This window comes from Macaca mulatta, chromosome X, assembly GCF_049350105.2.
Source record: "Macaca mulatta isolate MMU2019108-1 chromosome X, T2T-MMU8v2.0, whole genome shotgun sequence".
Taxonomy (NCBI): domain Eukaryota; kingdom Metazoa; phylum Chordata; class Mammalia; order Primates; family Cercopithecidae; genus Macaca; species Macaca mulatta.
In genome coordinates, this window is record NC_133426.1 from 39,716,835 (window position 1) to 39,788,495 (window position 71,661).

Here is a 71,661-nt window from a genome sequence, read left to right on the forward strand (position 1 = left end):
TGCCTTGGAACCACTCACAGTGGGCAGTAGGGGAGTTAGCTTGCTTCCCAGCAGTGTTCTTTCTGCTCCACAGCTTGTTGGAAGGAAGAGGCCTCAGCATGGCCATCCCACGGGGAAAAGGAAAACACAGACATGGAGACAGAGTTTACATCACGAATGAGAATGACAGGAAAAAATGTATTCTATGGGAGACCCTCAAACCCTTCCCACACACACAGACATGCAAGCATATGCACACACAGACACACACAAACACACACACTCCCCTCCACGAGAGACATGGGACAGCAATTCTTTTGTGAAAGGTGGGGTGATGATGAAGAAGGAGAGAGGGATAAGAAGGGTTACTCAGCTGCCACATGGGGAGTTCAAAATGGTTTGGCTAAGGACTTACCAAGTTTTGGAGGGCATGCCCTGCACATGTTGTAAATTAGACACTAGAAGATGGGAAATCTGTCAAGGAAATAAATCCCAACCCCTACCTCGGTGAAGCTTCTGGTCTAATTTTCGATGGAAAATAAATAGTGCAACTCCGAAGTTGGAGATAATATAATGCCACCAGGACCTGGACACAGAGAGCTGCCTGTGTCAGAACTGACAGAGTGTGACAGGTTAATCCAGAGGGGCTTACCAGAGGAAGTCGGGAATCTGAAGGAGAGAAGCGCCCGGAATTAACCACGAGACAGAGGAAGCGCCCCACCATCCTAATAAGAATAGTGTCTTAACGTGTTCTCCTGTTTGGTGCTGTTTCAGAGGGCCTTGTTAGCTGCAGTGTTCCCCTAAATCTTGGGGAAATGTTATTTCCTCCTCCAAAACACTAACTTATTTTTAAAATAATAAAGAAACTCCCGGTGCTAAAGTAATCTATCTCTGTTACTAAAGTAAGTGTAGGAAGGTCTCTGCCAACGTTATCCTGTAGAGGTCAGGGTTAGTGGTAATGGACAGGGTGTCCTCTGAGGATGACGTCACCTGTTCCATCAATCACTTGGGAAGAAAACGTCTGGAAGTGGAAAGTGGCCCTACTGGTGTTCAGAAAGTGGACCTTAGCCAACCAAGAGAGAACATGGATCTAGATCTTTTGGGCCAGGACGTCTTGGGGCTGGAACGTTTCTTTTTTTTTTTTTTTCAGATGGAGTCTCGCTCTGTCTCCCAGGCTGGAGTGCAGTGGTGTGATCTTGGCTCACTGCAACTTCCTCCTCCCAGGTTCAAATGATTCTCCTACCTCAGTCTCCCCAGTAGCTGGGATTACAGGCGTGAGCCACTACGCCCAGCTAATTTATTTATTTATTTATTTATTTATTTATTTATTTATTTTACTAGAGATAGGGTTTTACCATGTTGGCCAGGCTGGTCTCGAACTCCTGACCTCAAATAATCTGCCCACCTCGGCCTCCCAAAGTGCTGGGATCACAGGTGTGAGCCTTTAGGGGCACTCACCAGTGGTAGGGCTCAAAGTTAGCATCTGCTTGAGGAAAAGAGATGTCAGCCAGCCAGGAACTCGTAGCAGGAGGGACGTCAAACTGAAGATGAGTCAACTCTAAATTGTGAGCCAAAGGCTCCAGGTTCGTGTTTCTCTGTTTATTTTCTCTTTGTCCGCCTCCAAACTATTTATTAAAATGTGAGCTCCGCGAAGGGCAAGGGCTTCATCTGTCTTGTTCACAGCTGTATCAGCAGCTAGAAATGTGCCTGGCACATGGCTCACTAAATATTTGGTGAACGGATGAATAACAAGACCTAATTGAATGCTCAGGCCTTGGTTCAGCTGAGCTGCTCAATAAATCCGGGAAGGCGACTACTACAAAACACAGAAGGCCTGATCGGAGGCAGCAGAGAAACTCAAAGCACCTGTGAGGCCGCTGTGACAGTCTCAGGGAGACCAGAGCGAAGAGACCAGAGCGAGGAGCCCAAGGAAAAGGTGACTTCTCTAAAGTTTCAAGTGCCAGCTGTGTTTTCAGCCTGTTATGGTTTGGATGTTTGTCTTCTCCAAATCTCATGTTGAAATGTGATCCCCAGTGTTGGAGGTGGGGCCTTGTGGGAGGTGATTGGATCATGGGAATAGCCCCTTGTGAATGGTTTAGCGCCATCCTTTCGGTGATAAGTGAGTTCTCGCTCAGTTAGTTCATGCACGATCTGGTTGTTTAGGCCAGGTCGGGTGGCTCACGCCTGTAATCCCAGCACTTTAGGAGGCCAAGGCGGGTGGATCACAATGTCAGGAGTTCGAGACTAGCCTGACCAACATGGTGAAACCCCGTCTCTACCAAAAATGCAAAAATTATCCGGGCGTCGTGGCATGCGCCTGTAATCACAGCTACTCAGGAGGCTGAGGCAGGAGAATCGCTTGAACCCGGGAGATGGAGGTTGCAGTGAGCCGAGATCGTGCCATTGCACTCCAGCCTGGGCAACAGAGCAAGACTCCATCTCAAAAAAAAAAAAAAAAATCTGGTTGTCCAAAAGTGTGTAGTTGCCTCCCCTCCCTCTTTCTTGCTCTCACTCTCACCATGTGACACACTGGCTCCCCTTTGTCTTCCACCATGATTGTAAGCTCCCTGAGGCCCTCATCAGAAGCAGATGCCAGCACCATGCTTCCTGTACAACCTGCAGAATCATGAGCCAATTAAACCTCTTTTCTTTATAAATTCCCCAGTCTCAGGTATTTCTTTTTTTTTTTTTTTTTGAGACGGAGTCTTGCTCTGTCCCCCAGGCTGGAGTGCAGTGGCGCGATCTCAGCTCACAGCAAGCTCCACCTCCCGGGTTCATGCCATTCTCCTGCCTCAGCCTCCCGAGTAGCTGGGATTACAGGCGCCCGCCACCTCGCTCAGCTAATCAGGTATTTCTTTATAGTGACGCAAAAACAGCCCAATACACAGGCTCTCTGCATTGACTCCACTTCCATCGCCAGCCTCTGGGAGAGGTGGGTCCTGTTTTTATTGAACGGTGTCCCTAACATGGCCTCCCTTCCTTGGACAGGGCCCGGAATCTTCCAGGGTTAAACAAAAGCAGATTTCTAGGATGGAAAAGTTCTGGGCAGACATGAGACGCTAAACTCCCAAATTTTCCTTCTGGAATTCCCCTTCCTCTTGCAGTTTGTACCTTGATACCAAAGGCCACCCCTAGGAGAAAACACCCTTCATGACTAGTCAGTCCTTCAAAGGACAGAGTCCTTTTCTTTGTTTCACCTTAGCAGAGTCGAGACAGGCAGATAAAAATGTCTTAGCTTTGTTAAAGAATGAAGGAGGAGCAGAAACATAAGGGGTATAAAATCATGTTCATTTCCCAAGTCTTGACTCCAGGAGTGAGGCACGTCTGTACACACAGGGGCACCTTTGATTCCAGACCTGCCTCCCGGAGTCAGATAAGGGAGCTGAAGTGCCAGCCAGTGGCCTCAGCTTTGCTTAAGTCCCCCTACTCCAGCTTTGGAAAAGCCAATGCCATCTTCCTCCAAGAGGCAGACACCAACTCTTTTCCAGGGCCTGCGGGGAGCAGTTCCCCTCTCCTTCTGCCTCAAGGATAGCACCTCCCAGCTTCCCTAATCTCTCCCCCTTAGTGTGGGGGTGCAGCTAGTCTGTAGATGATTTGCAGGACAGTAGTGGTTGACAGCCAGCAAATAATAGAGCTCCCTAGGTCTGTGTTATCTAATCCACCTACCTCTGGAGCTTCCCTTAGCAACTCACTCCGGAAGCACCCCTCCCCCCACACCATCTGGAAGTGGTTTCAGAAAAACCTACTCATTATTGTTAAAAAGCAACATGTAGGCTTTTGCAAGGTACAGTTACCACAGCAGCCCCTAGATTGTAAGCTCCCGGAAGGTAGGGATCTTTCCCTTGTTTGCTACCGTGTAACCATCACCTGGCACATAGTAGGAACTTGATAAATGACTTTCAAATAAATGCAGAATTAATAAACTCACAATCAAGGTGTTCCAATTATTTCTGCATAACAAATTACTCCAAAATTCAGCAGCTTAACAACCATTTTATTATGCTCGAAGTTTCCATAAGTCAGGAATTTGGACTGGCCAAAGCATTGTGGATCTCTCTCTCTGCTCCACAATGTCTGGGGTCTCAGTTGAAAAGACTTGAAAAGAGCTGGGGGCAGGAATCATCCAGAAGCTTCTTCATTCACACATCTGGTACTTAGGCTGAAATGACTTGGAGACTGGGCTCAGTTGGGACTATGAATCTCTGCACCTATGTGTTGTCCCTTTGTATTAATTGGGCTTCCTCTCAGCATTGCCGGCTGAGGGTAGTCAGAGTTCTTACATGACAGCCACTCAGGGCTCCAGGGCAGAAGCTGTGTGGCCTTTTATTACCTAGTCCTTTCATTCTCTTAGTTGAAGCTGTCACCAGCGTATCCAGATTCAAGGAGAGAATGACCCCACTTCTTACTGGAAGGAGTGTCAGGGAACTTTGGGGGCATGTTTTCAAACCACCCCAAAGGGTGAAAGATTAGAAAGATCTAATGATGTTGCATTCATTCCTTCAACAGAATTTACATTGAGCATCTACCATGTGTTAAGCTCTGGGTTGAGTGATGTGCAGGGATTTAGCGGTGAACAAAACAGACATTGTCACTGCCCTCATTAAACAAATAGATACACAAACAAATGCATAATTACATATCATGATGAGTGCTATTAAGCTGGGGGTGGGAAGTGCCCTGAGAAAGAACAGGGAGACTTAATTTAGATTGGAAGTGTCTTGCTCCCTTCGAAGCAAAACTTGATGCAAGGTTTTGTGTGCAAGCAGTTTCTTTGGGAGGTGATTCCAGGAAGCATCAGTAGGACAATGAGGACACGGAGAGAGAGCCGGGGGGCAGTCAGAGGCTGTATTGATAAGTAGGCTCCCTCCCATTTGTCCGCATTTGTTGGGGCAAATGGGGCTGGGTCCTGTAGGATACCCCTGGTTGACAGTGTGGACACAGCTTAGATCATCCCACCTGAAGGATGAGGAGGTTGGAGCATTTACCTACTGAATCCTAACAGTCAGAGTTGAGGGCGTTAGGGAGGGCTGCCCACTCACGCAGCCAAAGAGAGCCTCAGGCAAAGGATACCAAGTGCTGGCAGAAACAGCCAAGGGAATGGAGAAGGAGCCTGCCCAGGGGTCAGGGAAGCCCTCCATGAGCAAGTGATCTTCTCAAAGAAGGAGTTCAAAGGTTAAGAACTTAGGATTTCTAGATGGTTCGTAGATTTTTCTGTGTTAAGTGTGGATTTTCACCAAATGCAACCCTGATGCCAGCACTTAGCACAGTGCCTTAGATAGTAATATGGTTTGGTTTTCTTCCTTAGTAATGATTGTCCCCACTGACCACCCTGCCCCCACCTGCCCCTCTCCTTTGTAACTAATGGAAAACATTGGCAAAATTGCCCACAGGCAGGGAGGCAGGTAGGCAAGGTGGGGAGAGGGTTTTCGCTTTGTGTGAGGTTAATTGCCCGGAGTTGTGGGCATCACACCCCACAACTCTGACCTCAGTTGAGCTTAGTGAGGCAGAGAGGCTAGCCTAGCTTAAGCTGTCACTAAACAACTCTTGGGGGAGATCTTCCATGCCTAGTCAGTTCCCCAGAAGGGGAAATCTGTGTAGAGAAACCCGGTGAGCAGCACCCTTGTTGAGGGATGGTCACATTAGCCAGACACATGACTCTCTGGTCCCAGCAACTTGAGAGAGATTCCCAGAGACCCTTCGCAGTTCCTCAGCAAAAGCTTTGCAACAAGCTTTGCAACGCTAGACTCCACGGAACGGCAGATCTGTGGTGAACTGGGAGAGACACTACAAAAACACTAATCAGCCACCACAACTGAGGGAAAAAAAAAAATCAGTGAGCAACTGGAAGAAAAAGCATTTTTACGAAGACAATATAATACTCTTTCATTTTCAAATAGCTACTAAATAGAATTTCTGTATAATTTTCAAACACTGTTTGTCTTAATGACTCTTTGAAAGCCTCCTTTTCCAATTTGACTGTTACTGAATAACAAGTAGATGCCATGCCCTGGGTGAAGCATTTTTTGTAAGGTAAAATCATAATAATGACTGCCTGTGTAGTGACTTCTAGCACATGGCACGGTGTGTAGCTAAAGCAGGAACATGGTCCCTAGCCACTTGTCAACACATCTCTTTTTTGTGCACTCTCCTGCCTTCAGATTCTCAGCTGCTCTCCCACCTATCCCCAGGGTTGGCCTGAATCACTGTCACCCTGAGGACAGCAAAACAGTATGTGGGGGAGGGGCGGGAGAGGGCGAGGAGGGGAAAGAGAGAAAAAGGGAAGGGGAGAAAGGAGAGGAGACAGAAAAGAGCAGGAGAGAGGGGGGAAGAGAAGAGGGGGAGAATACAGAAGGGGAACAAAATGGAAAGGGGGGAAGAGGAGGGTGGGGAAGGAGAGGAGAAGGGGAGAGGGATGGAAAAGCAGGCAGAGGGGAAGGGAAAAGAGGCAAGGAGAGAAGGGGGAAAGGGAGAAGAGGAAGGGAGGGGAGGGGAGAGAATTCTTCTGGGATGGAAAAGGCAGGAAGTGAAATTCCTAACCCAGTGATAAATAGAATCCCAGCTGCACCAAGAACAGAGCAGTGGTAAAATCATTCAGACTCTGAATTCCTGACAGTGGAAAATAAACTCATCTTTGCTGGTGAATGGAAATTTAGGGAAGGCGACTGGGTGTGCTCTGGATTCCACAGCCCCTGTCCCTGGTAGAGGGCACAGAAGCATTGGAGGGTTGAGACAGGGTGACTGGCAGCCTTTGGGCCAGGTTGCTTTAAGTCCAGAGAGGCTGAGAAAAGCAGCCCAATGCTGCAGAAGAGAAGGTGGAAGTTGGAAGTAAGAAAATGAAAGAGCCAGGTGGCCCATGGCAGGAAGGTGCCCTGAGCGGGAGACAGAACCCAAGGAACCCTGGTTCGTGGGATGACCTTGAGAAAACACCCGGCCAGTCTTAGACAAGGTGATGGAAGGAAGGAAGAAGGCTGCTGAGCTGAAGAGAACAAAATATTCCCCCACCCCCACCCCGCTGGACAATGAAGCATCTTCAGGGTGCCTTGCCTGGATGCGGGACAAAAGACTTGGACGTACTGGAATACTGGGTCTGTGCCCCAGCTCTATCCATGCCCAGTATTGGGCACCCCCAGAGGCTAAGCTTGGCCAAAAGCTCCTCAGGCTTCCTCATCCCACTTTTTAATGGGATGGTTCCACCCATATGAAGAGAAAGGCCTGGGCGGTGCCTCTCCTCCTGCTCCAGCCTACTTCCCAGGCCCCAGTCCCATCCATACAGGGGTGCTGGCCTGGGCCTCACTGGTGGGAGGACAGATAAGCAAAGGGGCGGTGGGGGCACTCTAGATGCTCCACCCACATCCCCTCGGGCCCCTTCCCCCACCCCATACAGCTTTCCCTCTCCTAATTCCTACAGCCTGTGCCTGGGACTCTTTGGAGGCCTGCCCAGGGCACCTCCCCCTCAGAGCCAGAGGTACCCAGGAGTTTCAGTCCCCACACTCACAGTAGCCCCTAGCTGGTGCAAGGGAGCATGCAGGTACAGCGCTCTTGCCTGGAGTCGAGACAGGCTCTGAGGCGACACTTGCCTGCCCTCCAGAGCTCCTCCTTTGGGAGGTCATGAGGTTATGAGGGTGGAGTCCTCATGAAGGGAGAAGGGGGTCAGTGCTCTTATAAAAGTGACCCCAGAGAGCCCTCTCTCCCTGTCTCTGCCATGTGAAGGCACAAGGAAAAGTTGGCAATCTACAGCCCAGAAGAGAGCCCTCCCCCAAACCCAACCATGCTGGTACCCTGATCTCAGCCTCTCAGCCTCTAGAACTGTGAGAAGTACGTGTCTGTGGTTTATCCTAACGTATGGTACTGTGTTATAGCAGTCTGGATGGACTAAGACCCTCCTGCAGAGGGATTTTGTCTGAAACTGGCTTCCTCCCCTTCTTGGTCCTGCCCCTCCATACCCTTCCGTGTTTCTTGGGAGCACTTCCTTAATAAATTGCTTCCACACGAATCCGCGTCTCAGAGGCTGCTTCTGAGAAAACCGAAGTGATGGGGCCCCTGGGCTGCACAGTAATAACAGTTGTTACAGACGGCACCTCCTCCAACCCTCAGAACCAGATGGCCACAATGGTATGAGTGTGATGCACAGAGGAGGAAACGGAAGCCCAGAGAGCAGAAGGGACTTGCCCAGGATGGTGGAGCTGGTGAGCAGAGCAGACTACATTAAACCCTGCTCCAAAGCCAGCCCTGGTTGCTTGATGCCCCACAGAAAAGACGTGGGAGGAGCCCTGCAGCTCCTGAAAGGAGCTAACATCTCCCGAGCCCCACTTCCAGGGGCAATCTGGGGCCAGCCAGGTACTTAGATGGACAGATGACCAAGGAGAGACCACTCAAGCCCTCAGTTTGCGAATGCATTCCTCTGCATTCACAGGCTTACCTGGAGCCAGTTCCCCAAAGCCTCGCTGGATTTGTTAAGCCCCCAGAGGCCTTCAGCCAGGAACCCATTGAGTCTTCAAACCCCCAATCTCCATGGGTTTTTTAAGACAACCCCCAACAGGCAGGACTTACTAGGAGTCGTTCAAAAACTGGCAAAAGCTCCCTCTGAATAAATGTTCAGGGTTCCATCCGGAGACACCCACGGTGACTGATGAGTCATCAGATAGCCAGCTGTCGCCACAGAGTGCTATATATAGAAGCTGGAGGGGTGCCTGGTACCTAAAGCAAAGGGAGGAGCACACACCTAGTAGGTGGGGTCTCAGCCGGGAGGCAGGCCTAGAGCACCTGGAAACTGCACCCTCAGCTCCCCCTGCCCCTCCAACAAAACGGAATCTGGGTCAGCAATTCCCCGGCACAGAATGCCGCGTGAACTGGAAGCAGGCAGCAACAGGGCCGGACGTGGGCCATGCCAGTGCATTAATGATGATTACTGCTAATGATGGTAATGGGAGAATAATGGCTCAGTGAACTTCCCGCACATCACCTCATCGTCTTCCCATCAGACATACACATGGAGGACGCCCTCGTGTTGCTGCCATTTAGACAGCCGAAACAGACCTTCCAGACCTCAGGCTTGGTTAGGCTGGGCCTGTGCTGTCCAGGACAGGGGCCACTAGCCACGTGTTTCTACTGAACACTTGAAATGTGGCCCAGCCAAATTGAGATCCTCTGTCAGCATAGAATGCACACCGAACTTTGAAGATTTAATTCCAAGAAAAGAATGTCAAATACCTTGTTAATAATTTTTTCCTGGTTTCATGCTGAAATGATAATATTTTAGATACATCGGGTTGAACAAAATATGTTATTAAGTCAATTTCACCTGTTCCTTGTTACCTTTTTAATGTGGCTTCTCGAGCATTTAAAATTATTAATACATATGTGGCTCTCATTTGTGGCTTGCAATGTATTTCTATTGGATAGTGCCGGGTTGCAGGCTGGAGGCCAGAACCTTCAGGAAATCCTGGCTATGCCCTCTCCTGACAAATAAAGCCTGCTTCCTGGTTCAAGGCTGAGAGAGGCCAGGGCTGCTCTCCAGATAACGCTAGTGGCCAGCTGCAGCTCCATGTACCCATCACAGAAGGTCCAGGTGATGCACAAAAGCCTCTGAGTGTCTGTGAACCCCAAACTTGTCCCTTGTATCTTCTGAAAATGCACAGATTTCCGGGGAAAAGATGATTAATTCTCCCTGGCCCTGTCTTCTGCCTTCCCCACTTAACCCCCAAGAGAGCTCCAATCTGTGCAACTGCATAATGAGACCATGGAATAAGGCCACTTCACAAATGAAGCAGCTCTTTCCCTCACATATGCAAACAGCAGAGAGAGGCAAAGGAAAGAAGGGAGATGAGAAACACAATGAGACATGCAGATGAGACAGGTGATTCACACCAAGAGGGAGAAACTGTATCCCAGAGGCAGGCACACAGTGTCACACACACTCTACTCACTGACACCTGGGGGGAGGGGGAGAAGGGTGTGTGTGTGCACGTGTGTGGCGTGTTCATGTGCATGCATGCATGTGTGTGGAGCAAGAGAGCACTAGAGGCCGGGCACGGTGGCTCACGCCTGTAATCCCAGCACTTTGGGAGGCCGAGGTGGGCAGATCACTTGAAGTCAGGAGTTTGAGACCAGCCTGGCCAACATGGTGAAACCCTGTCTCTACTAAAAATATGAAAATTAGCCAGGTGTGATGGAGCATGCCTGTAATCCCAGCTACTCGGGAGACTGAGGTAGGAGAATCGCTTGAACCCGGGAGGCAGAGGTTGCGGTGAGCTGAGGTCACGCCACTGCACTCCAGACTGGGCGACAGAGTGAGACTCTTTCTCAAAACAAAAAAAGCACTAGAGAAAGGTTCTAGAATGAGGCAAATTGAACAGAACAGGAAACAGGGAAGAGATGAGCACAGGAGGCAAATACAAATGGAGGTTCGGGGAGTTGACAGCCTCCCTTTTGTAGCAAGCCCTGCCCTTTCTTTCTATGACAGTTTAAATTATTCACATCAGGACAATGGAAAGAATATAGATAGCAAAATAAAAAATGCGTCAGGGCCAGGCGGGCCCAGGATTCATGTGCGGTGGAAACAGAGCCCAGGTAGGAGGAAGGGCTGCCCGCCCTGCACCCAGGAGTGGTCTGGGCTTTGGGTGGCTGCAGTCAGGGCTGATTTTCCAGTCACTCAGTATCTACATCACCTCCAGAGTGTTGACAGAGCTGGAGCCAAACTGCATGCCCCCAGGGGCAGACCTGGGACATTTAGGGAGCTGTGTGAGTCAGACAAGGCCTGGGGACACCCACAGACCACAACCTCTCTGGGGCCAGGCTGAGGGCTGCCTGGTGTTCGCCTGCTCCCAGAGTGGCTGACACTTTGTGCCAGCCTCCTGCCTATCCTGAGCTGACCTTTCACTGGCAAGTCCCGGGTCCCCTGGGTAACCATCAGTTAATCAAATATAAGCAGGCTTATGTGCTGCCAGGACGGGGTGGGGAGAGGCTCTCCCTCCCCTTCCTAGGTAATTAGGAAGTGGCTCCTAGAGGCCTGGGCCCAACTTGGTCACCTCACCTGAAGAAAGATTCTCTCATGGGGATGCAGGACGAATGTATCAATCTCCTCAGGCTGCCGCAACAAAAGACCACAGGCTGAGTGGCTTAAACAATAGATATTTATGTTCTCATAGTTCCGATTGCTGAAAGTCCAAGACCAAGGTTTGGTTTCCCCTGAGGCCTCTCTCCTTGGCTTGCACACGGCCACCTTCTTGCTGTATCTTCACACAGTCTTTCCTCTATGCGTGTACCCTGCCAGTGTCTCTCGTGTGTCCAAATGTTCTTCTAGGGACACCAGTTGTATTGGATTAAGCCCACCCTAATGGCCTCATTTTAACTTAATCACCTCTTTAAAGGCCCTATCTCTAAATATAGCCACATTCTGAGGTCCCGGGAGTTAGGGCTTCAATAGATGAATGGGGTGTGGGGCACAGTTCAACCCATAGCAATGAAATACTGAGAAAGACAAGGCCAGGTTCACACCAGGATGGGGAGAACAGTTCAGGGCCATGACGCTCTCAACGTCTGATAATCCCACTGTCTCCCTGCCTGTGCTTAGGGCCTCCTCCAGGTAAAGCTTATAGAAACCAGAGGCAATATTTCTGCAGGATGGAGGTTTGGGAGAATGTTGTTCCCATAGCTGGTAGTTGCTGTCTTGCCCAGGAGCAGGAGTTGTGTATCCCCAAGTCCCAGTCCAATGCCTGGCCCAGCAGGGAAACTCTGATTGGGGCAGAACAGAGGCCATTAGTCAAGACTCTGTGTCCTTACTCATTTAGAGTCTTATTGCCAATGGAAGTGACTCCAGAATAAATTTGGGCTTCATTCACAGAGAATTGAGGCCCTTGCAGGTTTAAAAATAATAATAAAAGAAAGAGGCCGGGCACAGTGGGAGGCAGAGGTGGGCGGATCACTTGAGGTCAGGAGTTTGAGACCACCAGCCTGGCCAACATGGCGAAACCCCATCTCTACTAAAAACACAAAAATTAGCTGGGCACGGTGGCAGGTAGCTGTAATCCCAGCTACTTGAGAGGCTGAGGCAGGAGAATCGCTTGAACCCAGGAGGTGGGGGCTGCAATGAGTCAAGATCACGCCACTGCACTCCAGCCTGGGCGACAGGGAGGCTCCGTCTCAAAAAAAAAAAAGAGAGAGAGAGAGAAAGAAAGAAAGAAAGAAGGAAAGAAAGAAAGAGAGAGAAAGAGAAAGAAAGAAAGAAAGAAAGAAAGAAAGAAAGAAAGAAAGAAAGAAAGAAAGAAAGAAAGAAAGAAAGAGAAAGAAAGAAAGAGAACGAAAGAGAAAGAAAGAGAAAGAAAGAAGCCAGTTGCAGTTGCTTAAATCTGTAATCCCAGCACTTTGGGAGGCCGAGGCAGGCGGATCACTTGAGGTCAGGAGTTCGAGACCAGGCTGGCCAACATGGCGAAACCCTGTCTCTACTAAAAATACAAAAATTGGCTGGGCGTGGTGGTGGGTGTCTGTAATCCCAGCTACTCAGGAGGCTGAGGTAGGTGAATCGCTTGAACCCAGGAGATGGAGATTGCAGTGAGCCGGGATCACGCCATTGCACTCCAACCTGGGTGACAGAGCGAGACTCTTTCTCAAAAAAAATTAAAAGTAAAAATAAAAGTTTAAAAAATATATGACTTCAGCCCCAGACATAGTCTGGAGGCAACTGCGTGAGACAGAGAAAGAGAGACAGAGAGAGAGAGAGAGAGAGAGAGAGAGAGAGAGAGAGAGAGACAAAGATATAGACAGACAAAAACAGAGACAGAAAGAAAAAAAACTAGCTAAGAGCAGTCAACCCCCAGAAGAGTGAGAGATAATAATAACATGGTAGTTGTGTTTTTTGTCACTACGTTTTGGAGTGATTCATTATGCAGCAATAGATAACTGGAACACAGGCCAAAACACAATTGCGTGGGCAGACGCACACACACAAGTACACAAAAATCCCCCTTCACAGGACCTGCTTCGAGGCTCCTGGCAGCCAGCCTGGGTGCTGGTGCTCACACCACAGACTCTGGTGCCAGCCTGCCAGGATTCACATCCCTTTCCCACCACTTCTTAGCTGTCCAGCCTTGGGTGGGGAAACTAACACCTCTGCCTCAATTTCCTCATCTCTGAACTGGAAACCATACTGGAGCCCTCCATCTGGGATGGCTGGGAGGACTGAATGTGCTAACCCACATCAAATGCACGGGGCCATGCCAGGCATGCATGCAGTCGGCGCTTGATAACTGTTTGCTGGAATGATATGACTCAACATCTGCCTTTCTGCTTCCTAACAGGTGGGCTGAGAAACATGCCATTTCCGGCAGACACGCCGCTGACCATCTTTTTCCATCACACTGAGGTCACCAGCACGGCCTCACACTTATTTGTTTTGTAAAAATGTCAGCAGCTGGGCCAGGTACCCTCCCCCAGCCCCTGTGGAAAGTCAGCTCCCTCTCCCTTTGCAGGCGCTTGAGATCTGTCCCTGCCACTGTCATCTCTCGCCTTTGCCTTGCAAACCACAGATTAGTAGAAGACAAAACGCTGGCTAAGGGCTGACCTCAATACTTGCTTTCAGAGTCCCTTGGCCTGGCCCAGCCACAGAGCTGTGGGACACAGGATGAGCAGGAAGCAGACAATGACAGTTGGCTGGGCTTGCAACACCCTCTTGCCTCTCCTTTTGTGGGGTGGCTAAATGGTGCAGCTTTCGGGATGCCCTGGTGCCTCCTACACACTGAGGACCCACTTCCCAGAGGCAACTCCCACAGCCAGGAGGGGACAGGATCATGGCAAGGTGCTTGTGGCTTTGCCAAGTCCTCCTCACTGCCCTGGGCCCCCCGCCAGGGTACCAGCGGAGCCAGAGGCCAGGTTCTTCCCATGAGGAAGCAGGGGGTGGAACAGAATAAAGTCAGCAGTAGGCCCCTTTTCTGTCTAGTCAAGGCCCGCCTGGCCTCCAGAAAGGTTCCTCTGCCTTTTCCTCTGGGGCAACCCCTTGATTGTGCCCCATACTAAATCCCCTGTCATGGGCATTCACGCTCCTCTGACTTTCCAGCTGTCTCACTTTGGGAGGACCTTTGCCACCCGTGGGCCCTGTTTCTCACTCTCCATTTGTGGTAACTGGCTGCTCTGCCCAGCAACACAACCCTGCCCTCCCATTTGACCCCGACACCTCCCTCCAGGTGGCCTCTGCCAGACCTAAAGCAGGTGCCCGGGTATCGCCTCTCCAGCCTTGTTGGGCTGCAGAATGCACAGAATTTCGATAAGTACACCAGCTCTCTTACGCGAAGTAATCCCTGCCCCAATCCCTTGGGTCACCTTGAAAAACCATTCTTAGTCTCTAATGAACCAATTGGTTCTTTAGAAAAGACACCTGGAACTTTCTTTGCAGCGATGAGCCATGTTTGTCAATGGGAGCACTATTCATATTTGGGCCTGGACAAATCCCCATTGTGTGGGACAGTCCCCCCGCATTGTTGGATGTTAAGTGTCCTTGGCCCCCTGCCTGCTACATTCCAGTCGCACCCCCTAGTCATTGTGACAACCAAAACTGCACCCCTATTTCCAAATGCTCCCACCCCCAGGTGGAACAGTCCCTGAATAGGGAAGCACCATTCATCTCAGGATAAAATTCTTTCTCTGCCACAACAATCACCAAGCAGCATTTCCCTGCAGGATCAGTTATGCGTGCTTGATCAGCCCAATCGCCCTCATCTTATTCAACCCAGAGTCAACGCCGCTGCATAAGTCTGTTCTGTTTCTGCACTCACAGACTCATACTGTGAGCAGGGACTCCAAAGTATGCCAAGGAACTCGGTCCCTAAATCTATCCTCTTTATTATAGATTGTGTGGGTTGCCCCTGATAGATAATTCTCAGCAAAGCATTTACTGAGAAATCATTTGTTTAATTTCACACGCCCCCTTCCATCACTGGCATTACTTTAAAAAATAAAAATAAAAAGTAAAAGAGCAGCCATTGTTGGAAGAGTTCCATTGGAGCTGTTTGTCAAGGTCCATTGAGTCAAAATTCCCAGTTTAACTCTGAATGCTCAACGCTCCTTCCTCTAATGTGAGGTTGGCATTTGTACCTTAAAAAGGGAGGGGAAATCGAGTCTTGAGAAAGAGAAAAGGGAATAAAATAATCCTCCCTCTATAGTGTCTATACTTTTCAACATAACATGGGAGTGCAACTACCTTTTTACCAAAACATGTCGCCAGCCTGGTGTGAAGTCCCCACACCTGGATCCACCAGGAGGGAGGAACATCCATTCCAACAGGGACATAGCTTTGCGCACACCTGCTGACACTTCTGCATGGCTGTGGGTCTAGCTGTAGTAGCTACATTGGGTCGTTTTCCTTTTTGGAACAATAGTTCTCAACACCAAGAGCTTCTTGCTGGTGTCATAAAATCCCAGTCTCACATTGAAGACCTAATCCTGAAGGTTTTTAGTCTCCCAGAGTCCACTTGTGATGATCTGATGGACCCTAAGGCCTCTCTTCACAGAACAAGACAGACACAAGTGTGGACACACATAGGGTATGTCCACATGCGTGCACCCACTTCCACAGAACTTTGCACATAATCACAAAGCCTCCTGAAGCCTGCCCTTGGGCAGTCAATTAAGAACCCACCGCTGGTTCCACACATGAGGAAATTGAATGTAAAAGCGGCTTTGGTGGTACAAACAAATATGATTCAGTTTCAGCCGGGAAGGCGACCAACTCTCAAACTGTTTCTTCCTGAAACAAGCCACGAGCCTCGTGTAAAGACAATAACCCCTGTAAATGGAGATAGTGAGAGAAAGCTTCCAGAGACCACTGTCGTTCCTGAATACTCTGAATTTATGTGAAGTGCTAAGAAGAGAGGCCAGAAAGCAAAACAACCTGGAAAAACTCAAAACCCATTGCCCCAAAGTAAAACAATTCATGTCGATGGCAGTTCCTGTAGATAACAGCACTGCATTGCCTTCCACTTGCACAGTGCTTTACCCGGCTCAAACAGCTTTCCCCAGCATTATTCAGCAGTCTCACAACTGCTCTGTGAAGTCAGGACCACTATAATTGCCCCCATGTATGGGTTGCAACAAAGAAGAGGGCTCAAAGAGTGGAAGTGATGCCTGAAAGGACATGTTGGTTGGTAGCAGTAGTACTGTCTTAGTCTGTTCTGGTTTCTATAACAAAATCCCTTAGACTGGGTAATTTACAAACAGAAATTTAGCGGTCACAGTTCTAGAGGCTGGGAAGTCCAAGATCAAGGCATCGGCAAATTCCATGTCTGGTGAGGGCTCTCTGCTTCATAGATAGTGCCTTTACCTTGAGTCCTCACGTGGCAGAAGGGACAATCAGGCTCCCTCAAGCCTCTTTTATAAGAGCATCCATCCCATTTATGGGAGTGGAACCTTTGTGACCTAATCACCTCCCAAATACCCCACCTTTTAATACCATCACATTGGGGATTCGGTTTCAACATATGAATTTTGGAGGGGCACCAACATTCAGACTATAGCAGTAGGCAAGCCTCAACACTCAAGTGCTTGTCAAATCATGCTTGCATCATGCTTTTGCTGATGTTCTTCTTTTACATGCCATTGCTGATGTTCCATTGGCCAAAGCAAGTCATGAGGCTAAACTCAACATGAGAGGGGACTACCCATGGATGTGGATATCAGGAGGCATAACTCATTGGTGGCCATATTTGTAACCACCTACCACACACACGAGTAAAAAGCATCTCCCCTCCCACATAATGACTGAAATATCATCATTTATCTTTCAGACCATTGCCCTCTTTTTACTTGCTCTTTGAGAAATCAGGCATGGCCTTATTGAGTATCCTATGACCCAGTAATTGTATTTCAAGATATATAGCCAAGAGAAAAAAGTGCTTGTGTGCACCAAAAGCCCTGCATGCAAATGCACGTAGCAGCTTTATTCACAACAGCCTGAAACTGGAAACAACCTAAATGCCTGTCAGTCAATGGGAGAGCAAATAAACTAATCATGATATACTCATACAATAACACACTATACAGCACTGAAAAAGAACAAATTACTGCTACATATAACAACATGGATGAATATCCCAGACAATATTGAGCAAAAGAAACCAAATGCACAAGAATATGTGTTGTATGATTCTATTTATTTGAGGTTCAAAAGCAGAAAGATCAGCTGGGCGCAATGGCTCATGCCTATAATCCCAGCACTTTGGGAGGCCACGATGGAAGGATTACTTGAGCCCAGGAGTTTGAGATCAGCTTGGGCAACATAGTGAGACCGTGTCTCTATAAAAAACAAAAAATTAGCCAGGCATGGTGGCACGAGCCTGTAATCCTAGCTACTCACAAGAGTGAGGCAGAAGGTTGGCTTAAGCCCAGAAAGCTGAGGCTGCAGTGAGTTGTGATTGCACCACCACACCACCGCACTCCAGCCCAGGTGACCCTGTCTCCAAAAAAACCAAACAAATCAAGTCTATATTGTTACAAGTCAAAATAATGGTTACCTTTGGGGGGATAGAAAGTGGGAGGGGACAGAAGGGAGCTTCTGGAGCAGGTGCTAGAAACAGTCTCTATGTCTCTATGTCAACCTGGGTGACCATGGGTCTACACATATGTAAAGAGTCATAGACTTGTACACTTAAGATTGGTGGACTTTACTGTGCTTATAGCTTAACTGTTTTTCAAGTACAACATTAAAAGTAAGAATGGGATTCAGGTGCAGGCTCGGGGCTGGAGCCCAGGCTGCGGGGTCTGCCCCGGGCTTCAGGGGCATGTCTGGGAGGGCAGGGCCCAGGGCCCAAGTTCGGGGGTTAATTCTGGGCGTCAGTGATTTCCTAGGGATTAACTGGGGCGGAGGGTGCATGCTTTTGTGTGTATCTAGATGAGTGCTTCCTAAATCCTGGGGGCTCCGCACTTTAGTGGAGGCTCCAGCATTTTAAGAGTTACCTTTTTAAAATCCATGTTTAAGAAGCTGTTTTTGGAGTTCTCTGGTCTTAAGGGTTAATCCTGTGGAAACTGACTCCTAAGGGCAAATCCAAGGAGCCTGAGGTTTTGGTATTTAATTCTGAATCCTTATGCATTACATAAGGAGTGAATCCTGGGTGGGTGACCTTGGGTCTTGGAGAATGATCCTCACTGAAAGGTGTCCGGGGTGTGAGATGGGTGATTCTGGTTTAGAGGATGAATTCTGCAGGCCCTGGGAGGTCTTCTACAGCATATAAACTGAAATAACCCCAGGCTTAGAACTGAGTATGAATTATAGACGAGTGAGCCTACCAAAAGCAGCGACCATCTTTCAAAACAAGAAGGTCCTGCTGGGAGAAACTGGCACGGAGAAGCTCCTGCAGTACTACAGAACATCAGTCTGAGCTTCAAGACACCCTAAGAGGCGACTGAGGGCAACTACATTGACAAGAAATGCCCCTTCACTGGTAACACCTCCATTCGAGGGTGGATCCTCTCTGGCATGGTGACCAAGATGACGATGCAGAGGACCACTGTCATCTACTGAGACTATCTCCACTACATCTGCAAGTACAACCACTTCGAGAAGCGCCACAAGAACATGTCCGTACACCTGTCCCCCTGCTTCAGGGACATCCAGATCAGCGACATCATCACAGTGGGCGAGTGCTGGCCCCTGAGCAAGACAGTGCGCTTCAACGGGCTCAAGGTCACTAAGACCTCCGGGCACCAAGAAGCAGTTCCAGAAGTTCTGAGGCTGGATGTGTGCCCACTCCCCACAATGAAATAAAGTTATTTTCTCATTCCGCCCTCCACCCAAAAAAAAAAAAAAAAAAAAAAAAACAATAAGAATGGGTTTCCTAGTGTGGCTTCTCTAGACAGGGTGGCAGCCATGGGAGGGTGCACTGAGGTGGAAGGTGGGAGGCCCCCAGCCTGGCCTCATCTGGCCTGCCCCGTGCCTTCTCCCAAGCCAGCAAGGAAAAGACCTTGCTCCTTGCTTGGGCCCTAAAGAGCTCCACATGGCGGGGTGGTCGGTGCGGGTTACTTTAGACTGGAGCACAGTGGTGGTGGCCACACAGGCACCCCGGTGGGAAATGCTTTGAAGAGCCTTTGTTCCCAAGAGTTGATCAAGGAAACAAGCCGGTAATGAACAGCAGAAATAACAATACTTAATAATGGGCAGAATCAAAATGGATTTCAATCCCTGCAGCTAATTTACCAGGAAACTTATTCCTGAGACAGGCAGCTCTCTCCCCTCATCAGACTGTAGGGTAAACAAGGAAGTGGCAGGACCAGGAGAGGGGGGAGGTGGAAGGAAAGGAGGTGGAGGGAGAGGGGAAGGGGGAAAGGAGAAGGGAGGGAGGAGCAGCGGGGTCTGAATGAGCTCTTTGAAAATGTGCAGAGACGCTGGGGAGTGGGAGTGGGCAGGGCCTAGGAAGGGTAGGAGCCCCCAAATCTCAAAGATGCCTCTCAGAGGCCCTGCAGCCTCCCCTGCCCCCATGATGGCTGTGAAGCCCAGGGCTCCTCCTCCAGATCTCCAGCTCAGCCCCTCCAATTCTTCAACCCTTGGTACATATCCTCCACTGTTACTGCCTGCCCCGAGAGCTAAGGAAGGGGGCCTCAAGACCACACAACAATGGAAGGAAACCCCTTGTCAGGGAAGGAAGATTCTAACTGGAGCCCTCAATGCTCCAGAAAGATTATCTTTCCGGTTCCCATCGTAAAGAGACCAACTCACAATCACCCCACTACCCATAAGCTCTCACTGCCCTTTTCCTCCTCCACCCCACCCCCCAAATAGGCTGATTTGTTTACCTTTTATCACTCTGTTAAAAAATTAGTTCTTAGAGATCCTTCTCCCAAGATGAAGGCAAAAGGCAGCCTGGGCCTCCTCTGTTATTTTAAGGCAAGAGATGTCAGCTTGAAGCCTGCTCTGAGATCTTGTGAGGAGGGCGGCAGGGTTTGTTATATGAGGGTCAAGTCTATTAAGACCTGCTCGCTGGGCGCGGTGGCTCTGGCCTGTAATCCCAGCACTTTGGGAGACCAAGGCAGGGGAATCACCTGAGGTCAGGAGTTCGAGACCAGCCTGGCCAACATGGTGAAACGCTGTCTCTACTAAAAATATGAAAACTAGCTGGATGTGGTTGCATGTGCCTGTAGTCCCAGCTACTCGGGAGGCTGAGGCAGGAGAATTGCTTGAACCCGGGAGGCGGAGGTTGCAGTGAGCCGTGATCATGCCCACTGCACTCCAGCCTGGGCGACAGAGCAAAACTCCATCTCAAAAAAAATAAAATAAACCTGCTCACAACCAGGATCTTCAGATCACCTTGTCCGTGGCCAATGAGAAAAATGCTTCCCTTCCCTCCATGCCTTTCCCTGCCTGTCCCCAGTCCCCTTCAACTGCCCCTGGCTTCTCAGGGCTCCTCCGCTCCCCCTCCAAACTTGCTACTTGCCAACACCATCTACCTTCCCCACCCCAATATCCTACTTTTTTATTCAACGTCCCCATCAGGTGTAGGAGAAGCTAAAGTCCACCTGTACATCTCTGTCTCTGACCACGAGTCCGTTGAGGCAATATGCCTGAACCCCAAGGCCGGTGGACGGGCACTGGGGGAACTCTTCAATTTCCACTACTTGAGTGCTTGCCTACATTGACAAATGGATCTCTCTCTTTTCAACTTGAGCAGAGTGGATGCTTCTTGCTAAAGGCTAAGTACTCGCTGAGTTGCAAGTTTTAGAAAATGAGGCCATTGTGGGGCTATTTCTGAGGGAAAGGAAGACCTGCAGTGCCAGCGCCAGCCCTGTCCACCTCCCACAAGAATTGGGCACCATTATTTTTACATTGGGGAAAATTCCATCTCCTATTTCAAGAAAAACAACTGAATCTGGCTTTATCTTCCACCAAAGTATACACTGGGAAGAGATGGCAAGGGTTTAATTCTTAGAGACAGTTGGAAGCAAGTGACCAAAAGGAACTTCAGGATGAAGATGACTTTTCAGTATCTAAGAGGGCTTTGCTGGTGAAGCCCCTGCAGTTAAGGTGTCAGCTATGGGATAACGTGGGGGGTCAGGGTGGCATATAGGAGAGACCCCCTCACCATGGCATCCTGCTGGGAGCATAGCCAGTCTGTGTGAGGAGCAGAGCCAGCCTTCTAGGAAGGGGCAGAGAAAGGTGGGGTTCATGGTCACTTTTGAAAACCAGCTTCCTAGGGCTTTGCCTGTAACAAAGTATCATGTACTGGGGGGCTTAAACAATGCAATTTTATCTTCTCACAGTTCTGGAGGCTGGAAGTCTGAGATCAAGGTGCCAGCAGGGTTGGTTCCTTCTGAGGCCTCTCTCTTTGGCTTGTAGATGGCTGTCTTCTGGCTGTATCTTCACAGTCTTCCCTCTGTGTGTGTCTGTGTCCTAATTTCCTCTTTATAAAGACACCAGCCATATTGGATTAGGGCTTACCCATATGACCTCATTTTAACTTAATTACCACTTTAAAGACCCCGTTTCCAAATACTGTCACATCTTGGGGCACTGAGGGGTTAGGACTTCAACATATGAATTTTCAGGGTATGCAATTCAGAACATAAGACCACTACAGGGTTTCTCTTTTGCTTCCACAATTACAAGCTATTCAAACTGCAATCGATATAGTGCCAGGACTGGGAGAAGCTGCAGGGTTGCAGATCACACATGAAAAGGTCCTTATCTACCCCAACCCCAGGCTCCTTTCTGCCTAAATTCTCCTCAGCATCCAAGTCTTGCCTCTGCAAGAAGCCCTCCCTGTCCCTTAAACTCACATGGAGCTTTTCCTTTGTCAAATTTCATAAGGAAGGATCATTCAAGTCATGCTTTCTGCATCCTGAGAGTAAATCATAAATTTGCTTTTTTTTTTTTTTTTTTTTGGAGACAATGTCTCTCTCTGTTGACCAGGCTGGAGTGTAGTGACACATTCACGCCTCATGGCAGCCTTGACCTCCTGGGCTCAAGTGATCCTCCTGCCTCAGCCTCCTTTCTGAGTAAGATCTTTGAGAATAAGCCACCCCCATCCTAACACACACACACACACACACACACACACACACACACACACACGTGGCCAGTATCTATTTCCTCCCTCTCCCAGCCAGGCAGTTTGGGGAGCTGGAATTGACTGCACACCCAGCTCTAGGGATCAACAAGATTGGCTTAATTCAAAAGGGAAGATACACATGACCAAATTGGTCCAATAAGAATAAATATCAGGATTCTTGATGGGAATGCTGGAACACAGGGTCTCTCTTCTGGGCTGGGTTTGGTTGTAGAACATGCGAGGTCTAGAGCAGAGCAGCTATAACTGGGTGGGCAGGCGACAGGAACGGGGGCTGGAAGTTCCAGGAATTTGGATGGGGTTGGGGGGTGGGGGCAGGGAACCACTACTGTGTGTAACCATGAAACCCATCCACAGGAAACAGAGCAGATAATGGGTGCTGGTGGCATCATTTAAGCCCTAGATCAAGCCATACCTGAAGTAGGTTACCGCTGGACCATTCAGTAACATAAACCAATCAATTCTCCCTTTTGCTAATATTGAATTGGGTTGGGTTCACAATGGAAAAATCACTAAATGATACAATTTCTTTTGGATCCTCCAAAGAGCCTAGCCCCAGGATAGTGTGGACACTCAATAAATAAAAGCATGCACCACATAATGACGTACCAGTCAACAACAGATTGTATATACAACAGTGGTCCCGTAATATTATAATACTGTGTTTTTACTGTACCTTTTCTGTTTAGATATGTTTAGATACACAAATGCCACTGTATAACAATTACCTGCAGTATTCAGTACAGTACGTGCTGTCCAGGTTTGTAGCATAGGAACAATAGGCTATACCAAGTAGTCTAGGTGTGTAGTAGGCTATACCACATAGGCTGGTAGAAATATATGCTATGATGTTCGTACAATGACGAAATCCCCTAACCACACATTTCTCAGAACATATCCCTTTCGTTAAGTGACACATGACTGTACTAGAGCATTACAAAGTCTCAATCTATGAAGGCTTTGTAGATAAGAAAACTGTGACCAGGGGTAGAGGGATTTACCAAGTCTCAGGGGCCAGTTAGTGGCAAAGCCTGGATGACAGCCTACATCTCCAATCTAGTGCCATTCCCACTGCACTGGAAGGTGGGCCTTCCAGTGTGGGCCACTGCTCCTCCTCCCCTGATCCCCCAACCTAGTCCCTGAAGGAGAGGGAGGAGCTGAGAAAGCCAGTGTGAAGCCACAGCACCCTCAACCCCCCAAATAGGAAGACTTGGTTGCAAGCCAGGAGGCCAGAGGAGAGGCAAGGCAGGAAATTGAGTGGCTCCACGTCAACCACACGTTCTGAGTCACCTGGGGACTGTGAGTAAGAAGATAGTGCAAAGATGATGAGCAGTTGCCAACCCAGGCAGCAGGCATGTCAGTGTCCTCAGGACCCCAGAGGGCCCCACTGCAGGCTCTAGGGAGACCTCTGCCCTCAAGAAGGCTGTCTCCAGAGGGGAGCAGTGGCTCATGCCTGTAATTCCAGCACTTTGGGAGGCTGAGGCAGGAGGATCACAAGGTCAGGAGATCGAGACCATCCTGGCTAACACGGTGAAGTCCGGTCTCTACTAAAAATACAAAAAAAATTAGCTGGGCGTGGTGGCGGGCACCTGTAGTCCCAGCTACTCGGGAGGCTGAGGCAGGAGAATGGCGTGAACCCAGGAGGCGGAGCTTGTAGTGAGCGGAGATTGTGCCACTGCAGTCCAGCCTGGGCGACAGAGCCAGACTCCATCTCAAAAGAAAAAAAAAAGAAGGCTGTCTCCAAGTGGGGTGGTGGGCTTAGCAGGCTCCAGAAGGGGCAGAAATGTGTGTCGGGGCAGAGTCACATGTCTGGCGGCTGGGCTGCAAAGACTGGCAGGGGTGGGGAGTGGATTGAGGAGAATAGAATATCTGGGATACCTTGGGCATCTCTCTCCAACGTGGCAGCTTCAGGGTAGCCAAATTCCTAAATGGCAGCTCAGTGCTTCAAAGACATGTGGGAGGGAGGGAGAGAGGGAGATGGGGAGAGAGAGAAAGAGAGAGAGAGGTGAAAGCCGTATCACCTTTTCCAACCCGGCCTCACAGCATCACCTCTGGTTCATTCAATTAATTGGAAATGTCTGGTCCATATTCAGAGGAGAATTAGGCTCCACCTGGTTGGGAGGACTGTCAAAGAAAGTCTAGATATGGTATTTTATTTGTTGTTGTTTGAGACAGGCTCCTGCTCTGTCATCCAGGCTGTAATGCAGTGGTGTGACCGCAGTTCACTGTATCCTCGACCTCCTGGGCTCAAAAGATCCTCCTACCTCAGCCTCCCCAGTAGCTTGGACCACAGGCATGTGCCATCACACCTGGCTAATTCTTTTTTTTTTTTAAGAGACAGGGTCTCTCGCTAATGTTGCCCAGGCTGGTCTCGAACCTCTGGGCTCAAACCATCCCCCCACCTTGGCCTTCCAAACTGCTGGGATTACAGGTATGAGCCACTGCACCTAGCTGAGACATGGTTTTCAACCATGATAGAAGCCATACCTGGCAGACAACAAGGAGCCCGTGTCCCTACCCCTGTACAACGCCAGAGCTTCCTGGCACTGCCTAAATCCGGACCTTCTGAACACAAGGGAGAAAGTGAATGCTATCTTGGACAAACCAATATCATGTGGGTTTTTTTGGTTACTCTCAGCCAAAGCTAATCCTAGCTGATACTGACAGCATGAACTGCCATGTCCTATTCCTGGCATGGAGTAAGCTCTCAAGCCAAAACTCACTAAGTGAGAGTGGGTGGGCTGATGGAAGGAGGGAGGGAAGGAAAATGTGGCAGTGAACACACTGGACTGCAGATCTCAAATAAGCTGTTCCATTGGCCAGTAGATTCACTTGTATTTGTTAAGCTGTATCCCAATATCTATTTGTTAAACTGAGAAAACATGCAAAGAAAACGTTAAGTTAACATATAAGGAAGTAGAGGGCAAACAGTAAGTGCCTGTGGATGGAATGGATGAATGAATGAACAATTACAGGACATAAACAGGCAAGGGAAGGTCCCCAAAGCAAAGGCTCTCAGATTGGTCAAGGTGCCCAAACTGGCTCAAGGTCACATTATGAAAAAGTCCTTTGTCCTAGAAGCCTCTTCTTTTACCTGTCTCCTCCTGCTCCACTTTCTCGTTCTCCTCTTGCTTTTCCTCCTCCCCTCTTTCCCTCTTTCTCCTTCTGTTCTTCCTTTTTCTTTTCTTTTTTTTTTTTTTTTTTTTGAGACAGGGTCTCACTCTGTTGCCCAGGCTGGAGTACTGTGGCACAATCTCTACTCACTGCAGCCTCCGCCTCCCAGGTTCAAGTGATTCTCCCACCTCAGCCTCCCAAGGAGCTGGGATTACAGGCACGCCCCACTACACCTGGCTAATTTTCTGTATTTTTAGTAGAGACAAGGTTTCACCATGTCAGCCAGGCTGGTCTCGAACTCCTGACCTCAGGTGATCCACCCACCTTGGCCTCCCAAAGTGCTGGGATTACAGGCATGAGCCACCGCGCCCGGGCTTCCTCTTTTTCTTTTTTGTCTTCCTCCCTTCTTCTTCTCTTTCTCCTCCTTTCTGTTTCCCCCCTTCCTCTCTCCCTCCTCTTTTCCCTTCTTTGTCCTCCTTTTCCCTCTTCTCCTTCACCCACCCACCTGTCTCTTCCCACAGCCACCTGGTATATATTCTTAGCCCCCTACCCACCCACCCCCACACACCAAAATCTAGGCATTTTCTGATGTTCTGGACAAAGGGAAGGGAAAACCAATCAAACCATCAATCCCAGTTCCCTGGCAGGCCTAACAAATGTGGTCCCAGCACTCAATCCATCCTTCTCTCCCTTCCCCTCACCACTTCCCTCATGCTCCAGCCTCCTCACCACCCCCTCCTATTCTGGTCAACTCCTACTCGTCATTCACCATCTGCTTAGATGTCACCTCCTCTAGAAAAGGCCCTGTTGGGGTAGGTGCCTCTCCCATGTGCTTCCAGAAGCCCCAGCTCACCTGTGTCAGAATACGCAGCCCACTGGGGTGGAACAATCTGCCTTGGTCTCCACCAAGAGCCGTGGACTTGCAGGGAAGGTGCATTCCCATTGCAGAACCTCCGAAAGCCTGCCCTCCAGAAAACCTGCGAGAGAGACTCTACCGGCTTAGTCATCCCCGAATTATGGCAAAGACTAACCCTAAAGTAGCATTTCCTGGGTTGCAGGACATGGGGTAACTATCCTCTTGGTGTCTCTCATATCAAAGTGGCTGGGCAGCCCCTATATCGTGTCTGAACCCAAAGCAGCACTGGATGTTCCTTGGGCTGGTTCCCTGGAATTCGAGGGCTTTTCTTTTCTTTTCTTTTTTTTGAGAAAGGGTCTCAGTCTGTCACCCAGACTGGAGTGCAGCGGCATGATCATGGCTCACTGCAGCCTTCACTTCCTTGACTCAAGCTATCTTCCCATCTCAGCCTCCTGAGTAGCTGGGACTACAGGTGTGCACCACCATGCCTGACTGATTTTATAATTTTTTGTAGAGAAGGGCAATGATTTTTTGTTGCCCAGGCTGGTCTCAAAATCCTGAGCTCAAGTGATCCTCCCACCTCGGCCCCTCAAAGTGCTGGGATTACAGGTGTGAGCCACTGCACCCAGCCGAATTCAAGTTTTATTTATTTATTTATTTTACTTATTTTTTTTTTCTTTTTGAGACAGGGTCACTCTGTCACCCAGGCTGGAGTGCAGTGGCATGATCACAGCTCACTGCAGCCTCAACCTCCATGGCTCAAGTGATCCTCCCACCTCAGCCTCCTGAGTAGCTGGGACCACAGGTACTTGACACAATGCCCAGCTAATTTTTCATATTTTTCATAGAGATGGGGTTTTGCCACATTGCCCGGGCTGGTCTCAAACTCCTGGTCTCAAGCCATCTACCCTCCTAGGCCTTCCAAAATGCTGGGATTACAGGCATAAGCCACCACACCTGGCCTCAAATTCAAGTATTTAACATGTTTAAGCCACTCTGTCTCCAGACACCTCTGTTGTGATACACTGTATTTCTCAATTATGGCCACAGTAATATTTCTGGTCCTATATGTTCTTCCAGGATCTCCTTATTCCTGTCAAGAGGTGGTGTCTTTTTCCTCTCCCCTTTGAACCTAGGTGGGTTAGTGACTCTTCCAACCAATAGAATATGGTGGAAGTGATGCTATGTGGTTTGCGATGCTAAGTCACAACATGCAAATAGCTTCTGCTTGGTGCCCAGGAGCTCTCTTTCAGGACACTGACCTTTGGAACCTGGTCTCCATGCTGTGAGAAAGCCCAAATCACACAGAGAGGTCGTGTGTAAATATGTGACCAACAGCTCCAGCTAAGGGCTTCGAGGACAGCCAGCATCAACTGGCAGACCTATGAGTAAGCAAGCCTCCTTTCCAGGATGTGAGTGCTGCCTGACAAGGAAATCCCCCTTCCTGTGTCTGCAGTAGCAGAGAAGCCCTGAGGCAGAAAATGAAAGGCAGAGATGACTGGTACTCACTTTGGGTGAGATGCTGTCAGTGTGAGTTGAGTCAAAGCCCTCGTGGAATGGTCCACCAAGGCCCAGTTGGAAGCAGCAGAGGTGAGGCCTCAAGGAAGTGAGCCAAGGCACCAGAGGCAAATTATCCAGCAATTTCTTTAACCCCCTTTGCCTCAGTTTCCTCATATGAAAAATGGAAATCCTAACAGGGCACTTGTGAGGATTAAACATGATAACCCATGCAAAGTGCCAGACACATTGAAAGTGCTCAATACATATTAGTCTACTAAAAGAAAGGGGGCAGGTTCAGTGGCTCACACCTGCAATCCCAGCACTTTGGGAGGCCAAGGCAGGCAGATCATCTGAAGTCAGGAGTTCGAGACCAGCCTGGCCAACATGGTGAAACCCCATCTCTACTAAAAATACAAAAATTAGCCAGGTGTGGTGGCAGGTGCCTATATTCCCAGCTACTCGGGAGGCTGAGGCAGGAGAATCGCTTGAACATGGGAGGCGGAGGTTGCAGTGAGCCTAGATCCCACCACTGCGCTCCAGCCTGGGCAACAGAATGAGAGTCCATCTGGGAAGGGAAGAGAAGGGAAGGAGAGGGGAGGGGAAGGGAGGAGAGGGGAGGGGGAAGGGGAAAGGAAAGGGGAAGGGGAAGGGGAAGGAGAAGGGGAAGGGGAAGGGGAAAGGGAAGGGGAAGGGGAAGGGGAAGGGGAAGGGGAAGGGGAAAGGGAAGGGGAAGGGGAAGGGGAAGGGGAAAGGGAAGGGGAAGGGGAAGGGGAAGGGGAAGGGGAAGGGGAAGGGGAAGGGGAAAGGGAAGGGGAAGGGGAAGGGGAAGGGGAAGGGGAAGGGAAAAGGTTTTTAAGGTACCAGGAAGACTTCTGTGTGTATCACAGACTGGCTGCTCTTGGGAGCCATAGACTTCCAAACGCGAACAAAGAAGGTGCTTTGGAATTCTGAACTTAACTTTTTAGATGCCTTGGACTTGGAACGTTGATCTTACACCATAATATAAAGAATGGGGGTGGGATTATGAGAGCAGTTTTTCTGCCACAGGAAGAGGGAATCATGGTTCGAGAGGATGACTGGCTGGTGGAAGGGTCTACGTGCCCACGGGAGCCCTGTAACAAGCCTGGGGCTCTTCTGGCACAGGGATGGGAGAGGCATGAAAACCCCAGAGAGGTTGATAGGCACAGGGAGGAGAGGGGACGGAGTCTCACGCCACAGCAGCCAGCAGCAAGGGAAGCCTGCACATCGCGCAGAGAAGGTCCACGTTTAATCCGGTGCTGCGGCGGTAAAGTGGCTGTGACTAAATGCAGTGTCTCAGCAGCGATTGCAAGGGTGGCCCAGGTCCTCACACCCCAGCACAGTACAGAGAGCAGCCAAGGGCACCCAAGCCACCATGGCACCAAAGGGCACCGGCCTGGGGCATGTAGCGGAGTAACATCCAAGGCCTCTGGACTAGAGGCCGTAGCCAGCCGCAACATCAGGTTCCATGTTCAAGTCCAAGAGGGACAGGCACACCTTGTCCAAGTCCAGTCAGTCCAGTGGGTAGGGCCAGGATGCAGAGAGCAGCATGCGGACACATGTCCCTCGCACAATACTAGGACAGTGTAGGACCAGCCTCTCCTCCCCGCTCCCTGCTTTACCCCCCCTCCTCCCCCACCACTCCCAGGGCTGCAGCTCACGCCTGGGAAGAATGAGTGAGGGAGAATCCTGAAGAGACAGCATTTGCCTAAAAGTGACCATGATTTAAACCAGAAGTGACTGTTACCTTGACTTGGCAAGTTTAAGTTGTCGACCATCAGCAGAAACGGGGGCTCAAGAGCCCAGTTAAAGCTGCAGTTGGGGAGAAATAAAGAAAAGCTACATCTTAGCACACCTGAGTGTCAGGAGAGTGGAACTTAAACCTGCTACACAAGGCTTTACTCAAGGCTTGGGAATAACAGGAGGAAATTAAGCCAGAGTGGAGCTGACACATAAATAATCCAGTTGACAAGCTGCGACTTGCTCTCCAGGGGCCAGCGTCCCTGCAGAAGGCACACGCATCGGAGGAGGCAGGCAGAGGGAGGAGGGGAGGAGGTCAGGAGTCTGTCCAAAGGAAGACAAAACGTGTGACTCTCCTTTTTGGATCCTGCTGCCTCTCTCAACAACTCTTAATTACTAGCAATCAGCTCTTAATTACCTACAACAAGAGAGACCAGGGAAAACACAGATAAATGAAATCCACAGATAATCCCCAAACCCCAATTTGGTCAATAACATCATCCAGCTTCCCCAAGTAACCTCTTGCCAGGACTCCTGATCTCCTGACAAGTTGCAGATCAGAACGATCCCCAATTCGCCGTCTTTCTTTGCCTTTGCCCTTGCCTGTGCCCGCCTTCTGTTGATGCAAAGAGAGAAGCGGGTGGACCCTAAATAATTCTCAAATGGATATTCTTTCCTCCCATCCCTGGGATGCGGCTGCCAGGCCCCTGGCCGGGTGCCAGGCTCCAAGCCTCCTGGCACTGGACTGTTTTCACTGTCTGTTTGCCCAATAAACAGGAATGCTGGCTGAGAATTTAAGCCACCTTGGAGGACAGGAAGAGAGGACAACAGGTTCCAGGCCAAGGGACTCTGAAGACACACTGTGTGGGGGGCTGCTGTGGGCCACCACATGTCCCACAGACCAGGGGTCTCTTTGTCCACACCTAAGTCAGGATGGCTGCCTAGAAGCAGAGGATAGAACCAAGAAAAATTAGAACCGAGAGTGAGAGCAGGGATGGAGGAAAGATGGCCGAGTCTGGGGGCTCCCCGTTCCTGTTTCCCGACTTTTCCATAGTCAGGCAGTCAGGAATTCTTTTTCTTTTTTTTAGAGACAGGATCTCGCTCTATCGCCTCGGCTGGAGTACAGTGGCAGAATCATAGCTCACTGCAGCCTTGAACTCCTGGGCTCAAGCGATCCTCCCGCCTCAGCCTCCTGGTAGCTGGGACTACAGGTGTACACAATCACACCTGGGTAATTTTTTTATTTTTTGTAGAGAAAGGGTCTCACTTTGTTGCCCGGGCTGGTCTCGAATTCCTGGGCTTAAGCGATCCTGCAACCTTGGCCTCCCTCCCAAAAGTACTGGGATTACAGGCATGCAGTCAGGGATTCTTAAATGTTCCCTGTCTGAGCAGGCAGGCAGGGCATATGCCTTAGGTCTCATGCCTGAGCTGGCAGAATCCTGGGCAAACTGCCTGTCCTGCTTAAAAAGAATATTGTGGGGTCGTCGTCTGGAGAAAAATGTCCAAGACTGACCCAGCAGCACAGCAAATGGGCCAGTATCAGTTAAAGAGAAAAAAAAAAAAAAGGAGCAAAGGGAATCCTTAGAATCACCAGTACCCCCACCCCTCCCTTTCCCACTCCTTCACCCCACCCACCCCACCCCACCGCAGCAATGGCCAAGGCAGCTAGGGGCTGGTGGCCTCTTGAGTTCAGGGAAGTAGCCACAGGTGAGCATGAACCTGAACATCGCTCTCCCTTTTCTGACTTTTCTTTTTTCCTACCGTCCAGTGAACACGGTGGACAAGCCAATCCTCATTCCCGCAGGCCTCGTTAATGAACCTGCAGCAGCAAATGTGCCTTGTTATTGCTGGAAACATGGAAGCAGCACGTTCCCCAGCAACGTGCAAATACCACACAGGAGGAGCCCTCTCCTGTCCTCCCTACCTCTCTCAGGGTCGCACAGCTGGAGCTTCAAGTGCCTGAGTCCTGCTAAGCAGCCTATCCAGGGCGTGCCCCCGCCCTTACCCATGGCCCCCCTAGATTTCTGTAGAGTTGAGTCGGCCAGGAGGCGGCACACATGGAGCTCCCAGAGGGAAGGTTGCCTACTGCAAATCGGAGGCTAGACAGTGCATTGAATGGAAGACCACCGGGCCCAGGTTGAGGCTAAGAAATGCTACAGGCTAGGGGCTGCAGTGGCAGGGAAGGGGCATAGGGATGTTGCTATGGCCTCACCTCTTCACCACACCCCTCTCAACCTTGACTGGGTCACAGTCCCTTCCACACTCTAAATGGGCATTAATGCAGCCAATGCTAATTCAATTTCATCACAGGGAGACAGGAAAGCTTTTTCTCCAGTCCTTTGCTTCTGCTACATCTGTCTCCTCCAATGGGGACTGTTGGTTCTGCTTCATGAGGTTGGATTTTCAGGCTTTTTGGCCTTTCCTTCCTCCATTTGATGACCATTTGAATAAGGGAGAGGCCAGGGGGAGAGACAGGGAAACAGCCAGGCTCCAGGGACAAAGCAGTTTCCTACAATCCAAAGCCACCATGATTCCGGGGCATCATTTTGCATCTCTCCTGTGACCTGGTGACCTGGGACTCCAGATAGCCCATGACACAGAAGATGAGATGTACCAACAGCCCTTCTCACCAAATTGATGTGAAATCAAACGATGCAGGGAAGTTTTTAGAAGGGAAAAGAAGAAAGAGAGTGAGAAAGACAACATTCGATTTCCCCCACTGAGGAGGCTGACAGCACTCTCTGCCAAACAAAAATTGCCTGCCTTTCTCAAAGCCAGCTTTCTGGAGCTGTTTTCTGATTATTTCAATCAGCCTAATAACGTGGAGGTTTGAGACAGCTGCTTTTGCGGTTTGGAGGGTCTGGCTTTTCTGCTGGCTCCTGCAGAAGCATAATTGTTGCTCCCCGAAGTTCACGTGCAGCTAGGGAAAAAGAGTTTGAATGGATTTTTCGACCCCAAAATATAACCATCCTGGAATGTGTTGCAAGGTCAAGCAGTCTTTCCGAGCTGACTGGCTGGATCGGAGGCCCCGTTGCCGTGTCTAGTTCAGTGTTCCGCATTCTCAGCCGGTTTCCTCGCTGATAATAGGAACTGGCTAAATGTGGGTTCTGTTCATTCCTGTGTGTAGCCCCCAGGTCTCAGAGCTGAGTGGGGTGTGCTGTCTGGCTGCCTGGATTCTGGGAATGATGGCTCCCTTCGTGGCTTGTTTCTTCACGCCAGGCTTGTGCAGAAGGATCGCCAGTCGTGCCCTAAACCTCTATAAGAGCACAGAGAGAACAGAGTGCATGCTGCCCACTGCGTGCCACAGAGCCCAGAGAAAAGGGCACAGTTCGTTTTACAGGGCAATGTTGAACTCAAGGTGGCTTTAAAGGTAGCCAAGGTTAGAATAAAATTTCTATTAGGCAAAAAAAAAAAAAAAAAAAAAAAAAAAATCTGAATATCGGTGGGGCACTATGGCTCATGCCTGTAATCCCAGTATTTTGGGAGGCCAAGGCGGGTGGATCACTGAAGGTCAGGAGTTGGAGACCAGCCTGACCAACATGGTAAAACCCCTGTCTCTACTAAAAATACAAAAATTAGCCAGACACGGTGGCACATGCCTGTGATCCCAGCTACTTGGGAGGCTGAGGCAGGAGAATTGCAATTGCTTGAGCCCGAAAGGCAGAGGTTGCAGTGAGCTGAGATTGTGCCACTGCACTCCAGCCTGGGCGACAAAGTGGGGAGACTGTGTCTCAAAAAAAAAAAAATCAGAATATCATCATAGAAAGTTAGCCAGTGTATTATACAGGACTATATTTATTAGAATGCTATCAAACTTTTAGTACCTGCTGTGAACAAGAGCAGTGCTAGGTATTTTTGTATGCATCACCTCATTTAATCCTCACAACAAGTGATGCAGATATTACAGTCGCCATTTGACATTCCAGAAATCTGGAAAACTCTCCTGTGTGTTCTTTTTTTTTTTTTTTTTTTTCTGCAATTGCAAATCTTCCCTTCTCTGGGCCTCTGTTTTTAAAACACTTGCAATCCTAAATAAATCTTAAAACAGCACTGTCTTCCTGAATGCCATTATCTGATGGGAAGGGTGGGTGAGCTCAGGCAAAGAGCAGACTTCCAAGGCCTCCTCACAGCTATCTGCACCCACCTCCTCACTGTTCGGGGAATCTCTTTTTGATTTTCCTTTTTTGGCTAATCTGTCCCTGATTGGAAATTTCTTTCTGACACTAATGCACACATGCACAAGTTGATTAATATCTTCCTTCTTGGTTGCAAAGAATTAGCACCAGGCTAACTATCCTCAATATAACCTCGTGTTCATTGTCCTGTAGGTTTTCACAAAATGGGGAGGAGACTGTTGCTGACTCTTTTTTTTTTTCTTCTTAAGATGATGTCTTGCTCTGTTGCCCAAGCTGGAGTGCAGTGGCACAATCTCGGCTCACTGCAACCTCCGCCTCCTGGGTTCAAGCGATTCTCCCGCCTTAACCTCCTGAGTAGTTGGGATTACAGGTGTCTGCCACCATGCCTGGCTAATGCTTTGTATTTTTAGCAGAGACGGGGTTTCGCCATTTTGGCCAGGCTGGTGTCAAACTCCTGACCTTAAGTGATCTGCTCGCCTCGGCCTCCCAAAATGCTGGGATCACAGGCGTGAGCCACCGCGCCGGGCCAACTGTTGCTGACTCTTGAGGAGCCCATGTCCACTGCCCACCACAGGGACAAACAATGAAACAAAGTGTTTGCTGAACATCCCAGTGCTGGGCTACCCAGAGCTCACAAAACCCACCACCAAACCAGGGGACGGTGTTCTGTCCACACTGAGCCTCTCAGGGCCTTCATGAGAGAACCCCCTAAGAAGGCAAAGCTATAGGGCGAGGAGGCTGGCCAGTCCCCTAAATGATACCCAGAACGCATACATCCAAAGATGTCTGCCTCACTGCTGACACCTTAAGAGGCCAGAAACTTATTTCAATAGTGCAGTCATGGCTCAAAACCTCATGCAATTCCACTTTTAGAACCACTGCCAGAGGCAGTTGACAGACAACATTGAAAAAAGGAGTTTCATTGGATAAAGTTTAGTCTCATGTTTGCCCTCGTCACCTAAAGCATTATTCTCTGAGTACAGGTAATCTGTTTGGGGGGTGATCCCGGGCAGGGTTCAGAGAGTGGAGAAAGTGAGACAAGAAAGGGGAAAAAGACAAAAAGTGTGTTAGTGAACAGGTTACCTCCGTAGACAATGGAGGCCAAGTCCCATTTGGGCCTCTCCGGGAGATGGTGTGGACACTCCAGGACACACCTCAGACTTCTCCTGCTGAGTCATAATGAAAAGGAGATATTGATCTATCATCTCCACTGCCTCGTTGGTTGAGAGTCAGACCTGAGGGCATTCATTCCTCAGCCGTTTCAATGCCATCATCTCGCCTGCAAGCCACACCTGGCAGAGATGCTTGTACCATCTGCAGGTACAAGAACTGTCTGCAGGGGACCTCTGGGGCGGGCAGAGGGCACATGGGCACCAACAGCACCTGCTATAGATCTGAATGACTTTTGAATCGTCAGCAAGAAATTAAATCCACCTTTGGATGATAAAGATTGCTATCAGCAGAGCTCTTTAGAGAAATAATAATAATAGCTGAAGTTTATTGAGCGTTTATTGTGTGCCAGCTGCTGTTCTAAGCAGTTTATATGCACTAACCCATTTAGCTCTCACACATATGTATAAAATAGGCACCATTATTATATTCTTCTGACAGATAAGGAAATGGATGTGCTACGAACTCCAAGACAATTCCACAAACATCTTGTAGCAGTGAACCCATCATTGGAATAAACAAACAGCCATCTAGGTGATAGTTTTAAGAAGATAAATTAGATTGGTGTATATATAAATATATGTATATGCAAATGCATCCAAGTATGTTTGGTAAAAGCAAAAATAGTCTCATGACTTATACATGAACCAATGAATAACCAACTGAATTTTGGCCACCCTAAAGGCCCTAGGAGTTTAGAAGCAGGAAAAGAATGTGCTAGAAATATCAAGGGAGGCTTTATGGAAAGGACGGGCCTAGAGCTGTAGTTAAAAGGTGAAGAAATAGCATGAAATAAGTCCTAGAGGCAGGATGAAGCAGAGTGGGGAGGGGACCAACTCATCTGGCATATGAGCCAAGATGGCAGTAGCAATGTTCACCAAATATCTCCAGCCCTCTTCTTTCCCAGCATATGGTAGAATTATATTTTCTTGCCCCTCTTTGAAGTCAGGTGTGGCAATGTGACTTGATTTGGTCAAGGAAATGTCACCAAAAGTTACTTGTGTCTTGTCGAATTGGAAGCATTGAATCAAGATGTGATTCACCATGTTCTCTCCCCACTTGGAAGGAACTCACAGACCACAAAAACGGACTCCCCATCCACCGGGATACCTGAGTAACTACCATGAGAAAAGCCTCCCCCTGATGACCTGTGAAAACCTGTAGCACGCATAAGAAAGAAATTTTTGTTGTTGTGTTGTAAGCCACTGAGATTTTGGAGTTGTTCTGACAACATAACCTAGCCTGTCCTGATATGCTAGGCTTATGCCGCCATAACACAACTGCAAGATCTCAGTGGCTTCAGAAATTTCATGTCCATGCAAAGTTCACTGCAAGTCAACAGATGAAGGGGGAAAAGTGTTCTGCTCCATACAGTCACTTAGGAACTCAGGCAATGGAGGCTCTACCATCTGGAACTTTGCAACTGAGCACCCCAGCAAGGGTTGAGAGAAGTCAGAGGGTCCTGCAGAGCCTTTTCATTGCCTCAATGTAAAATTCTCACACATCACTTCCACATATATTTCATCGACAAGAGCTAGTCACATGGCTCTGCCTAATTGCAAAGGGGGCTGTGAAGTAGGATCTCCCCTCTGTCCAGGAAGGAGAGAACTGGCTGTTGATGAGCACTAATAATGTCCACCACAGCTGGCTTCAGAATACTGGCAAGTGATGGTCAGTCAGGAGTATGGAGAGCATGGGCACAGGTGAGGAAGGCTTTTGAGAACCAGAATGTGGTCCATGCAACGTCAGGGAACCACTATAAGTGTATGAGCAGGGCAGGGACTTGAGGAAGGTTGAGTTAAAGTATCATTGGTCTAGCGGTCTAGTGTTGGGCAAACAGGCATGGTGGGGGTAAATGGAAGTGAAGTGGGGACCCTATGCCTATAGGCAAGGAGATTTGTTGTGAGGCTGTTATATTAACCCAGGCCTGTGCTGATGGTTAGGATGTCACCTGGTGTTGTCAGAGGAAGATCGATAAGGAGTGAATCCTATAGCATTTTAAAGAGTGGGGAGGGGTAAGGTGTATCAAGAGCCCAGTCTTTGACATCAGATAGACTGAGATTCAAATCCCACCTCTGATACCTACCAGCTTTTTGCTCTTAGGCAAAATGTATCATCTCTCTAAGCCTCAGTGTTCTTATCTGCAAACTGGGAATAATAATAATATTTACCTTGTACAGCTATTATGAGTATTGAAAGACTAGAGATTATGTTTGTAAATTGACAGTGGAAGTGGTGATGATGGTGGAGATGGTGGTGGTGGTAGTGGTGTTGGTGGTGGTGGTGGTGGTAGTGCTGGTAGTAGAGATGGTAGTGGAGATGATGTGGGTGGTAGTAGTGATGGTGAATCATAAAAGGACTGAGGTTAAGGCTTTGGGCAGGGAAAGTACCTACGAGGAGGCAAGATGAAGAAGAGGCTCCCAGTATATAAAATGTAGAAGTAGTAGTCAGAAGACAGAAAGTCAACTATACAATCCAAGGTCCTAGAAACCAAAGGGAAAATGAGTTTCAGTAAAAAAAACTCTGAACTCAAAGTGGACAAGGAAGATATGAACAACAGCCATTGGGTTTTTTAAAAATAAAGTGACTATGACCTGGTGAAGGAGTATGTTGGTGGCAAGGGATTAAGAGGGACTAGACATCTGAAAAGCAGGGCCCAGCTTGTGTGGCCCTCCTTCAGAAGGAGTTTGGCAGTGGAAGGATGGAAAATCAAAGAACCTGTATCAGTGAGAAATGCCTAGGCTTTGGCTGCAAGTAACAGAGTATATATGTGTGTGTATATATATACATATATGTGTATATATATACATATATACACACACATATATACATATACACACACATATATACATATATATATACACACACACACACATATATATATATTTCAACCAAAGATGTAACAAAAGAAGCCAATGGAGAGAACGAGAGGGGAAATATGTACAAATGCTTTGCATTCAGAGTTGAAAGAATCAGCCATAGGCAAAAAAAAAAAAAAAAAAAAAAAAAAAAAAAAAAAAAAAAAACACAATAGCTAACATTAAAAAATAAGGCTCTTTAAGTTTTAGTTCTTTTCTTTGCCTAAGATCTCTTTACAGAGCATTTACACTGAAGAACCCCCATAGTTGGGTAAGACTGAGCTGTTTGTCTTTGCTACCTGTCCCTAAATATCTCCTCTAGTGGCCACCCAGGAAAAAGACTAATTTCCCAGCTACCTGTTGTCATGTGACTAAGTTCTGGCCAATGGGACATATGGAAGCATGGCGTGTCAGTTTTCAAAAATCTTCCTTAAAAGACAGTCTGTCTCTATAAAGTACTAAGAAGAGTCAAAGTCACACAGGCAGAAAGTAGAATGGCAGTTGCCAGGGAATGGGGGCAGGGGATGGGGGAATGGGGAATTAGTGTTTAACAGGTACACATTTTCGGTTTTACAAGATGAAAAGAGTTCTGGAGATGAATGGTGGTAATGGCTGCGTTACTGGTGGAGAGTGTCCACGTTGTTGGTGTTTTGAACAAAGAATTGGACAAAACACACAAACAAAGCAAGGACAGAATGAAGCAACCAAAGCAGAGATTTATCGAAAACGAAAGAACACCCCACAAAGTAGGAGCGGGCCAAGCATAGGGGCTCAAGAGCCCCTTTACAGAATTTTCTGGGGTTTAAATACCCTCTAGAGGTTTCTCATTGGTTACTTGTTGTGCACCCTATGTAAATGAAGTACTGGCCTGTAATCAGAGACTAAAGTGAAGTTATAAAGGTTACACCCTATGCAAGCAGCTGATCAGTTGTGGAAAGCAATCAATCAGAGGCTAAAGTGAAGTTACAAAGTTACACTTCTCTGCAACGAAGACTTTACCTGGAGTCTATCTGATTGGTTGTGGAAAGCAACTGATCAGAGGCTAAAGTGAAGTTACAAAGTTACACTCCTATTGGTTGCAGAAAGCAACCAATCAGAGATACTTTCAACTTTCCATCTGCAACGCAGAAAAAGGGGATGGGGGTTGCAAAGGGAGTAGCCTCCCGTCCTTTTGTGTTTTGTTGTTGTTGTTGTTGTTGTTGTTGTTGTTGTTACGGAGTTTCGCTCTTGTTGCCCAAGCTGGAGTGCAATGGTGTGATCTCAGCTCACTGTAACCTCCACCTCCCAGATTCAAGCGATTCTCATGCCTCAGCCTCCCGAGTAGCTGGAATTACAGACCCGTGCCACCATGCCCGGCTTATTTTTTGTATTTTTAGTAGAAACAGGGTTTCATCATTTTAGCCAGGTTGGTCTCGAACTCCTGAACTCAGGTGATCCACCCGCCTCGGCCTCCCAAAGTGCTGGGATTACAGGCATGAGCCACCATGCCTGGCCACCTCCCATCCTTTTGTTACTTAGGTGTGGAAAGTTGGGGTTTTCCTTTTGATTTAGTTCTAGAAAGTCAATGCAAATTGGCCTTAAGTTCCCTGCCTCCAGACCCTATTCTCCCACCTCAACTGCACGCCATTGTGAGTACATTTAAAAATGCCTCAGATGGTAAATTTTATATCATATTTATTTTACCACAATAAAAAATACTGAGGAAGGGGTAAAGACAGCTGGTCTGTGCCTCATCATCCCTTTCTTTTTAGTCACTTTCTCTATCCTGCTGCCTTAAACATGGGTATCATGGCTGCCATCTTGGACCAGGGGGCTAAAGCTTCCATCCTTTGAAAGGTGGAGCAGTGAGCTTGGAGGATCCTGGATCCCTGAGGATTTCATGGAGCAGAGCAGTCATTCCAGCTCTCGACTGTAGCCAAAGCTTGTCTTCCCAGATACAGTCCCCAGGGAGGGGACAACTGGCCTGGATACCCACCAAGGGCAGTCTCTGAGATTGGGATTCACCCACAGATACCAGCCCTTTCTCTAGGGGCAGGAGTTTGACATAGGGCTGTCCCCAGTCCTCCTAAGCACCACTTTGTGGGAGGGAGGAGGGAGGCCCACATTGCCCTCAGTCTCCTCAGTCTGGAGAAATCTTAGAAGAAAGGTGCCCGGAGCGGCCCTTCAGGGCTGCTTGTGAGACACCCAGCCTCTGCGTTAGCTGGCTGGCAGGAGGACAGGTTCTGATCTCAGCTGTGCATAGCTAACAAGCAGTGACCTCACATCGGCCAGGCAAGCCGATTTGAGTGCTTTCAAGGACAAAATGTGTCCTGATATCTGGAGGCGAAAATCAGAACCAAGTAGCACTGCCTTGCTATTTCTAGAGGCAAAGGAAAAGCTTTTAGAGGCCAGTTCCATCCCTGTTCTGCCAGGGTGGCCTCCCCTCAGCCACACAAGTCCCCCACTCCCACCCCAAATGATGAGTTTCTGCATCATTTCTCCTTGTGAACTCATTCAGGACATCCCACCCACTGCCTGGTTCTGTGGTCATCTTTGGGACAGGTGTCCTATCTCCCCCTGCCCCTTGCCTGACCCATCATGAGCTCCAGGAGACCCAGCCTTTTTCACCTTTGTAGCCTCATTACCCAGCACCACATTTGGCACACAGCAAAGGCTCAAAAAATGTTCTTGATCAACTACCACTGAATATCATTTGGGGATCTTTGCTCCAGAGAAAGGGAATCCAAAGAAGTCATTTGTGCCAATCCCCGGATGCCAGGCCAGCCTAAGAAAGCTGCAGCTAGTCCATTTTGGAGACCTGTTTCTCAGAACCCCCCAAGTTTCAGGGAGAATGTCTACCAGCTCTCCTTGGTAAAAAGTGGTGATATAGGTTTCCCAATGACAAACCTAAATTTCTCCTGTCGCAGTTTATAACCACTCCATCTGCTCTTAACGTCACTGTGACAGCCCAGCTGCTCACTGCCACCTACAACCTGGGCTGACATTCAGTCGAAATGTACTTCTACGACAGCTGTACTGGTTGTTAAAATATTGAAATGCTTCTATCACCATAGAGTAAATAGCCACTGCCCCAGGCCCCCTGAGTGTCCCCACCTGCCACACTGGCCACCCTTGGCCGTTCCCCTGGGACCTCCAGACCCCCCCCCAATCCAGATCACAGGGGGCCTCCAGAGCCCAGATCTCAGAGAATGTTCTGAATGATCAGTACCTGCATGTAAATCTCCCCCAGCCAAGGCACTTCACCCTTCTCTTCCCCAAGCAGCAGAACAGTGACTCCATCAACTTGTCCCTCCCTCAGGCATCAATGTCCCATGATGGCAGCCCCCGGCAGATGTGCAGGTCCTGTGCCAGCCACAGATTGGGGGTGGGTGCTGGGAGCTGTCCACACTGAGAGGGGAGGTAAAGCCACTCACCCGAGACGGTTGGGGATCAGATGCCCAGGGAGGGAATAGGAGGCCAAAGCCTGGACTAGGAGCCAGGATGGGGAGAGGCTGGCTCCAGTTGGAGCCAGACCTGAGCAGGATGCCTGGGATAGACCAGGTTCTAGGGCAAGTGTGAGGTCAAAGCTGTCCAGGTAAGAGGTAAGCTCATCTGTGCTAGTAGTTCCCTCTCCCAACCCTGAAAACACCAAAGAGGTGAGAGGGTAACATATATCCGGAAGCCAGCTAAAGACCTGTGAGAAGCCCCAGGAGAGACTGAAGGCTGCCTTTGAAGTGGCATCTGTAGGGATGGTGGGTGGCTGGAAGCAGAAATGAAAGAATAGGTAAGAGAGAAGCTTTTAAAATTGGCTCTTGCATCCCCCCATCTGCCTGAGGCCCTGGGGTGTCATTTTTCCTGCCCTTTCATGGCAGAAATCGGTGGCAACAGCTCACGTTGTCAGTGCCCAGGAAACTAAGGACTCTCCTTTTTTTTTTTTTTTTTTGAGACAGGGTCTCACTTTGCTACCCAGGTTGGAGTGCAGTTGCGCAGTCACGGCTCACTGCAGCCTTGACCTCCCTGGGCTCAGGTGATTCTCCCACCCCAGCCTCCTGAGTAGCTGGAACCACAGGCACGCATCACCATGCCTGACTAATTTTTTTATTTTATGTAGAGACGGGATTTTGCCATGTCACCCAGGCTAGTCTTAAACTCCTGGACTCAAGCGATCCTCCTGCCTCGGCCTCCCGAAGTGCTGGGATTACACACATGAGCCACTGTGGTTGGCCAGCCTCTCCTTAAACTCCCTGGGACTGAGAACTACTGAGACCCGGACTTGGGCCCTTCCCCAATTCACAGGACCAGGCAGGTGGCCGACAGCCCTGTTCCATCACATGTGATCCTCTTAAGGCCAAACAGTGAGGACCCTGAGGATGTCTATCACAAGAAAAAGACCATAAACTGGACATCAGAATCAGTGGAAGCAGATGGAAATGATGGGAACAAGAGGACCCAGCATTTGCAATGAGGAAGAGAAATACAGTCAAGGAGAAAATAGAAGATAGCAGCAACAAGAAACAAGAGCACGAAGTGACAGGAAAAAATATCAAGTGGAAATTTCAGAAGGGAAAGAAGAAGAGATGAAATAGCACACTTGTTGGGATAAGTACTAGGATGGGTACAGTTGGAGAACCAATTGACAAGCTAGGAAAACAGGTGAAGTTATGACCCCAGAGCACAGCAGAAAAAGAGAAAAGCTCAGCCACAGTTGGATGGAAGAAGAGGTGCCTCACTGAACTTTCCATCTACAGTTTTTCCCTCTGCCTATGACAGTCATGTACCCCTGCCACTGCAGCCAGCCCTGAGCTCACCATCCTTTGGTTCTCTGCTCAAATGCCCCCAGACCTGGGAACCTGGGAACCTTTCCTGATCTCTCTCTCTCTCTCTCTCTCTCTCTCTCTCTTTTTCTCCAAATCAGGCTACGGCCCTGTCGCCTCCACCACCACTCTACAATGAATGCTTTGGGTGTTATCTGCCCCTTTTCCACAAACAGCCTCTCCCTGAGCCACATGATTTCCAGGGGCAGCCCCCTATTAGTAATGCATAATGCCGCTCCTTCACTGAAGTTTTTTGGTCCAAAACTGGACACCTGGCCATACAGAGTCCAATGAGAACCCTTCCCCAGAATTTTTTTTTCCTTTTGAGATGGAATTTCACTCTGTTGCCCAGGTTGGAGTGCAATGGCGCAATCTCAACTCACTGCAAACTCCATCTCCCAGCTTCAAGAGATTCTCCTGCTTCAGCCTCCTGAGTAGCTGGGATTAGAGGCACCCACCACTATACCCAACTAATTTTTGTATTTTTAGTAGAGAGAGACTTCCACCATGCTGGCCAGGCTCATCTCGAACTCCTGAACTCAGGTGATCTGCCCACCTCGGCCTCCCAAAGTGCTGAGATTACAGGCGTGAGCCACTGCTCCGGGCCTTCCCCCGGAATTTTTAGACCTGAAATGGAGAAAGATAAGTGAATCTCTGATTGGGTGGCTGCAGCTGTGAGGCATAATGCTTGGGAGCATCAGTCATTATATTCTCTGTTACATGGAGAAAACTAGTCTGTATAAGAGAGAAGAGTGGCACTAACAAGCAGAGAGGAGACGTGAAGAGAAAAGATTCCTGGGTTCCCAGTGTCTGAAGCCTAACCACACTGCTGCCTTGAGTTTTATGAGATGTGTATTTGCCTTGAGTTTTATGAGATGTGTATTTCTCTATAAACAATGGAGAAACTCCAACCTCATTTTCCTTTAAGCTAGTCTGAGTTGAGTGTTGTGCCTTGCCACAAGAGAGGATTACTGGCCAGGTGCGGTGGCTCACGCCTATAATCCCAGCACTTTGGGAGACTGAGGCGGGAAAATCCCTTGAGCTCAGGAGTTCAAGACCAGCCTGGACAACATAGTGAGACTTTGTCTCTACAAAAAGTTTTTTTTTTAAATTAGCCAGCAGTGGTGGTGCATGTCTGTAGTCTCAGCTACTAGGGAGGCTGAAGTGGAAGGATTGCTTGAGCTCAAGACAGGGAGGCTGCTGTGAGTTATGATCATACCACTGCAGTCCAGCTTGGATGAGAGTGAGACCCTGTCTCAAAAAAAAGAGAGAATTACCAATAAGCAAACGTTATATCAGACTTCACCATAAGCGCTTGTTTAGTTGGTCATTTTCTCCACCAGTGATGTCTTCTTCGCTGTGGATTCAGGGCTCTGGACAGTTTGGCATGTGGTAAGTGCTCAGTGCACACATACAGAACGGCAGTGGTGGCAGCAGTGGGTGTGGTGGCTGCTCATTGCTGCAGAACAGGCACAGGCAGAGACTGGTCATTTACTGTCTCCAGAGGCTGCCAGATCCGACAGCTCCTGTGTCCCTTCTTGTGTCCCAGGAGCCAGCAGAGGGGAGGATGGGACACCGACTCTGGAACTCTGTTCAGTTGGGTGCTTTAGGAGTCCAAAGCAGTCGTCAGACGGCTTTAGTGACACGCCTAAGTCGATGCGGGCCTGGTGCTGGGTCACTGTTGAGTTATGCTTCCGCAGGGTCTTGCCGACCCCCACCACCGGCCCAGGAGTGGGTTGGCTGTTATTCAGGGGCTCCTTCGTGTCTAGAGCCTGACGACGAGGACGAATGTCATGGAAACCCATTCCCACGTGGCTCCGGGCATTTCCAGAGAAAGGGAATTCTATTCGAGCAGACCAGCACACTGACATTTGAAGAGCCAAGGACTACATCCCAGCTCACATCAACCCACAAATGTGTCTGGAAAATGCACGTGGCAGCCTTTAGAAATGTCAGCCCCTGGTCATGAGCAGAGGGCGGGGGAGTGTTCTGTCACTCCACAGGGACAGCACAGCCCAGGAGTGGAAACACCAGCTCTTTTTCCATTGGAGAATGGGTGTTTCCCAAAACGGATCCACAAAGGGCAAAGCAGGTTGGGTAGCAGGGTTTAAACTAGGCATAATTTACTCAGTGTCATAGTCACAGGCCCTACTTTTTTTTTTTTTTTTCTCTCTACAGAGGCCTCTGGAAGCCACCCAGTCCTGTTACTCTCCCTTTATTTTCCTTTCCTTTTTAAATTATATTATTGCACATTTGAGGATATTTGATGTTAATGTTTTGAATGTGTATTATTATATCGGCATAGGATTTCTTTTATTTATACAATGAAAAGTCCCCCCTCCATCTCTGTTCCCTGGTCTACCCAGTGCTCCCCCACCCCCATACATCTACCACTAGCAGTTTCTTGTTTCTCTTTTCAAAGTTAATTCATGCAAATACAAGGAAATACAAATGCACATATTCTTATTGCTCTCCTTTTTTTTTTTTTTTTTTTTTTTTTTTTTTACATAAAAGGTAGCATAATATATGCACAGTGTCCTGCACCTGGCTTTTTCCACTTAACAATCTACCTTCAGGATTCCTCCAGTCATACACGGAGGAATTACTCATCTTTTTTCAGTTGCAGATTATTCCAGAGTATAAACATCATAGTTGATTTTAGCTAGTCTCCTACTGATGGCTGTTTCCATTGTTTCTATCAACGTCAATGCTGCAGTAAGTAACCATGTACAAATGTGGAAGATTTGACACATGTGGAGGATTGATGGTATGGATGGCCCCAAGTCTTTGCCTCTCCCTGTATCACTGCCCTTTGACCCTTGACTTTGCTACTCCTCTCACTACAGGGGCAGAGTGCATTTCCGTTCCCCTTTACCATGTTACTTGCTTAGCCGACTCAAAGAAAGCAAAAGCTTAAGAAAGCACTTGAAGTTTCCGTTTCCTCTTTTGTTTGCCTGTAATTGGCATGAAACATGCCCGGACCAGCCTGAGAACAAGTTCGCCTGCTGGAGGATGAGAGCAGGTATGGACAGAGCCACACTGCCCAGCTGAGGCTGTCCTAGATAAGCCAGTCCTTAGCCAATCCACCAGCGGGTCACAGACACACTAGTGAATTTAGCCAAGATTAACCTAGTCTAACTCAAATCAGCAGAACCGCCCAACCAACCAACTAGTGAGAAATAATAAATAGTTGTGGTTTTAAGGCACTAAAATTTGGAATGGTTGGTTATGTGGTGATAGCCAATTGATTGATACAACATACAATACATACACAGGTAGGGTAAATTCCTGAAAATGGAATAGCTGGATCAAAGGGTATATGCAGCAGGGCACGGTGGCTCACGCCTCTAATCCCAACACTTTGGGAGGCCAAGGCGTGCAGATCTTCTGAGGTCAGGAGTTCAAGACCAGCCTTGTTAACATGGTGAAACCCTGTCTCTACTAAAAACACAAAAATTAGCTGGGCGTGGTGGTGCACACCTGTAGTCTCAGCTACTCGGGAGGCTGAGGCAGGAGAATCACTTGAGCCTGGGAGGCAGAAGTTGCAGTGAACCAAGATGGCACCATTTCACTCCAGCCTGGGTGACAGAGTGAGACTCCATCTCAAAAAAAAAAAAAAAAAAAGGTATGTGCATTTGAAATTTCAATAGATATTGCTAATTTCCGTGCATAAGAGTTGGACTAATTTATACTCCTACAAGAAATGTAAGAGAGCACATCTGTAGACAGCCTCACTATCATAGCATGTTATCAGTTTTTCTTTTGCCAACCTTGTAGGTAAAAAATAATATCTCAGTATAGTTTTATTTTGTGCTTTCTTATTATAAGTGAGAGCAAGCAACACTTCACATGTTTAAAAGCCATTTGTAAACCCTTTTCAATAAACTGTGTGTCTGTATCTTTTGCATATTTTGCCTATCAGATCACTGATGTTTTTTTAACTTCTAGGAACTTTTTATATATTAGAGAGGTTAGCTTTTTGGCTATAATTACCCTTCCTTGAAACCTTCCACTCCCAGATGAGAAACAAGCACTGGGGAGGAAACACAGACAACAGAGTCTGGACAGAAAGTTACTTTTCCTCAAACGTTAGCAACCACATATTGAGCCATTTCTTAGTTCAGGGCTCTGGGTTGTATTCCAGCATATTCAGAAAAAATATGACACAGTACTCAAGAAATGTTCTGGAGATGACTATTGCTAAATTCCCCCATATATCTATCCATACTCCCTGCTTAAGGGGTAGGCTAGGGAAGTCTAATATTCCTCATAACTAAACCTCCCTGGCCACTGCTGACTGGCCAGGCCAATATACCTGATCTAGAGTGGAACCAATCCCTAACCCCGACTGAATCAATGAGATTCTCTTCTGAGATTTTGAACTCAGAGACGGAAAATCAGTCAGAGAAGGATTTGTGGGCCCCGGAGCTTGTCAGACCATTTCACAGAGTTAGAGTCACCATTTGGGGCAGCCAAACTGAGTTAGATATAATCAGACAAAGGAGTCAAGGAGGAGTCAGCGAGTAGAGACAGAACACACCGGTCACCCAGAAAACCACAGGGAGGAGTGACTGTGGGCCCCAGGCTGAGAGAGGGGGACAGAGCCCAGCCTCGTTTCTAGATCTCTAGGTCTCAGCCCCTGGCCCCGTGAGCCCCGGTAGTTTTGGGTTCTACAAGAGACCCTTGTCTCCTGTTACTAAACCTCCTATGTCCTTGAACAAATTTAAATAGTATTCTGATCCTCGGTATCAAGAGCGTCCTAGGACAAGGTATTTTCATATCAACTGAAAAAGATAATAAAACATTTTCATCTTGTATGATATAGTTTTGCTTTCAAGAGTTTTGTGGGTGCCATCACTCCTCATTTTATAGCTAGAGGAAGTAAAACTGGAAAACCTGGGGGCTTGGCCAAGATCACCCTGACCACAAAGGGCAGAGCTCAGCCACCAGCTGGAGGCATATGCTGCCAAGTGGGCTTTCCCTCCATCCCACCTTGCTGTATGTAAGCCAAAGCATTATATAAGCACGTGCTAAATCATGGGGCTATGGCTGTAAGTGCTGACCAGTTCCCGGGAAAGAGGGTGATCAATACCGGCAAGAGTAACCAGGGAGCCTGGCCAGGGGAGCCGGCCCCGCCCTGAATGACCTCTCTGGCTTCCACCCGTTCCCCCACACACTCAGGGATGCTTCCCATGGTCACTCGTGCTTATTTATGTGTATGGCACTCTTCCTCGGAGGAAGAGGGCTGGTGCACTGAAGGAAAATCAGAGTACTGGTCCCCCAAAGTGTCAGGCTTGGCCTGCAGAGCTGCTCATGCGGCCCCTACAGAGGTCTGGCCACCTCTTCAGGGACTCACGGGGTCATGAATTTCACACATGGATTGCTCTCCCCACCTACACATCATCCTCCACCATATTTCACATGAGAAGTAGGGAAATGGGCCCCTGAGCAAAGTGGCCAGGCACTGGCCCCTCCCATCAGTACCTTCTGCAATCCGCAGAAGAGCCCAGAAGTCTCAAGTGGCCTCAAATTTCCCTACAAAGTAAGATCCTGAGAGTTCTCCGGCGTGTAGAATTCCACAACGGGGGCGGGGTTGGGGGTGCGGCGGAGACAGCTCAGATCTCCCCTGTAGGGACAAACGCGTCCCCTCGAAGGAATCCACTTTGGCCCTTCTGTCCACAGCCACATCTAAGAAAATAATTAGTTCACCTAATCTTTCCTAAGCACCCACTATGTACAAAACATCCTGGAGGCCACTGGCAGGGATTCAGGAGGCTTCCGGGTACATTCTCCACCAGGGGAGGGGACAGGGCTGGAGCCTGGGGGGAGGGGAAGCAGGAACTAAATCTCCTGCCAAGTAGGACGGAAATTGCATTTCTTCCCCTCCCCCCTCTTCTCCCTCCCTCAAAGCCCCTCCCTGACGACTCACTTTTTATATCTCTCCAATTACAGTTTTAAGCATTTAGGGTGTTGGTGTTTGAGTTTTAAAATTTGTTAGGCTCAATTTATGCCACTTAGTAAAACCTCTATTCCAAATGAAGCCAAATTAGAACTAAAACACTGCAAGCAATAAAATGCGAGTGTTACATCTGGGCTGGGTTGGCTTTTTGATTGTTTGTGTAAATGAAGCCTTCGGGAGCCTGTCTCAGGCCTGGGCAAGGGGAGCAATTCCCTGGGGTTCCCCTGGAGGTCTGTTAGCTGGTTGGGGCCAGCCTTCTCCCTCGCCGGCGGCTCAGGTCTGGAAGAGCAGGTTCATGTGCAGCCAGGCGAAGAGCGGGCCTTTAAAACGGGTCACTGTATCCCTCAGCCATGCCCTCCCCCTCACTGACCCCTTAGCGGATGGTAGGAGCCACATGGTCTCCCCACAGCAACACGGCCAGCGCTTCCTGCTGGATGGTCAACAGCACCCTGGCAGGCCCTACGTCAGCTGGTGACAGCCATCTACTGCCACTGCACAGTGTACAATAAAAAGACGTTGAATAGAATTGAACTGGCTGTAACCACGGACACAGTCAGGAAACATCTCCTCCCCGCCCTTGCCATGCAATGCCTGAAATATGCCCCTGCCTCCAATGGCCATTCCTCTCTGCTCTGACTCTGGGGCCACCCATCAAGGTGAAGGTGGAGCCCAAAGAGAAGGAGGAAAAGGACATTCTGAGCTACTAATTAGGCATCTGGTGTGAGGGGAGGTGGCTGCCAAGCAGGTCAGAGAAGTTCCTAACTGATGAGCCAAGGATCTAAGCTATGAGCTAGGCCTCCCTGGGGCCCTCAGGAGGTGACGTCTGGGGTTCCTAGCTGGCCCCGTCTGTGCCAGGGGAAGAGGGCAGAGAATACGGTGAGGACTGAGAGCTGGAGAGGGGAGATCAAGGCAGCGGCTATGGCCACAGTGATGAGACAGTGACTAAGAGCCGGCGTGCCGTTTGCCAAGCGATTTGGCTTGTCCCCACGCCAACAGTAAAGGCCCAGTGTCTGGCAGAAGATGGGGATTTTGTGTGCAGAGGGACACCTTACGACTGACCCTGGCAGAGAGCCACAGTCATCAGGAACAAGAGAGGAGAACAGATATATGGGGGGGTGGGAGGGAGGGGGGACGTCTCCTTTAGAGGGGCAGGGCTGGCCTCAGGGCTGCGGGAGGGGTGTCTGGGGAGGATGCAATGGAGTTAAAGAAATTTCATGTGGGACTGGGGGCAGGGGTTGCCCTACTGAAGGAGTCTATTATGTTTGGAATAATCTCTCAAAGCAAGGGGAAATAAAGTACAATCAGTGGAGGAAACCTCTGGAACAATTTAAGGGAAACTGGACAAAACCCCCCAGACTGTAATAAAATGGCATCTGGAGTCCTGCTGGTTCCCAAGGACTCTACCACAGGCTGGGGTCTCTGGAAGCAGATGCTGAGATGGAGATTGGGGGTTAAGGGGAGTTTGTGAGGGATCAGATCCTATGAAAGGAAGTGGAGGGCAAGCAGGACTTGGCAGAAGGAGTAGTCAAGCTGGGATACAGGTCCAACAGAGTCTTGACTAAACTGGAGGAGAGAGTTCTGGAACGAGAGTTCCCAGCCCAGTGCCTTGCCTTGAGCCAAAATGGCAAGCCCTTTATAATAGGCCTCCCACCCCACTTCAGCACCAGATATGGGCCACCCCAGGAGAGTGTGGCCTTGGCGGAGGCATTCTTAAACGCCCAAGGCTTGACAGCTGGAGGCTATCTGGAGACTACACAGCCTGCAGCTGGGCAGCCAAACCTTCCACAAAGAGAGATCTGGGCGGTGCCCCTCCATGTCAGCCACTCCCTCTCCCCTCCCTCAATGTCTAGGCTTCTAGCACATCTGGACAGATCAATCTCTTTCTTTACCTCGAGGCCTGGTCGCCCACTCACTGTTCCTCCGGAGGCTGATGCCTGTCTGGAACCCGGTCTGACCCTAGCCCAGCCTGGCCTTTTAGTTGGCCCAGGCCCACAGAGAAGAATGCTGTTCTGATTTCTCCACTGTGCTTTCCTCCTACACTCAGGCACTGAGTCCCGGGAACCAACGGCCATCACAGCTTGCGACTGCAGGGGGCCTCATGCTTCCGGCTTGTTTAAGGGTTGCTTCTGCAGGGCTGGGCATGAGGCTTCATTGTGCCACCCACCAGTGCACTGGGCAACCCAGGACGACCCTCGGACAAGCCCAACCGCAGTTAAATAAGACAACCCAATCAGCGCCACAAAATGTCCACAGCTTGGCCCATCGGCTGTGGCGAACATGTTCCTCTCCAGCCGCCAGCTCAGCCCCCCTTCTTCCCAAGCCTTGCCAGTGACCAGCTGTTACTTGTTCCCCAGCCATGTAGCTTCAGCCGCAAAGAATCCAGGGCTCCGGCTCCACTCTCCAGCCTGGTGGTTGGAATAACCAGCACATTCTTCACATACCCGCCAGCTTCCCAACTTGCCTAGGCTGCTCGGCGTCCCTACTTCTCTCTCTGGATTAATATTAAGGGTCTTGAAGAGGAACAGGACAGGTCTGGGGAAACATGGGGACTGAGTAAACATTCTGGGCAAACCCCAGCCCTCACTTCCCCTCCTGACATCTGGCCTAAACTCCCTGCTACAAAGCCCTCAAAGCCCAGCTGGGCTGGCTACTTCCCCTGGCATAAGTTATGGCCCAGAACGACCAGTGTTGGGTGCTGAGCAAGGAAGCCAGGAGTGGCTTCCGGCTTACCTGGTAGTAGAAAAGGAATGCCTAGAGCACTTTTCTAAAACGAGCTGGGGAGAAGTTGGGGGACAGTGTGGTACTCACTATGGCTGTGCACATAAACGATGCCAGCCAATGCCAGCCACACCCAGAGGGTGGTCTTGGTTGGAACTGCCCAGCCCACTCTTGCTTATAACTTGGGTCAGCTGTGGGCTTCCGGGGGTGGAATCCTAGAGGAGGCCTCCTACAGGCCTACTTAACCCCCATTACATTCTTTCCCTAATATACTTTTCACCTTCAGCAAATAGTGCAAATTTGAATTTTTACTCACTGATCAAATATTTACCCTGTGAGCTGCCAGTCTGGCTGAGCTTGACTTCCACAATTCTCCACGTTTGTATTAGATGAATTAGCATTTTATTGTTGGCGGATTCTACAGTGAGATAAGGAAGACCAGAGGTAGCGGCCCAAGAGATTCTCCATGAAGAGTATGTCCAGTTTAGTCTTTTGTCTTAATGTAAGGGACAGGTCTCCCAAACAATCCATCAGATATTTTAAAACATTGTTTTGGAAGGTATGAAAGATAATTGCTCACAAAGAACAACAACTTTCTGTACTTCTCATCTTCGTAACACACACCTTCAAAATCTGTTATCTGGGAACGTGGGTTTAAGGCGTGTTTCATTGTTTCGTTTTGTTTTGCTGCCACAGAAGCTTGAACAAATCAAGTCACCTCTCTGACTCTCAGTTTCCTTATTGGCATAATGGGCACAGTCACATTACCCCTGTCAAAAGGCTGTTGTGAGGGTCAAAAGAAATATTAGAGATGACCAACGCTGTAAAATATAAAGCACTACATGAAGAATTGTATAAGACTAGAAACTGAGGCCATTTTAAAACATGGTCCCCAAAGTCTTTAATACTCCTCCCATCAAGAATTGGGGTCTATGTCCCCTCTCCTTGAATCTGAGTGGGCTCACGACTGCTTCAACCCATGGAGTATGGCGTGAATGACACTGTGTGGCTTCCAAAGCTGTGTCGGAAAGGTGCATGCAACTTCCACCTGGTTCTCGTGGCACGGTTGCTATGGGGGAAGCCAGTCGCCGCAAAAGAAATCCGGCCTTCCTGAGACTGCTGTACTGAGGAGGCCGCGCACAGAGGCTCCGGGTGACATCTCCTCCCCACCGAGGCACCAGATGTCAGTGGAGCCGTGTTCAAAACCTCCAGACCCGGCTCATCTGCCACTGGGTAGTCTCAGTAGATACCATGAGGAATGAAAGAAGGGCCCAGCTGAGACCCGCCCAAATTGTGCACAATGAAATAGGTGTGGTGTTGTACCACTAAATTTGGGTGAAGTGTTACACAGCAGTAATAACTGGAACAAAAACTATTCACTTATTAAGTTCCTGTATCTGGCTGGGGGCGGTGGCTCATGCCTGTAATCCCAGCACTTTGGGAGGCCGAGGCAGATGGATCACTTGAGGTCAGGAGTTCAAGACGAGCCTGGCCAACATGGTGAAACCCCGTCTCTACTAAAAATACAAAAATTAGCCAGGCGTGATGGCGGGTGCCTGTAATCCCAGCTACTCGGGAGGCTGAGGCAGGAGAATTGCTTGAACCCGGCCGGTGGAGGTTGCAGTGTGAGCTGAGGTCATGCCACTGCACTCCAGCCTGGGTGATAGAGTGAGACTCTGGTCCCCTCCCCACCCCCAGAAAAAGTTCCTGTATCTGTCAAGACATCAGACACCCTTATCTCTTGTTTTGTTTCCTTGTTGCAATTGGACTCTAAGACACAGAGTGAGGTGGGATATCTCCTGACCCAACTTTGTAGACAGGGGGCCACAACATGTTCAAATGTCCCTGGAACAAGGGAAGACTTGAACCCAGAAGTCCTGCTGCCCAGTCCCCTGCTTTCCCCACAGGACAGGGCTGCCAAGTCCATAAAGCGAGAGGCTGTCTTCATGGGTTCTGATGCCATGTAAAAGAGTTAATAGAAAACTCCTAATTATCCAAGTAATAAAGTAGAAGAGTGCCACAGAAAACCACAAACAGCCCAGCATCCCCAATTAACTTCTTGACTGTGGAATGCTGGGGTTTTGTTGTTGAAGCATGCTGCCCTTCCCACTTATGTCTGGGCTTCTACTAAAATGCAAAAGAAAAAAGAAAAAAAAAAGATGGGCTTTTCCAGAACCTACACTGCCGGGAAGGAGCTTGGTGTGGCCCAGAAGGACGTGATAAGCGTGCTGGCGGTGGCCTGTCAGGGATCTTCAAAATACCCAGCTTCAGAGACTCCGGAAAGTGAGCAATCTACACCTGGAAAACAGGTTGCTGGCTGCACAGAGCTTTCCAAGTCTGGATGCCGTTTACACTTGCCGAAGCGCAGCCTTCTAATTCCAGCCGCTCATGAAAAGGCACGTAGATCCTCCGTGACGTCAAATCGCTCTTTCAACTGAGCATAATTTCTTTCAATGATGGGCTTGGAGGGGTTTCAGCGACGGTGGGTTTTTTTTTTTTTAATGAATCATAAACATGCAGATCAGATTTAGTGTTATGACTGTGGTGCGCAGAGCGTCACTGTTAATTCTTGCTAAGCGCTGACAGCAGGATCAACCCCCAAACAGCACAGGCAAATACACCATCCCAGCCCCGGGGGCTTAGAGGCTGCATAATTACAGACATCTCACAGTAGTCATTATCATCACCGGAACATCTCAGCCCAGGCACAGCACCCCCGATCCAGAGAGCCCCCTGGTGTGCCTGCCAGCTTCAGTTCTCTCAACCAGGGCAGAGTTTGTTCCCATCTTTAGACCAGAAGGTGGGTAAAGGTCACCAAAAGCTAGGCACAGCAGGTCAGAGCCGGAGGGCCCACTCCCCTTGTCCTGAAGGTTGCAGTTTGAGGCAGTTGATGCTTCCTCTGAAATGCTAAAGAGAAGCTGGGAGGACAGGGGTGGAGCGCGGTGCAGAGTACACGCCAGATTTTGCTAAATGCCGAACAGCTGAACAAGTCTCCAGGGCTGAGGATCACTCAGTGTCTCTCATCAAAGGCAGAGAGTGGGGGCTGGAGTCAGAGCGCTAGCTCTGGGCGTGCTGGGGTGCCAGGTCACTGTGTATGCCCCAGGATTGCCCAGGGGGGCCGCAGGAGCCACCGCCAGGCTGATTTCACAGCAATCAATAAGGGCATCATAAAACCTCCCATCTGGGGTTCTAACACCACCTTTCCTCCCGAAGATTTAAAGGGAAAACCAAACTCCTGGGGTCTGCTGAACTCTGCTGGGCTCTCCTTCCCCTTCTGGGTCAGCCTGTGAATATTTAATAAGCCTCAGCCACTTGCAAGTCTTTGAGTTGGAGCTAAGAGGGCAAAAGAGGATAGAAAATAGGCAGCCTCAAGACCTGGAGGATGGGAAGGTGATTTTAGATCTTTCAGCTCGATGTTTTCTGGTGTAGGAATGCCAGTAACCATGCATTACCATCCAGCATTCCAGAGTACTTGCTTCATGCTGCCTGCTTCGTATTTACAGTCTCGCTTTGCTCTCCCAAGGACACCACAAGGTGGGTATTATCACCACCTGCAAAACAGATGAAGAAACTGAGGCTCAACTTCAGCAGCCTACTCAAAGTCACTCTATTCTTTCTGACTCTGAAGCCAGACTTTTTACGTCAGTGGTCCCTACCCTGGGCTGCATATGGAAATCTATAGGGAGCTTTTAAAACCCCCCACGCCCAGGCCACACCTGAGACCCAAGAAGTCTGAATTTTGGGGGCTGGTACAGAGGCATCAGTACATCTTGCAGCTCCCCCAGGTGACTCCAACATGAAGTTAAGATTGAGAACCAGTGCTCTGTACCACCGGAGTCATCTTTCTTTCTCTTTCTTTCTTTCCATCCAGCTTTCCTCCCTTCCTTCCAATAAATATGCATTCAGTGCCTATTAAATGCCAGGCTCATAAATGTTCAATAAAGGAGCTTCCTTCTCTCCACAGCAGTGGATCTCAGGGGTGTGTGGGGGGGGAAGGACCCTCACAGACTATCACCCAGAGTGACAAGGAGAGATCCTGACAGAAATGGACTTGCGACAGTGGCCAGAAGGCAGAAATAGTGGTGTGGTCTAGGGAGCTGAAGGTTCCCTGAGAAGCAATCCTCCAGCTCTTCTAGAAACTCCAGCAGAAAGGGCCTGTGGTGCCAGCTACTCAGGAGGCTGAGGTGGGAGAATGGCTGGAGCCAAAGAGTTCAAGGCTGCAGTGAGCCGTGATGGCACCACTGTACTCCAGCCTGGGTGACAGAGCAAGACTCTGCCTCTGAAAAAAAAAAGAGAGAGAGACAGACAGACAGACTCCAGAAAGGGTAGAATTTGGTACTGACCATTCCAGCCTGGAAAATGTTACCCCTAAAGTGGCTTCCATCTTTCCGAGAGGAGAAAGGTGCACACCAACCTACAGGGCCACCTACAGAGCCACCCATAACCAAGGGGAAGGGGAGCACTCAGGCAAGTCCAACTGTACCCATCAAGCTGCTAGTGAGGGTGCAGCCAGGCCAAAGGAGTCCCCTTCCCATTGTCTGGAACAAAGGGAGAATGGGAATGTCCTGCTGTCTATTGTAGAACCCTTGCTCCCTCCTAGAAGCCAGGGACCAGCGCTGCAAATCAATTGTTTTCCAACTAAAGAAAGCTCTCTTGACATGGGAAGCCTGGCATTGCTTTGAATGCAATATGCAAGAAGCGTGCTTATTCAAAGGAATGCCAGCCTTCTCATGTCAAGTGAGATAGGGTAAATTTTCTTGGGCAACCAGCAGAATTTTTTTTATCTTTAAGCCATAACAAGTAGAAAAACGCTAACCCCTCACCCAACCAGCATCAGGAAAGAATGGGTTGTTTTAAAGAAATGAAGTTGCAGGATAAGTAAAGTTAACCCTCTGTAAACTCCAAAACTTAAAAAACAAAAAGCCTACCTATTTTTACATAAACCAAGTCTAAACTTCATTTCACATGTCCCTATTTCCTTAGATGGCACTGACAAGCTTGGTGTGTGTCTTGGTGGCCCATTCACTCAGAGCATCAACAACTGTGTCTTGCTGAAAGACGAAGAGCCCTTCTGTGTCTTTGGTCCTTCATTGAATGGCCCCACCTGGCTATCCTCTTTGAGTTCTGGTTTCTATTAAATAGTTTGTTTCCATCTCTTGTTTTGCTCTAGTGTTGACCATGATCCCTTCCTGGCCAAGGCAGAAGGATCACTTGAACCCAAGAGTTCAAGGCGGTAGTGAGCTACTGCACTCCAGCCTGGGCAACAGAGTAAGACCCTGTCTCTACAAAAAGGAAGGAAAACAAAAACAAAATAATAACCCCTTCCTCCTGCATTTAGTAGCCCAGAGTCCTCTCAGTCTGTGTACAAACCTGAACTCATTTAATTATCCTTCCAACTTGTTCCTCTTTCTCTTGTATTCCTGATTTTAGTCATGGGAGTCAAAACAGAAACAAAAATGAAAGGGGGTGTTGAAGGAATTTTGGAGTCATCTAGTTCGTTAGAATAGTGTGTGAAATAAGAGTAAAGAGGTTCTGATGAAAAAGGATCAAGCATTTGTGCTATGATGACTACTTAGAACAGGGAATTCCTCACATATTTTGGTTCTTCTTGATTGTTCCAGATACTTGGGATTGCTAAATCAAGTAATTTCTGGATAAGCAAGCTGTCGTAACTCATAGTTTTTTCTTTGTTTCCTTTGGATTTAAAGCATCTATTTTGTATAATTTAAGAAACAGGCTACAATTCAGGGGCTTGACGGGAGCTTTTGACCTCTCTCCCATCTCAATTCCCCTATTACATAATCCTCCAGAGGAGATCCCCCTAGGACTCCAAGTCGGAAAGAGCAACTGCTAGACCATGACCAACGTGCATGAGGCTTACATCTCCCCCTTCCCCTCTTCTCCTTTGCTTTTCCTCCACTGTGAGTGTATTCCACCCCGTTCCACCCATGCTGCCCAAGTGCCTGGGGCACCAGTTAAAAACCATGGCAGCGGGTAGGGCTGACGGGCAATAAAAGTGACCTTGCAAACAAGACTCGCTAAAGTGACAGAGGGGAGTCCTGCTCTGAGACAATAGCCAGGGGAGGGTATCCTGGCCAACCACCGCAATCGGGAGCTGACTCAGAAACAGGATTTGGTCAGCATACTTGCCACAGGCCTGCCTGACAAACCTGACTCACAGTCACCAAACTCAGAAGATTGTTGGATAAATCGGATGCCCAATACAGCTATTGGCAATGGAGCGCGTTCCTTTCCCAGGGCAGGAAAGCTCGTGACCACCTCTGTGCCATCCTCTTTAAGGTTCCTGGGAAACTGAGTCTGTGATGGGAGTTGAGTGTTGCACGTGTGTCATGGAAAGAAGAAGCAGAAGTCACAACCAACATCTCTGCCCTGGGTGGATCAAGCCCTGCCAATGTCCACTTTAGACCTCTTGACTCCCTGGTGACCACTCCTGCCTTTAACACAATCTATCAAACTGGCCACGATATGACAGGCCAGGCCAGAGCCTTTCTTCACGTCCTGAGACTGTACCTCTGACGTCCTGGGTGAACCAGGCTATCCCAGCTCTCCCCAGGTGCCCCCGTAACTGAGAAGGGAGGAGAAAGCGTTTGGGAGATCAAGGAGGATGGACTCACCAACAGACAAGGTTCTCATTTTCCTAAGCCCTGCAGCTCTACAGTTCCTTATGGAAAGCCCCTCTAAACTGATGCCAGTGCCACTTAGAGAATCAGTCCCTCTGGCCTTTCCCTCCTGCTTTCAGGAGGGTGAAGGCTAATCATCAAACTGTTTCAAAAGTTCTGAATTCTCAGAGAAAGCCTGAACAGAGACCAGGATGGGTGTTGCATCCTGCTTCTCCTGAGCACCACATTCGCCCGGCTGCTCAGGGATGCCTGGAGACCACCATGCATTGCCCTGATCTGTCACTCACCAGGACAGCCCTGCTCAACCTCATGGGAGCTGCCCTGAGACCAGCTCACCCACAGCCTCCTCACTGACCTCCCGGGTAGCTTGTCGGAGCCGTCTCTTTGCCTAACACAGGAGCTTTGGAATGAAGCAGGGAGAAAAAAACATGAGTGGCGGCAGTGGTGGGGGACCCTTCTCCGAGCTTATTAAGAATCTTTTGTGTGCCATAGAATAAGTCCAGTCTTGTCCGTCCTGCTCCCCCTGCACTTAACTTTTTCAGGCCTGATGAGCTTAAACACTTCAGTTAGTCCATGAAACCAAAGACACTCCTTGGCCTTTGACTGTGTCTGGGTTTCTTTTATGTGGCCATCATAATTAGACAGTGGCCCGACCCCGTGGCCGGAGGTGCCTGCTCTGGCGCTCCACAGCCCTGTCCTGTCTCCGAGGACTCACACACTGTGCCAGGCTGGAAGAACAGTCTGGAAGGAAAGCCCATTGTCAAACAAATCATCATTCTGGGAACACAAAGCCACAGGGACCCTCAGGGTGCGGCTGACACCCGGGCCAGCAGCATCAGAGAGCTGTATCTCCTGTGTGCCGCTGAAGCCTCAAATTTGGAGACAGAAAGCTGGCTGGTGGCCAACAGCAGCAGCAGCAGTGGACACCTTATCTAAACAAAGGGAGAGGGCACCGAGCGTGAGGGGAAGGGGTGAGTGGACGCTGCGTGGGTGGTTTCGTGTTGCGATTTTTTTTCTTTTGTGGCTGTTGTTTTCTTTTTTATCTATTCAGTTTTGTAGTATTCAACAGCCGGGCGCTTGGCAAAACCTGGCAGCGTTACCCACACGGCCGTTTTCAGTCCAAATGGCTCCTGTCAACTTTTACAACCCCGCGCTAAAACTCCAGGCACGTCTCTTATTGCCAGCACAGGGTTATTTATTTGCCCGGACTGTCTGGCCTCACATTTTTCACGTGTGTGTTACCCCGGCAGTTGCTTCAACTTCCCTCTGGCCCTTAAAATGCTAGTAAACGCCCAGTCCGATTTAGAGCTGGGAGGTGTTGAGCATTTCATCTTTTCAGGATCCTGCACTGGTTAATGTCATTTTCGTCTCCGTTCAGCTTTTGACCTGAAGGAAGGGGAAGACTCCTCCATTGTGAAAATTGCTCTCTTTCACTGGAAACCATTGTTACTAAAAATAACCTCAACAGGCGCACCATCAAAGGGTCCGGATGCCCCCTGCCCACGGGGGTGGGGCATGCACATGACTCAGAGGGGACACGGCTGGCCCAGGTCAGCGGGTGAGGGCCACAGCCTTGGCCACTCCACGTCTGGAACCCTGGTCATGTTCTGCAACTGGGCCTTTCATTCTTTTTTAATCCTTTACACAAACAGTATGTGTGTGAACATGCGCATGCTGGTGTGTCTGTGTGTGTATGTGTGTGTGTGTGTGCACGCTCGAGAGCATATGTGTGGCTTTGAAATCATCCAAAAAAGGGTTTTCATGGTTGAGCCTGACCTGGTGCAATGCAGAATATATTATTTCTTTCAGAGCGTGAATAGCAGATCTGCACGTGAAACACAGATCAAACACGGCCCACAGAAACAATGGTAGGAAGCATAACCAGAGTGAATCGATTCCTTGATCCTGCTCTGCCAAAAAATTAAAGAGGAGCACTCCTGGGGTTTTTAACCCAGATAAGACTTCAGCCACGGCCGTATTTCCCATGTTCCTGGATTTCTTGTTCTGGCTGTTATTCTGCGGATAAAATGTGGAATAGAGTAAGCAGTGTCGAGTTCTGCCGGTTCATCTGGCTTTTTTAAAAAAAAATTAAATGGCTCTATCTCTTTGCGCTCAACACATGTGCACATGCACACGTGCGCGCACACACACACACACACACACACACACACACACACACACAGGCTTGTTTTACCTTTTCTCCAGAACTAAACTGGACAGACTTTGCCATTTCTTTCAACAAGACAAGGAGAAGGTAGAAAGGGCCCTCTCAAGCATCAGCCTCTTAAAAGGACAAATTTCTTGAAGCAAAGAAAGTTCTAGTCCCCAGTCTGAGGTCCATTCTGTCTCTCCATCCCCAAGTGATGACACAACCCCTTCGTTCTCAAAGATCTGTTTAAATATGTAGGTGGCCTTGCTTGAGTCAACTGGTTTTTATGTCGGCATTGACCCCAGTCTGACCTCAGTCTTGAGATCCTAGATTGCCCGGCTGGCAGAGCGCTGGAGGGTAGAGCTCGCTGCAGGTGAGGCCAGCCCTCCCCCAGCCTTCTGATGGGCCACTGAGGCCACCCCGATGGGCTGGTCATCTGCAGCCGGTGTCCTCTCCTGACCTCTGCTCTAATCTCAAGGACACCCTTTATTTAGACACCACAGTCCAGCCTGAGCATCAAGTCCTCAATTCATTGGCTGGACATGAGCCAGGGGCAGCCACAGGCTGGCTCCAGAGGGCTCCCCAAAAGAGGCCACAGAGGCCCCAGGAGGCAGGCGCTGGCCGAGCTGGAACAGAGAACACAGGTTTAAACTTCTGAGGCCTCAGTTCGAATTCCAACTCTCTCGCTGGCGATGACCTTGGTCCGTGGGGTAACTTCCCTGAGCCTGGTGCCTGCATCAGTCAAATGGAAGAGGAGAAGACCACGTGAACGTGGAGCAGAGTGAGATGTGAAGATGCTGGCCTTGATGTTTGCAGTGATTAGTGAGGCAGCCACAAGCCAAGGAAGGCCAGCAGCCACCAGAAGCCAAAAGAGGCAAGGGACAGATTTTCTACTGAATTCTCATGAGAAAGTATGGCCCAGTGAAACTGACTTCAGGCTTCTAGTTTCCAGAACCATAAGAGAATACATTCCTATTGTTTTAAGCCACCAAATTGTGGTCATTTGTTATAGGCAGCCATAGGAAGCTAAGATAGAATTTACTAAGGGCCTCCGGGAGACCTCCATGAAATGGTACTAGATATTAACTTGTATTATCTTAATGAGCCCTGACAATGAGCTTGTAAGGTAGTGGGCAAGGCAAGTCTTGTCAGTGTTTTACTCATTAGGAAACGGAGGCTCTGAGAAATTAAGTGTCTTGTTCGAGGTCACATGTTGTTTGGCGGCAGAGCTGGGACTGGAACAGAGGTCACCCAGAGCCTGGTGCTGATGATCCCTTTCCACCACCCGCCATGCCCTGTGCCTACCCTCCCCCCTCTGACCAAGTCTAAGCAGGTGGAAAGGAGGGCTTGGCCTCCAGTGGGAGCTCAGCAAGGCCTCTCAAGGGTCTGGAGGACAAGGGGACCCTTCTCTAGCCCCCTGCCTGGCCCTGGGTGTTTGCATTCGGACATGTGCTGTGGCAGAGGCAGCACCGGGGCACTGGATGCCCCATTCGGAGTTGTATCTCTTCTCCTAGAGGAAAGGGAATCCGGGGACATGAATTCTCTCTCAGTGACTCACCTCTGAGCCCTGTCAGGTCTCTCCGGGCCTCGGATTCCTCTGTGGTGACATGGAAATACTAACAGGGCCGCCCCCTCCTTGAGGAGCTGTGGAATTAGAGAATGAGCCTGCACAGAAATGTCCACGGTGAGTCGATTACCCAGTTCCGCTCTTCTCTGGCCCAGGCGGGTGGCCCCGGGAGTCCCCTGGAACAGGAGGGCCTCAGGGAAACTTGCCAGGGGCACCACAGAGAAAGCCCGCCAGGGAGGCGTTGCTCAATATCTCACCCACGTGGGCCCCAGGGAAAGCCCGCAGCCCGGCCATGACTCCTGAGCTGCCCAGAGAGCCTGGGACAGCCCGGGACCCTGGGGACTGGAGTGCAAGGCTCGCACTGCGCTCACTCATCCTTTCTGTCTCTCTCTCTCTCTCTCTCTCATATTTTTCCCTCATTTTCTCATGCTTTCCCTCTCTTGTGCCCACACTCCAGAAGTATGTTTCCCATCCCCTCATTTCCCTGCATTCTCTGTCCTCCTCCTCCTGTCCTCCTTCGCTTGCTGGCTTTTGCTTACTCTCACCTTCTCCCTGGGGCTCTGTTCCCCGCTCTGTGCCCTCTTTCATGCCCCCTGTCTATCACCCCACCACTCTCTCGCTGTCTCGGCGGCGTACTCTCTCCCGCTCGCCCTCCTGCTGCCTTACTTTCCTCTCTTGCCCTCTCACTCTCTGACTCTTCCGTGCTTTCTGCTGCCCTGGGCCCTCCATGGCCCCCACCCCTGAGCTGGGATCAGGCTGAGGCCAGGCTTCCCCTGAGTCTCCCTCCTTGCTTCACCTCTTCCCTGCCTCGCTGCTGCCCTCACTCCCTTGCTGATTTCTCCTGCAAGGACTTGCTCCATAAAGCACTCACATGGGACTTCCCCCTCAGGCTCTGCTTCTAGAGAATTCTTTTCTTTCTTTCTTTCTTTCTTTTTTTTTTTTTTTTTTTTTTTTTTGAGTAGGAGTTTCGCTCTTGTTGCCCAGGCTGGAGTGCAGTGGCACGATCTTGGCTCACTGCAACCTACACCTCACGGGTTCAAGCGATTTTCCTGCCTCAGCCTCCCGAGTAACTGGGATTACAGGTGTGTGCCACCATGCCCAGTTAATTTTTGTATTTTTAGTAGAGACGGGGTTTCACCATGTTGACCAGGCTGGTCTCCAACTCCTGACCTCAAGTGATCCACCCGCCTTGGCCTCCCATAGTGCTGGGATCACAGTCGTTAGCTACCGCACCTTGCCCTGGAGAATTCTTACCTAAAATACCCTGGTAGGTTCTGGAGAAGGAAAATCAGGAAAGATGTGCCTGCCCTGCCTTCCAAGAGCTTCCAGCCTGGGAGGAGAAGCAGCCTGAAGGAGAATACAGGGCAATACGCCCTGTTCCAGGTGCTGCAATTGAGGTCTACTCAGCCCACCACAGAGCACCGGGGAGCAGGTGATGTGTTGAGTGTGTGGAGGGATAATCAGGGAAGGCTGCATAGAAGAGGTGGCCCAGGTTAATAAGGAAATAGGGGAGGGAAGGGAGATGAAAAGGAAACAGGAAAGAAAAAAAACACAAGACCACAGTCTCACCCACGAGGGGGCTGCGAACTGCTGTATGTGGCTGGAATATGGGATAACAGGGTGGGGGCACTAGATGAGGCCTGGAAAGGTTGCAGGGATCCATCATAGCAGGCCTTGCGGGGCTCAGCTAAGGGGTTCAAACTTACTCCTGAGGGCAATGGTGAGGCATGGAAGATTGTAGAGGGATCGAGGGTTGGTTGTGAAAGGTAACCCTGGCAGCAGAGTAGAAGGCTTTGAGCGAGGCAGCTAGAGGCAGAGATTTAGACAAAGTGAGCTCTCAGGTCCCTTTCAACTTGGAAGCTCTAGAAGTCTCCAGGGGAATTACTGAGGTGGGGCAGTGGCATGGAGAAGAAACCCAGGCCAGGGGTGACCAGTCAAATCTCCCTAACAGTGACGATGGGGAGAGATGGCCACCAGAGTCAACAGCAGGCAGTGGGCCTCCCTGTGGGCTGAGCTCAGTACACACTTCCAGCCCTGACGCAGAGCCCGTCCCACTTGGACCTATCATGTGGCTAGGCCCTGAGGGTCCCAAATGTTCCCCGGGGCTGGCAGACAGGGCAAGAGGACAGACCGGCACAGATTAGACATCAGGGCAATGATGGATGGGAGAGAAGCCGCCTCAGGCCCTGGTGCAGAACCAGGTAGGCACTGGACCTCTGTATTCCTCCAAGGGATGTTGGTTTTTGGGGCCCCTCCAGCCCTGCCACAGCTTGGCTCTGCATTCCTCTCCCCTCCCCGGCTTGGACATAAGTGGGGCCAGCAGGGGCGTGGGGTGATCTGTCCACCCACAGTGCCCTGAGAGGCCCAGGCAGGGCTCAAACACAGACCCCCGCCCCTTCCCACCTAGAGGGAGGCCCGGCTTGTGACCACCCTGAATTTTTCTTGCAGCCTCTTGGCCCAAGAGCCTTGCTGCAAGTCTGGTGACAAGCTGGGAGAGCTGACAGCAAAAGGAGCTGAGGCCCAGAGTAGAGAGGTGGCACTGTGAGGAGACGCTTCGTCATTAGAATGCAGCACGATTCTGCAAGCCTTTCTCCAGTGCCCAGGCCACTCTTGCCAAGCGCTGTGTGCAGAGCTGCAGGGAACAGGGCAGGACAAGGTGCCCAGAACCAAGAGTCCCGGGAAGACAAGGAGATGCTTGTTGGAGTTCTGGGAACCGGCAGAGGCCGCAGGGCCCAGGGCAGACCCGGGCTACGCAAGGAGCTCCAGTTCCCCGGGAGGGCCCCTGGGAGTCCAAGACCAGCCCCCCAGCCCTCAGCGCCCCCACCCACTGTCCTTTCTGCCTGACTCTCTCTTCCCTGGCTTTAAAGGAGGGATCATTAATTCTTTTCTCTGTCAATCCACAAAGGCAGAGACACCTCCTACTAAATGGGGAGGATGGGGAGGATGGGAGCAGAGCGAGGAGGAAATGGAGGTCTCTATGATGCACCTCTAAGTTATTCTTGCTCCTGCCCTCTGGGAGCTCACAGTCTAATCGGGGAGACAGATATAGTTGCGACCGCCCATGATGCAATCAGATATAGAGGCTAAGTGGCGTCTATACTTAGTAACATGAGAGAAGCGCATTGAGGGAAATTCACAGTAGCTAACACATCTAGCATCAACCTCACCCCAGGTACTGTACTAAGTGGTTGACATGCATTCACTCATTTCCTCATCACAGCTCTGAGGCAGGTGCTAGTGCTAGCCCTATTTGACAGATGAGGAAACTGAGGCACAGAGACGTTGAGTAACTTGCCCAAGGTCACACAGGTGGAACCAAGATTTGTCCCTAGTGGCCTGACTCCAGAGTCTATGCCTTTAACCACCAGGCCAGACTAAAGGAGTAATGGCATCTCTTTGGTCTTTGCAGCAGCACTGGTGAGTGCTGGAGAGCACGGCACCCTGGGTCGAGCAGACCCGCAGTGGTCATCAGGTGGCGTTGCATAACTTCTGTGCCCTTTCTAAGCTTCAGTTTCCTCTCCAATAAAATGCAGAGAGCAGCAGTACAGCACCTTCCTCCCAGGGCTGCCAGGAGGAGTAAATGAGCAGAGATGTGTGGAGATCTTAGCCCAGGGCCCGCGCAGAGCAGATGCACGCAGACATTGCTCCATTTACACAGGCCTTTGAGAGCTGCAAGACCCTTCCACGCTCATTCAGTAGACTTGACAGAGAAGAAGCTGGAGAGATGAGGGCTTTGGGAATGGCTTCTGAGGAGGGGCAGTGCTTGTCTCACTAGAATAGCCAGGTCCCCAGAGATCTCTCCCTATTCCCGAATCCTGGCTTGATCTCATTCCCAGACTTCCAAGCCATCACACAAGGGCATTGATCACCTCCCCCTGCATCAGGGATAGTCCAAGGCTCAGCAGCCCCCAGCGTTCAGGAACCAATGGCCTCAAGTCAGCTGACATTCAGATGAAGGGCCCAGAGAGTGAGGGAGGACAGTCCCTGGAGTTGGGGAGGGGAGGAGCCTCTATCCCCACCCCATACTGTTGAGAAGCTACAGAGCCTACCTGGGATTCACTCCCCACAAGAAAGCCACCCCCACGCCATCGCCCTCTGCACAGATTTGCAGATGGTTCCCTGATGCGACCTAGGGCCCTCTCTGGCTGGCATCCACCAGCCTCAGATGCAACTGGGAGAAAATAATGTGTAAATGAGAGCTGAAACCTGCACTGCAGTGGGCGGGTAAAAGCCAGCTCCCTCTTGGGCTTCAACCCTGGGCTTCTACCTACCTCTGTGACCTTGCAGCTCTGTGACCTTGTGGCTCTGTGACTCTGCAGTTCTGTGACTGCACTGGCTCTTCCTTTAGTGAGCACCCTTGCATACCCCATTTTGCCTGCCTGGAAATATCAGCTTTCAGCCCCATCTCTCCCATGGCACTTTGTCTGATGAACACTCCACCCACCCTATGTCACACACATGCACATGTACACACATACACACACACACACACACACACACAGAGATTAACATGTACTCTCCTGTCCTTAAGCCCATGTGTGGCATGTATACACCTTTATTGAAAAAGTACCACATGGTGGTGTTACATTTTTTTTTTCTTTCACCTGTCTCCCAGTTCCAGTTACCTATTGCTGCATTTTAAAAAACCACCCAAAACTTAATGGCTTAAAACAATGACATTTATTTTGTTCACCAACCTGCAATTTCAACAGGGCATGATGGAGACAGCTCCTTTCTCCTCCACTCAGTGCCAGCTGGGGCAGCTGAGAGTCTCGGTGGGAAGCACCCAAAGGCCCCCTGTCATGTGCAGAGGCTCTCACTATCTGTTGTTTGGGATCTTGGCTGGAGCTGGGCCTCCTGGCAGGAAAGTGGAGCAAATTAAAGGGAATCTCACCCATGAGGAACTCAGAAGCTCATTGGAGGTGCTAAGAAATGGCAGTTCCTCTTCTCTACCTTTTCCTGATCTTTCACGGCCTCCAGAATGGCAACAGTGCCCAGTCCGGGGCTTTCTCAGATTCCTGAAGACAGAGCTTGGGAAGAAAGAGATTGCCTGCTCTCTTAACCCCAGATGGGAAGGTAGCAGAGAGCCCAGCCTACTCAGCCATGGTCTCACTGTGGAGGGGACAGTGACTCACCAGTCTTTCTTCCTCAGCCTGGCAAGAATATCCCTCAACATCATCCAACTCCTGTTATATCACTTCCATAGTTACTAAACCCTCCAGTGAACCCTTACTGCATCACAGAGGACCCTAAAACCTAGTGGCTTAAAGCAACAGCCATTTTATTATCTTTCATGATGATGGGGGTCAGGAATTAGGGCAGGGCTCAGTTGGGTGATTCTTCAGCAACACATGGCATTGAATGGGGTCACTTGATGATATTCATCTAATAACTGCTCTGGTCTGGAGGATCCAAGATGGCCCCACTCCTGTGCCAGGTGCCTTGGCAAGAGAGGCTGGAGGGCTGGCTCAGCAGAGCTTCTCTCCCTTTCCATGTAGCATTGTGACCCTTCCACGGGGTCTCTCCAGCAGTGTGGTCCAGCTTCTCACATGGTGACTTGGAGCTCCAAGGGACCAAGGCAGGAGCCTTTGAAAAGTCTAAGCCTGACACTGGCGTGGCATCACTTCTGCCATCCTCCATTAGTCAAAACACCTGGGGCCCAGCCCAGACTCAGGGAAGGGGTAACTGACCCCACTTCTCCATAGAAGAAGCCTCAAAGTTTCTGTGGTCCCTCTTTAAATGGCCAGAGCCAAGCAATCTTTGGACCCAGGGCCCAGGTTCTTGGGTAGGTCTGTCTGCCCATTAGGATGTTCTGTGCCCAAGGTCAACCCATTACTCACTCCAGACTGAACTTATGGGCTGAACTGTTCCCCTCAAATTCATATGTTAAAGTCTCAACACCCAGGACCTCAGAATGTGACCTTATTTGGAGATAGGGCCTTTACAGAGGTAATCAAGTTAAAATAAAGCTATTAGGGTGGGCTTAATCCAATCTGACTGTTGTCCTTATAAGAAGAGGGAACTTAGACACAGAGAGACACGAAGGTGTGTGTGCACAAAGGAAAGAGTGTGTCAGTACACAGTGGGAAGGCAATCATCTACAAGCCAAGGAAAGAGGCCTCCGAAGAAACCAACCCTGCAGAGACTTTGATCTTGGACTTCTAGTCTCCAGAACTGTGAGAAAATAAAATTTCTGTTGCTTAAGCCCCCCAGTAAGTGGTATTTTTCTTATGGCAGCCAAAGCAGACTAATACAGAGCTCCTGCAGGTAATTAAAACATTGGCATTTTGGACTCTATTACTCTCAAGTGAATGTGGTGAAGTCTATTACTTAGCTGCTTTGAGAGTTTGATTAATGTGATAAAAGTTCACAGAATGGGAGTGGGAGTGGAACAGGGAATCGAGGTCCTGTCCTGCAAAAGTGAGGCTTGGGCCAGGCCCCTTGGAGCGCCAGGCAGGTGCCAGCAAGGTGTGTGGCAGCCCAGAGTGGACAGCCAACCAGTGCCTGCCTGCCCTCAACACACCACCATCCCAGGGTCCGGGAAGGAGGAGTCAGACTCAGCTGGGCCGAGGTCAAGATCCTAAGACCCTTTTGGAGAGACACTGAAGGAGCAGATCAAAGAAGCAAGATCCTAGGTTTAGCATTTACAGCATCTAGGCATTGGCTGAGGTGACAGATGTTTGGCTCACAGGCATATGGCAGCTTCTCTCTGGGTCCTCCCTTCTTGGCAACTTCTGTTGCATTGGCTGCCTCTGTTTCTCCTCACTCCACCTGGAATGGTGCTGCTTGATCCAAAGGGTAAGTGATGGCCTCCAAGAGGTAATGCCCATAGACAGCTTGAGTGCCAGGAGGCAGGGATGACCAGCAGGGTGGTAAAGAGTGTTATTGTTGTCCTTCCAGGTAGTGGTGCCTCTCCAGAGTGAGGCAGCTGTGGTCACTCCAAGCCCAGCTGACCCACCCCACCCCTGCCCAGGCCAAGTCCTGGTCACTGTTACTCACTGGGGTTGGGTGGCTTGGTTGGGGTTTTCTGCACCTAGTAAAGCAAACAGAGCATCAAGAACATGGCAGCCTTGCTGAGAGCTCTGCCTCTGAGGGACAGGCCTCAGCCCCTAAGCCACCAGCCTGGGCCTTGTGTTTTCACCAGAAGCCACCCTCCCAGGGTGGCCTGGGCTCCCAGTCCCCTCAGGGATGGTGTTACACAGTGCAATCTTTCCTTATGGCTGGGGGAGAGACGGGAAGGTGGACACCCAGCAGGAAGAGGAGGTTTTTGTTTACCCTTTTCAGAAGCGCGATTGGCCTGCAGTGAGAAGAAACAAAGGAACGCAAACCACCAGTACTTTCAAACAGAGGCCTGCAGCCCCTGAGCTCTGACAAGGAGCTCAATCTGGTGGAGGACCACGACAGTGGAATCTGATTTCCCCCCCTCGGCAACTTCAACAGAGGTTACTTTATTTTAGCGTCATTGTATAAGGTCAAACTGAGGCTTAGAGAGGGGAAATGATAGATTCAACGTCACCCAGATGGCAAGAGGCAGCAGAGCCTAGATTCAAAGCCAGGCCTGTCGGATGCAATTTCTCTGCCGTTAAAATCTACCCTATGTTGGCCAGGCGCAGTGGCTCATGCCTGTAATCCCAGCACTTTGGGAAGCTGAGGACGGCCGATTGAGGTCAGGAGTTCGAGACCTGGCCAACATGGCAAAACCTTGTCTCTACTAAAAATACAAAAATTATCTGGGTGTGGTGGCACGTGCCTATAATCCCAACTACTTGGGAGGCTGAGGCAGGAGAATCCTTTGAACCCGGGAGGCAGAGTTTGCATTGAGCCAAGCTCGCACCACTGCACTCCAGCCTGGTCAACAGAGCAAGACTCCATCTCAAAAAATAATAATAATAATAATTCTACCCTATCCTATGCCTCCAGGATAACGAGGCACGGTAGTGTGCATGCACGTGTGTGTGTGTATGTGTATGTGTGCGTGAGTTTACAATAACAGAAATCAATTACAGGGCAGGTGCAGTGGCTCACACCTGTAATCCCAGGACTTTGGGAGGCTGAGACAGGCAGATCACATGAGGTCAGGAGTTCGAGACCAGCCTGGCCAACATGGTGAAACCCCGTCTCTACTAAAAATACAAAAAGATTAACTGGGCATGGTAGTACATGCCTGTAATCCCAGCTACCAGGGAGGCTGAGGAACCAGAATTGCTTGAACCCAGGAGGTGGAGGTTGCAGTGAGCCGAGATCATGCCACTGCACTCCGACGTGGGTGACAGAGTGAGACTGTCTTAAAAAAAAAAAAAAAGATTACAGCACATAATAAGTAAAAATTGACATGACACGTCATTATTTTAAAAATTCCTCAGCAGATCCTGGTATTGGGGAATTTCTCACTGACCCCAGTTCACGACCATGTTCATGGGGTTTTCTCCTTTGGTCCCCCTTCTCTCCCTGCCCCTTTCCTTCCCCACTTGCAGGCCACCCTCTGGAAAAGTCTTTCTAATTAGGCAGAGCAATTCAATCCTCACTAAGCCTCGTGAACCTTCCCAGACCAGAGAAAACCCAACAAAGCTCATCAAAGTATCAAAATAGTTTTACACCTGCCACAGAAAAGCACTCTGGGTGTCTGCCCCTCCTACCTCTCTGCTGCCTTCCCTATCTCCACAATTTGAGACTCTTTAAGCTGGAAAAAGCCCAGCAGTAGGGAGAGCAACTGTCTCACTTTACAGATGAGGACACTGAGGTTCAAGTTGGTGATGTGGTCTGACCAGCGCCAAGGAGCACATGTCTGGAGGTTTGGGGCTGGAACCCAGGAATAGAGCCGCCTAGATCTTACTTAACTTGGTACATTTCTAGGTAGAAAATTGCTCCAAAACTCCACAACGTCCACAGCCTACTTTGATCATTTCACACAGTTTCTGAGGGGCAGGAATGTGGGATCAGCTTAGCTGGTGGTTCTGGCTCCAAGTTATTCACACAAGGCTGCAATCAAGGCGTTGTCTGGGGCTGCGGTCTCTGAAGACTCCACCAGGGCTAAAGGATCCACTTCCAAGTTCACTGATGTGGCTGTTGGCAGGAGGCGTCAGTTCCTTGCTATATGCACCTCTTCATAGTGCTGCTCATGACAACTTCCCTGGAACCAGTGATCCGTGAGAGAGAGAAAGCAAACCCAAGACAGAAGCAGCAGTCTTTGTATAACCTAACCTCAGAAGTGACACACCATCACTTCTGAGATATGCTTGTTACTGGTCATACAAGCCAACCCTGGCACAATGTGGGAGGGGCCTATACAAGGGTATATATACCAGGAGGGAGAATCATTGAGATCTATCTTAGAGGCTGCCTACCAAACAACCCAAGATAGTAGCGGCTTAAACAAGAGAAAAATGTATGTTCCTCTCACACAGATATAGTCTATGGAAACAGTCCAAAGTTGATAAGACGATTCCATCTTCATGTGAGATCCAGACTTCCTCCCTCTTACCTCTTTGCCACTTCATGGTCTAAGATGGCTACTCAAGCTCCAGCCATCACATCCGCACTCCAGCCAGTAGGAAGAAAAAAGATCTCTTTCTTTTTACAAACACTTCCCGGAACTTGCACGTACCATGTCTATTCATATTCCCTTAGCCAGCAGTTCATCACAAGGTTACTTCCAGCCTGCAAAGAAGGCTAAAACTTTTAGTCTTTATTTCACATGGGTTATGTGTCCAGAAAGAATTCAGAGGTTCTATTACTGAGAAGAAAGGGGGGGAAATGGAGGTTTGGGGATAATTAGCAATCTCTGTTTTTGATAACCCAATAAAGGCAATGAACTCTTTCACAGAAAAAAAAAAAAAAGAAAGAAAGAAAGAAATCATGTGCATGCAAAGGTGTGCATGCAACTTCAGAGGGTTTACAGATGCCTGTGAAGTCAATTATGGACATCACACAAAGAACCTCTGCACCTCTGGCCAGGACCTCAGTCTGTTCCTGCGTATGAACAGTGTTCACTTAGACCCTTTCGGTGAAGTCCCTCTGAGAGGGCAGGGTACTGGCCCAGCACATTTCCTCAATGGGGCATGGACCACTTAATCTAATACCTACCTGGTAGGACGTGCCACCCAGGGAAGAGTTGTCCTGGTTTCAGGCAGATTGTGGACCTCACTCTCCTTCAGCGACTTCATGCAAAACAAGGGCTGATGAGGAAGAAACTGAAAGGAATTGGTGTCACAGGTTATACGGCAGGACCCCCATTGGTGTTTTCAAGAATCAGCCAATAGTGTTCATTGGAATTCCAGATCAGCTTTTCTCTGCTGACATTTCAAATGCCAGGTTACAAGTACACAGGCATGGAGCCATTCTCAACACTGTTCAAATTAACAATACTTTTCCTAGGACTAAAGATAGGTCCAAGGTTAAAACCACAATGAGATACCACTTTACA

General features: G+C 49.4%; 1 pseudogene; it reads left to right on the forward strand.

Moving 5' to 3' along the window:
• The first annotated feature begins 18,224 nt into the window (after nucleotides 1-18,224).
• On the forward strand, nucleotides 18,225-18,692 carry LOC100425904 (small ribosomal subunit protein uS17 pseudogene; annotated as a pseudogene).
• Nucleotides 18,693-71,661: the final 52,969 nt, after the last annotated feature.